Source organism: Vigna unguiculata, chromosome 4, assembly GCF_037176805.1.
Source record: "Vigna unguiculata cultivar grain cowpea cultivar isolate G323 ecotype 2 chromosome 4, ASM3717680v1, whole genome shotgun sequence".
NCBI lineage: Eukaryota > Viridiplantae > Streptophyta > Magnoliopsida > Fabales > Fabaceae > Vigna > Vigna unguiculata.
In genome coordinates, this window is record NC_140795.1 from 36,866,023 (window position 1) to 36,937,450 (window position 71,428).

General features: G+C 36.5%; 3 protein-coding genes and 1 long non-coding RNA gene across 4 annotated transcripts; 2 read left to right on the plus strand and 2 right to left on the minus strand.

Moving 5' to 3' along the window:
• Positions 1–46,775: 46,775 nt before the first annotated feature.
• On the plus strand, positions 46,776–48,922 carry LOC114181620 (sucrose transport protein SUC8-like). Its single transcript, XM_028068123.2, has 4 exons — positions 46,776–47,998; positions 48,145–48,208; positions 48,351–48,394; positions 48,531–48,922. The coding sequence occupies exons 1-4, from the start codon at positions 46,799–46,801 to the stop codon at positions 48,711–48,713; spliced, it is 1,491 nt and encodes a 496-aa protein (XP_027923924.2). The 5' UTR covers positions 46,776–46,798; the 3' UTR covers positions 48,714–48,922.
• A 1,075-nt stretch (positions 48,923–49,997) lies between these two features.
• LOC114180713 (sucrose transport protein SUC8-like) lies at positions 49,998–52,123 on the minus strand. The gene is made up of 4 exons (XM_028067014.2): positions 50,901–52,123; positions 50,691–50,754; positions 50,505–50,548; positions 49,998–50,368 (listed from the first exon to the last, which is right to left on the minus strand). Exons 1-4 carry the CDS (start codon positions 52,098–52,100, stop codon positions 50,186–50,188), a joined length of 1,491 nt encoding a protein of 496 aa, XP_027922815.1. The 5' UTR covers positions 52,101–52,123; the 3' UTR covers positions 49,998–50,185.
• A 3,335-nt stretch (positions 52,124–55,458) lies between these two features.
• LOC114181621 (uncharacterized) lies at positions 55,459–57,280 on the minus strand. The gene is made up of 4 exons (XR_003603870.2): positions 56,653–57,280; positions 56,314–56,573; positions 56,141–56,203; positions 55,459–55,886 (listed from the first exon to the last, which is right to left on the minus strand). It is a non-coding gene; the product is annotated as an uncharacterized LOC114181621 (long non-coding RNA).
• A 9,312-nt stretch (positions 57,281–66,592) lies between these two features.
• LOC114181619 (sucrose transport protein SUC8-like) lies at positions 66,593–68,789 on the plus strand. Its single transcript, XM_028068122.2, has 4 exons — positions 66,593–67,883; positions 68,054–68,117; positions 68,251–68,294; positions 68,438–68,789. Exons 1-4 carry the CDS (start codon positions 66,684–66,686, stop codon positions 68,618–68,620), a joined length of 1,491 nt encoding a protein of 496 aa, XP_027923923.1. The 5' UTR covers positions 66,593–66,683; the 3' UTR covers positions 68,621–68,789.
• Positions 68,790–71,428: the final 2,639 nt, after the last annotated feature.

Consider the following 71,428-nt stretch of genomic DNA (forward strand, 5'->3'; position numbering starts at 1 on the left):
TAGAATGATGTATGAGAACAAGAAGTGCAAGTCAAACAGTCAACACATATGTAAAAAGGAATTTCTACCTAGCAAACCCACATGGTAACAAGAAAGCGTGACTAATTTTAGTGATAAAGATGCAAAGCATGAAATGCAACTATGAGAAATGTCAATGCAATGCTATGAACCATCTTTAGAATGATGCAAGGATATAAAAGATATTAATGAATCATGCCAAAATTAATTTGAACTTGAAATCACACTTTCAATCCTAAACCCAAAATGCACTATCAAAATTTCTTTTAGTATGATTAGCATAGTTTTAAAGTTGCTGGGATGAAATGAGAATTGAACTACTAGACTATGACAATATGGTCTCTTTATCTACGTGAATGCAAGATGATAAAGGCATGTGTGTGACTATAACGTAGCTGCATGTCTAAATGCTTCTAATGAGACAAGATTGAGTTAACTAATTGGTAGCACCAACATCTAATAAGCAAAACAATAAAGAAATAACAATAAATAGCGAAGAATTATTGTTAGTTTGAAATGATGATTTAAGCCAAGAAGAGGGGTTGAATTGGCTGTTTAAAACTTTTTCAAAAGCTTAAAACCCCTTTTGGTTGAATCAAATAGAGTGTAAAATTTGAATGCAAAATTTGTAGAACAATACACTTTCAATCGGTCAAAAAATAAAACAATAGACTATTTTGTTCTTGGGCCTATGAAACAATCGATCAAAATTTCAAATCAATCAGCTAAAATTTAAGGAATTTATGCAGAATGCAGAATTTATAGATTTAACTCAAACAACAAACTTTTACACGCAAGACTTGTTCCAGTCTATATTTCTAACAAGTATGTAACACCAGATTACACATAAACGTATTAAATCACAACAAAAAACGAATTACTTGGTTTTCTTGAGTTTTTTAAAGGGATTTAAAGTGAAATAGATGAAAAGAAGAGAATGACACAATTGTTTTTATATTGGTTCACTTAATCATAGAGCTACTTCCAGTGTACCAGGACAACATGAGCCTAGTTTCTACTATATTCAAAAGTTTTACAAATCACACACCAAGATTTCACTTTTGAACAAAGAAACACACAAGATTTTTGACTCACACAAAAATCTAGCCTAACACCATGCAAGAATCACACTCACAGACCTGAAATCACATCAGGTAAATGATTAGAGGCACAAGAACTACAAAACCTTATGGTGGCTCTCCCTAGCCAACCATACACAAGTTCTTCGAGCTAATCCCAAGCCAAAATGCCTCTAAGATCAACCAAGATCTTCAATCATCACCTTGCAGTTGGGTAATGCAGAGAGAAAGAGTTTTCTAATGATGAATGACAAGATTTTGCGCTAAAAAACTCAGAATCGTGCCTCTGCTCTCAAAAACACAACTTATATAGTCTAGTTTAAGTGAAATCAATTGGTTGAATTTTTCGTACAATCAGTTGATTTCACTTGACTTAAGTGAAATTAGTCGATTGAAAAACAATTCAATTGATTGAATACATTCATACCAGAAACTATATACAACAAGCCTTTGAACCTGTTAAAACCCTTTTTTAACGGATTAAAAAAGACACACTAAGACTAAAAGGACATCTAACCTATGTCATATAACCTCCCAACATGATATAACATGTAATCATTACAATTGAAACATAATCATCAAGCAGATCTTCATCAATCTTTATCAACCACATGTAATCTTCATGCACTTGGCTTTATCAAATCTTTGCTTCAAGCTTGCTTGTGCCAACAATTATATCCACTACTGAAAATGTGATAGCTTAATCTCTTTACATATGAATGCAGAACGTGGTGACCTAATGGAATGCAAATATGAATTGAGCTATTTATGCATGTGCAGGTTTATCAAGACAAAAGCGAATGTTGTGAAATGGTTGAGAGTACTTGGTTTATTAAGTGCAGGTTTATCAAGTACTCTCAAATGGTTGAGAGTACTTGGTTATTATGAGGGAACTTGGGTTCGAGTCTTGTGAATGCCAATTGTGTGTTAATTTAATTGTTCATTATTTTTAATAATATACTTGTCATGATGAGTGATAATATAATCCTAGATTTATAGGAATTGAACATGAATTGGTTTTGCGCTTGCTTTGAAAGTGGATGATTGTGTGTTCAAACCTTGGCTAAGAAGAAATAACTTCTTTTTTTTGGCAAAATTTATTTTTGGCGTGAATGAGTAGGATCAGAAAAAGGTAATTGACGTGGGAAAAGTAGGAGTCAAGAAATGGGACTTTTGCTATCACCAAGGATAATAAGTTTGCAATTGGAAGCTAGGAATCCAAATTAGGGGAGTTGTGTTTATGTTTTATGTTTGAATTACATAACTGTGAATCATATGAAATCTTGTTCACGTTTTCTAGATTTTTGTTGTGTTTCTGGAAAATTTCCAGAAATCGCTTGGCGGGCTTTCAAAGCTGCCAAGCGACACATGTGAAATTATGTGTAATTCTGGGTTCTATGAGGAACTGCTTGGCGGCATGAACTGGTCGCCAGGCGACACAACCCTTCTCATCCAATTTCTAGGTTTTCATATGAATGGCTTGATAGTGATGAATACTCGCCAGGTGACACGAGCAAGATTGTCTTGGTTTTTGTTATTTTTGATGATTCTGATCGAGGGGAAAAGGACCTTAACTATGAGTTGAATTTTGGATGCATTTGTTTGTTGAGTCTTGCAACGATTTGAGGCAATTGAGAAAATATTGGTATGAACACATGTTAGAGTTGGGAATTAATTGGGATTGTGAGCATATGACTAATTGATGCATGAATTACCTTAAGCAAACTGGAAATTGCGCACTTAAATTGATATTAGGTACTATTGGAAACCTGATTGGCAGTGGAATTGTGGAGACATACTTAGAAACACATTTGGGGGACTTTTAGGGGCTTCAAGGAGCTAGAAATTCTGAGTTTCCCCAGAATGGTATGCATCGCCTGGCGGTACTAATCTGATTGCCAGGTGCCACCGCAGGTAAATGTGCATTGCGTGGCTATGAGGTGCAGTTGCAGAGTTGGGGTTTTGTTGGGCAAAAATGTTTGTGTAAGGGAATTGTGGAGTTATGGATAAGGGACTAAGGTGACAAAGGAATGAATAATAGCATGAATTAAATTATGGGTTAATTGTGAGATTGGAAGAATTATGATAGTCACAACAGTGTAGTAGGGGTATTATAAAAACTAGAGTCTTGTTTGATTAAGAGGCATAATATAATTAGGAGTTGGAGTTGCTAAGTGGAGTTGCTTGAGTTGGATAGGAGGTGTATTTAAAGGCTAAAGCTTAATTCTTATGTGGCTTGGAATTAGGTACACATGGAGGTAGTATTTCAGGACAATGATGGAATATGGTTAGGATGGGTTGACTGTAGCATCTTGTGGAGAAGCACGACTGACCTTAATCAAACCTATGTATTGGTATCCTTAAGTTGGGGAATCCATATGGGAGGAAAAACCTTGAAGAGGACTTAAGAAGTGAGGGGTTCAAGATTGTGGAATAGGACATGAGTAACTTTGTGAAGGTTGTTGTGTGGTTAGATACCTGGATTGGGAGTACAAGTAGCTCTATTATGCCTAAAACCAGTAAATTCGTTATATTGGTGTAGCGCCTAGCAGTGAAGTCTGAACTGCCAGGTGAAAGCTATAAAATTAGAGGGGTCCTGGAATGTGTGGTGCTTGACGGTGAGGTGTGTCCCGCCAGCCGATAATTGTAGAGGAAGGAACTTTTGAGGCGCATGGTGCTTGGCGACAAGAGGCTTCGGCCACACAGTCTGCAATTGGCTTTCGCCCGACGATTTTGGAGTAGCGCCCGCCGATAATGTAGAGGCAAAGGCTTGTGTGGTTTGGATATGCGTAGTCTATAAGACTTTGAGTGATACCTTAAGGATGAACTTGCTGGAGCATTCCTAGAGTTGTGACTCAGAATGGCATCCCTTGAGTTATGGCATAGGATGAAGGGTAAACACATTACATTCCTTGAGTTGTGGCTCGGAATCATATCCCTTGAGTTATGGCTCGAGATGGAGGATGAACATAAGCATTCCTTGAGTGGTGGTGGCTCGGAATGGTGAGTGTTATAGGTGTGAGTGTGCGAGTTGTGGCTCGTATGGAGGGTTTCCACTCAGTTAAGCAATTATAGGTTGTGACCAGTGATGTGCTAGTCTTGTGTTGAGAGTACGAATTGTGGTTCATATTGGGAACTCCACCTGGCGTTGCGGAGTGTGGTTAGTAGCATGATATTTCCTCACGTATTTCTACAAGTTTTGGCTTGTGGATGGTGGAACCACGAGTTGTGGCTTGTGGCAGCAAATGATATCTTAAGGTTATCATTTCAAAGATGTAGAACGTGGATAAACATGGTGGTGGCCATGCTTTGTGGAATCAGAGGATGAAGTTTCTTTGATGAATGTGTGTATAGTTGAATTGTGAGGTATGTGTTTATATTTATATGTTAGCTCACCCTATCTGTTTGTGATTGTCGATGATCATGTAATTCATTACACTGCAACAGATGATGCTGCAGGTGATGCTGGTGAGGCATAGAGCCGGAGATGGGCTAACTCGGGAAAGTCTTTATTAGGAGTTTTCTTTATGGATTTTATTTGATGTTTTGTAAACATGAGTTTTGATGAGGCCGCTCCGTCGCGGGATTCGCCAAAAAGCCTCTCCAATCGGTGTTCTACCGATTGAAACTCGTGGAATGCGAGGGAAACGCAACGAAAGACTTGTAAACAGAGATTCATGTGCGGATCTCTCTGGTTTCTCACTGGTTTGGTAAACCCGATGAGGTTAAAACCTAATCTAGGGTTTAGGGTTTGAGCTAAGACGAAAAAGGGGGAAAATTCACTCTTATATTCATCAAAGCTAACTATTAGAATGGTAACTTGCCACTTTCATAATGAAGAGAAGAAGCAAGGGACGAAAAACGTGATTACAAGCAAACCCTAACTGCAGGTTGGATGCGTGAAGGAACAAACTGGAACCCTAGCTAATGGGAGGAGAAGCACGCTATTTGGGGCTGGCAAATTGAAATGGGACGTGAGGTCACGCGTGAAGAAACCCTATCATGGGTTTGAACCCTAGCGGTGCTCCAAGAGAAAGAGGAAGCGAGTGTTGGTTCATACTGCAGAATCATTAAGTGATGAGAACCAAAAGACTTGCACCGCTACTCAATTGGGCTGATATATGATGCATGAACCGTGGCCCAATAGGAACGTATGGTGATGCTGACGCGAAATGGAAATGGGCTGCCACTTGCGAGCCCAAGATGAATGTTAAATTCAAAGTGCCTCTCTCGCGTGGTAGAAACATGTGTGCTGCAGGTGTTGTTAACTTGTGCTGGAGGACTTCAAAGGCCCACCACGTGGAGAGATTTAATAATCCAAATGTATGCGTATGGAAGAGGGTTGGAAATGGGCTGCATTAAAAATAACCCAATTTAGACAATCATTTATTTAATAAAAGAAATAAAGAAAATTAAAGAATTAAAAGAAATGAGCCTAGCTAATGGCCCAAGCTATGAGCCTTAATGAGGTCACATCATCTCGTCCCTCTTGAAGAGGATCTGTCCTCAGATCAAGAGGGTTGGTAAAGCTCACAACAACTAAATTTATGGTTCCGCCAGGAGCAAACACATATTTGCAATAATCATCAAACAAAATTATATTAAAATCCTTGAGACCATGCAACATACATTGATGTGCAATGTGTGAAAATGGGCTTATAAAGGTTGAAAAAGGTGATATCCAGCCCACTGCACACAAATAGTGTCTTGCACTTTGAATTAAATGATTTTTGAAAAGAATTTTAAAGTCAAAGTGTATTTTGGCACAATATTTTGAGGAGTATGAAATAAGTGAATGAGATGGAACACAAAGTGTTGGAGAAGGCAACAAAACAAAAGATTTAATGAAAAAAGTAAGAAGAGTTTAAAGATGGGATAACTCCCTTTGGAACTGGGGTGTTCATGGAAGGAATTGGTGAAGGATTGAACACCAAATCACTAATAATGAGTTCCCTTGGGTTTGAATTACTCTTTAACTCGATCACTTTGGACTTTCTTTCAAACTCACTCTCTTGTTTTAATTTCTCTCTTTCTTCAAATTCTTTTCTCTCATTCTTTTCTTTGGCTTTTCAAAGACTCTCCTCTTTTGCCTTCTCTTCTTCATCTCTTTTCTTCTTCTCATTTTTCTCACATTCCTCTTGCTCTCTTTTCTTTTTCTCAACACGAAGCTTCTCATGCTTTTTTATTACTCTTTGCTTGTCAAACTCTCGAAGCTTTTCAAGCTTTTCTCTTGCTCTCTTTTCTTTATTTCTCTCTCTTTGTTCATTAAAGAACAAGGCCAAATTGTTCTTAAAATCTTTTTCTAGTCTAGAAAACTTAGCAAGATTTTAGATGAATGCATCACCTATGTCAATGAAGTTTTCTATCCTAGATTGTTTCTCTCGAGTTATCCTAAATGAAGGGGGAATGAAATGTTTCCAGATGCATGTTTTTAATTCATAAAATGTGTTAATGCATGATTCTCTCCCCTTTTGCACTCTAGACTATCTCTTTTGCCACCACTCGAATGCACGTTCGATAAACCTAGAAGTAACATGCCTAAGAATGTCAAATTGACTATATTTACTAAACAATGGTTGCACCAATTTCTCTGTATCCCATATCTAATCTCTAAATGATATTGGTCCTATATCTTCCCCCAAAGAATGGAATGTTACTATGAATGGTATGATGCCACTCATTACTACTACGCCTACCTAAATGCACACTATTATGCCTACCTAAATGCACACTGTTGCAAGGAAAAGTCATTTTGAAATAATTTTTGAAACACTTTTAGCAAAACATTTTTTCACAAAGAGATTTGAAGAATTACTAAAGAGAATATAAAGGAAAATATTTCTAGAGATACTCCTAGGAAAGGGAGGTGAGTCTCATGGACAAGCTTCTAACCAAGCCTTTCCTAGCCAGAGATCTCTAAATTTCTTTCACAAAAATTCTCAATAAAATTCTAAGGAAAATAGATTGTGTGAAAAACAATTTTTCAAAGTATGTGGACAAATTAAAACCTAAAGACCAAAAGAAGGTCAACTACGTGTTAAAGGCATGACACCTAGATATCACGGAGACGTATAAAATAAATGCAACATGCATATCACAAGCTCAAGCAAAACTTGGACATGAAAAACATAAAGACAGAAAACTAAACAAACATGAAAGTGGCCTTTGGAACCCCTTGATGCTTCACACTAAGCACGATTAAAACTATTACAATTCAATGCTAATAATGGGATTGCTCTAAATCATTTTCCCACCTAAGCCAAATGAAAGGGAAAACTGAAATAAATAAAAAAATACAACATAAAAACGCGTGATACAAAACAACAACACAATAAAAGAATACTAGGCTGCTCAGCTCTTGATCCAGTGTGTAAATTTTCCCCAGCTCACTCCTATGAATTCTCTCGTGGTGCACTCCTTCCAACGTCACTATAGTGCTCTCAAGTCTCACTCACTCGTGTGTGCTCCTCACAGCAGAGTCATTCACTTTGTTTTTTCTCACAGTTCCTCCTTCACCTCAGTTTTACCTTCAAGATAAGGTAATCACCTACAAAGTTGCCAAATCAGTGAGTTTCAAACCAAATGAACCACGAGCACTCACATTCTTCCACATAGGAATAACAAAGCAAAAAAGCAAGAAAAACTCAAATGGAAGAATTGGACAACATCAAGTGAAAGATTGAATTACAAACTCATGGAATAAGCAAGCAAGACAAGTAAGAAAAAGGCAAAACAATAAAGGATGGCACACAGAAGGGAACCTAAAGAATGTGTCTAGAACAAGATGAACAAAACTAAACTCAAACAAAGACTCAAAATAAGTTGAACCAAGAGCATATGCACATTGTATTTGAAAGGAATGGTCAATACTAAGTTGTGAACTGTTTTTGATTCACTCATTCTTTTCACTCAAATGATTCAAACACTATCTGTCATTGCAAATTTTTGCATCATATATTCTTTTCCACATATTTTCTTTTGATTTCAAATAGATCATGTTGCTGTAGAGAACAAATAAGATAAGTTAGGCACGAGTATCACCTCACCATGTAGTCCGCTATCTCTTCAGTTGGCCTCTTCCCATTCGGTACATGTCGGCTTGAACCCAGGAGGGGTTACCTGCAGAAGAATCTCCGAAGCTCAAGTAAGTCAAAGCTCTCAGAGAGTCAAATCAGTGATTAATGAATGCGTACCTTAATTGTTGGGGTCCACATGTATTTATAGAGCATTAATGATGTCTGATCATTTCAAAGATGGGTACTTCAAGGTCGTCGTCAAGGAAGGAGGAAACGCTTATTTTTTGAACGCAGGCGGAAGTCCCAAGTTCCCTTTGAGTTGGACAAACAACCCTTCTCGGTATAAGGATATGAGGATGGATGAATTGTCAGTTGGTGATAAGGAGGTTGTGGAGACCTTGTTAAAGTTTGTCGATAAGTTGCCCACTAAGGGTCTAGTTAGGGTTTATAATTCAGTGCACCCGATAATAGATATCGAAGGTATCTGTTTATTACTTAAGCTGTGTTAAGAATGCTAAGTTGTTTTGATCCGAGTCATGATGTGTTATTGCAGGGCATATGGCGCAGTCTAGCAAGAAGAATCTAGCGCTCTTTCAAACATTGAGGAAGGAAATGGCCGCTAAGGCCAAGGCGGCTGGGAAAGCTGATGTTCCCAACCTACAAGAATCGATGGTGGAGGTGCACGTGCATGGCGGAACGAAAAGGAAGGCTGAGCTTCCGCCTCGACCCGGGGAGGGAAAAGATGTGAAGAAGATAAGGGCGACTCTTCTTGGAACGGCTAGCGGGGCGGGGTCAGCTAGTGGGGAAAAGGGGCCTGAAGCCGGGTTGATCGAGTTGCCGGAGATATTCGTGAGGAAGGATATTTCGATCACCCTCCCGGATACCGTTGTAAATTCTATTGACAACATGGACGCGGAGCATATTGTGAGAACAATGGTCGAGTTTGGGAGCAAGGCTTTAGTTCTGAGCCTGCGTGTGGGGTCTCTTTATACGAGGGCAGTAAAGGAGGCGGGGGAGTTGCAGGGTAAGGTGGATAAACTAGAGGAGGAGAAGGCGGCTTTGGAAAAGGAAAAAGAAGGTTGGGAAGCGGAGAGGAAAAGGTTGGCAACATGGAGGGTGCGTTGCTTGGACTTTGAGGAAAAGCTGAACAAACGTATAGGGGAGTTGGAGGAGGATTATGATGACTTGAAGGACAAGTATGACAGAGCTGTTGGTGAACTTGATGATATGAAGAACAACATTATTCAGGAGCACATTAATGGTTTTGAGAAGGGGTTGCGGCAGGCGGCCTTTTTCCATCAAGATGTGGACGTCACGGATTCAAAGTTCGACGTGAATAAGGACGTAGTTGACGGAAAGTTGGTGAAGGAGGATGAAGGTAGTGTAGATGAAGAGGTGGAAGAGAAGGCGGCGGAGGAGGAGAGGAAGGTGGATGATGCTGCAGAGGTGGTCCATGATTAAGCAGAATAGGACATCGGTTTTTTAATGATTTAAAAGTATTATTGGGTTTATGCTTAATGCGATTAGTTTATGTATGTTATTGTGTATACCGGGTTTTGATGATTTGTGGTGTATGTTATGTATGGCGTAATTGGTTGTATGTTAAGGGTGTTTGACCCAGGCTGCTTACTTGTGGTAAGGGTGGGGAACTTAAACGAATTAAGCACAAGTTAAGGGTGTTCGACCCAGGCCGCTTACTTGTGGTAAGGGTGGGGAACTTAAACGAATTAAGCACAAGTTAAGGGCACATAGAGAGTCATAAAGTAGGGAAACCTTCTTTTTATTTATCAAAAAGGGGGTGCCTCATTAAAACCTCCTTGGCCAAAACCCTCCTTAGGGAAAAAAGACCAAGTGAGGAAAAAGAGTACACCTGGGGTTACAAGTATTGGTTTGATTACAATATACATTTAGCTGAAGTAAAACTTGAGGTGGGATATATTCCATGTGTTGGGAATCTCTTCCCCAGACAATCATTCTAGGCGATAAGCTCCTCCTCCTGCATCTTCTCGTATGCGGTATGGGCCGTCCCAATTGGCGGAGAACTTGCCATCCTTCTTTCTAGCACTGCTGGCCATTTTCCATACTAGGTCCCCGACGACAAATGATCGTGGGTGTAGGTTTGCATTGTATTTCCTGGCAGCTCGTTGTTTGGCAGCTAGGTTGCGTATTTGGGCTTTTTCTCTGAGTTCGGGTAGGAGGTCGAGATGTAAGGCCATGTTTTGGTGGTTGTGGGTTGGGTCGTATAGTTCTCGGCGCAGGGATGGTTCGCCAATTTCTACTGGTATCATGGCGTCTGCGCCGTAGACTAAGCTGAATGGAGATTCGTTTGTTGATGATTGGGGGGTGCATCTATAAGCCCATAGTACTTCTATTAACTCTTCAGGCCATCGGCCTTTGGCGGTATCCAACCTTTTGCGCAGCTCTATGAGGATGACTTTATTTGCTGCCTCTGCCTGCCCATTGGTTTGTGGGTGTTCTACAGAGCTTGTGATGTGCTTGATGCCTAGGCCGGTGTAGAATTTGGATAACTCCTTGTCGATGAATTGTCGGCCATTGTCTGTTATAATGGTATGCGATACACCATATCTGCATATAATGTCCTTCCACACGAACTGCTGGACTTGCTGGGCCGTGATGGTGGTTAGCGGCTTGGCTTCGATCCATTTGGTAAAATAATCCACGGCTACGATTAGGAATTTTACTTGCTGGGTGAGAAAGGGCCGAGGATGTCCATTCCCCATTTAGCGAATGGCCATGAGGATAGTATGTGATGTAGTTATTCCTGTTTCTGATGAATAAGGTTGCCATGTTTCTGACATGGCTTGCACTTCCTGACATGATCCTGGCAGTCTGCTTCTATAGTGGGCCAGAAGTATCTGGCTCTGAGGACTCTTGTAGCCATGGTGCGTGCACCGGAATGATTACCACAAATTCCTTCGTGTAGCTCTTTGATGATATATTGGGCTTGCTCTGTCGTGACACACTTAAGTAAGGGTTGGCCGTGTCCGCGTTTGTAGAGGTCATCGCCTATAATAGTGTACCTAGCGGCCTTAGTCAGCTAAGTTTTATCCGCGTCGAGGGGGGGGTTGCTGGTTTTGAGGTATTGAATGTAGGGGGTAGTCCAGTTTTGGGTTTGAGAGGGGGTGACGTTGTTAGCTGGAGTGTGGGTTAATATTTGGCAAGTGTGTGTGATAGAAGGTGTGGATAGTGCTTGCTGTAGTAGGGATCGATTACGGTTTTTGAGTTTGGTGCTGGCCAATTTGGAGAGGATGTCGGCCCTGACGTTGTCGGTTCTTGGAATGTGTTCGACACGGACTTGTTCGAAAGCGGATTGAATAACTGCACGGACCAGATGGTAATACTGTAGGAGGATGGGGTCTATGATCTGAAATTCATCATTTAGATGACCTACAGTGAGTTTGGAGTCGGTTTTGCATGTTAACTTCTTGACGCCGACTTCACGGGCTAGGGAAAGGCCGGTGAGGATGGCTTCGTATTCGGCTTGGTTATTTGACATTTTGAAAGCAAAGTGAAGGGATTTTTCGATGAGGATGTCGTTGGGGCCTTCCAAGACGATGCCGGCGTCGGCACCTCTTGGATTTGAGGAGCCATCTACATGAAGCGTCCATTGGTCCTCCATGGGTGTTTGTTGTAGGTCGTTGACGAAGTCTAAAAGACACTGGGCTTTGATGGGGTCGTGGGGTTCATAGCGTATGTTGAATTCTGACAATTCCACGGCCCATGATGACATGCGTCCGGCTAGATCTGGCTTTTGTAATATCTTTTGGATTGGGTAGTCGGTCTTAACAGTTATGGTATGGTTTTGGAAATACGGGCGAAGGCGGTGTGCTGCGTGGACTAAGGATAGGGCTAGTTTTTCTACCATCTGATACCTGGTTTCAGGGTCCTGCAGTGTTCTGCTCACAAAATACATAGGATGTTGTATGCCCTCTATTTCTTGAACGAGCGCCGCGCTGACGGTATAGTCGGTGGCCGTGATGTATACCAGCAAAGGTTGGTTGGTGTCCGGTTTGTGGAGGATAGGTGGTGAGGTTAAGGTTGTTTTGAGTTTTTGGAAGATCTGTTCACAATCATCAGTCCACGTGAACCGGGTGGATTTCTTTCGGAGTTGGATTATAGGTTGGGTTTATTCAGCTAGTTTGGGTAGGAAGCGAGAGATGGCTGTGAGACGGCGGATGAGGCGTTGGACTTCTTTGACGGTAGTGGGGCTGCGCATTTCGATGATGGCCTTGCATTTTTCAGGGTTAGCCTCTATGCCGCGTTGGGTTAACATGAAACCAAGGAATTTGCCCCGGTCAACGCCGAATACGCATTTATCGGGATTTAGGCGGAGGTTATATTTGCGCAGCGCGGAGAACACTGCCGCCAGGTCTTCAACGTGTTGATGATGGCTTGGGGACTTGACAACCATGTCATCGACGTATACTTCGACACAGTGTCCTGTTAGGTGGCTGAAAACTTTATCCATTAGTCGTTGGTAAGTTGCCCCGGCGTTTTTGAGGCCAAAGGGCATGACCCTATAGAAGTAGTTGGCATCATCCGTGATGAAGGCGGTTTTGTGCATATCTACTGTGGCCATTGGGATTTGGTTATACCCTGAATATGCATCCAAAAAGCTAAGCACCTTGTTTCCTGCCGCGCCGTCTACGATTCAATCTATGTTGGGTAAGGGGTAGGCGTTGCGAGGGCAAGCCTTGTTCAAGTCCGTGTAGTCGACGCACATTCGCCATTTGCCATTGGCTTTCTTCACCAAGACAACGTTAGAAAACCAAGTGGTGTATTGAGCTTCCTCTATAAATCCTGCGCTCAGTAACTTGTCGGCTTCCACCTTGGCTGCTTGTCGGCGTTCTTCCCAAGCTTGTGTTTTTTCTGGGATACGTAGCGGGCTTCTTTATATATGGACAACTTGTGGGATGCCACCTGGGGGTCTACTCTAGGGAGGTCGGCGGCCGACCTGGCGTAGAGATCTGTGTTGTTGATGAGGATAGGTGTGATCGTGCATGCTCGTCAGAGTTTAAACCGATGCCTAAGTTAACAGAGTGACCATTGGGAAGCGCCAGAGGAGTGGTGTCCTCGACTGGTTCGAGGCAGACATCCCGGCCTATTCTAGGGTCAAGGTCTTCGCCGAATAGGGTTATGCTGGAACCAGGGGGTCGTTCGATATGGTTGGTTTGTTGGATTGGAAGTTGTGGTCGCAAGCTTGCCATGTAGCATTCGCGTGCTAAGCGCTGGTCACAGTGTATGGTCAGGATGTCACCGGATGGGGCAGGGAACTTCATGGCCAAGTGAGGGGTGGAGACGACTGCGCCAAGTGTATTGAGGGAAGGACGGCCCAGGAGGATGTTGTAAGATGTTGGCGCATCGACAATAAGGAAGCGGATTGGGATGGTTTTGGTTTGGGTTCCGTCCCGAAAGACGGTGTGGAGGTCTATATAGCCCCGGGTGGATACTTGTTCGCCGGAAAAGCCATATATGGGCTCATCATATGGGATCATGGCGGTGTCAGGAAGTTGTAATTTTTGGTAGGTGGCCTAGTAGAGGATGTCAACTGAGCTGCCTTGATCCACAAGGACTTTCTTAACAACATAATTTTCGATTTTGACGGTGATGACCATGGGGTCATCTTGTTGGTGGTCGAGGCCGTGGAAGTCATCGTCTGTGAATACAATGGGGGCATGCGGCGTCTGTGGTGGGAATGGGTGATATGGTTGATGGATTGTATATGGCGGAGGAGGTGTCTCTATCTGGCAAAAGAGGTGGAGCCTCCGCTTGCGAAGCCACCAGAGATGGTGTTAATGGTGCCTCGTAAGGGGGGGTCGGCAGGGGTGATGTCGGTGCGGGCGGGCTCTGGTTGTTGATTGTTAGGTTGGGTGGGGTGGGTATTGTGATGGGAGTCATTTGGTTGACGTCTGTGGTCAGGTCGCGGGGGGTGGCGGAATCCAGAGGAGGAGGAATAGTCATCCCTACGGATGAAGCGGCGAAAGTGGCCTGCACGGACCAGTTCTTCTATTTTATCCTGGAGTGCTTTGCATTCTTTCGTAGTGTGACCATGGTTGCGGTGGTAGCGGCAATATTTAGTCATGTCGGCGTTGGGAGGGGTGGTTGTCTTGCGTGGTGGAGGGATTAGATCAGCTTGGAGGGCTTCGTCTAGAATGCGGGAGCGGGCTACTGTGAGGGGGGCGTATATGGTGAAGCGAGGTTGGCGGGGTTCGCGTGGGTGGGTATCAGGGCGTGGGTTAGGCTGTGGGGTGGGGTTGGAGGTGGTGGCGGCGTAGTCGTTGCAGAATTTGGTGTGAAGTGTTTGCATTTCCTCCATGCGGACGTAGTCGGCTGCATGCAGCTTGAGTTCGTGCATGGAGGCAGGTGGGTGGAGGTAGACGTTGTTGGCGAAGGGGCCGGGTTGTAGGGTAAGAGTCATGCACTGGAGAATCATTTCCTGGTTGAGGTGCGGTGTACGAAGGGCGGGTTTACTAAAGCGATCAATGAACGCTCTGAGTGGTTCGTTAGGTTCCTGTCTGATACCCAGTAGGGATATGGTGGTGGTTTAATTGGGACGGCTCCCGGCGAAGTGGGTGGAAAACATGTGGGAGAGGATGTCGAAACTATCGATTGAGTAGGGCGGAAGAGTTGTGAACCATTCTAGAGCAGGGCCTTTGAGGGTGGTGGGGAAAGCTTTGCAAAAGACTGCGTCTTGGGATGTGTACGAGGCGACATGGGTGATGTAGACTTTAAGGTGCTCGTTAGGGTCGATTTCGCCAGTATAGCGGTCCAGGGTAAAGGGTTCCCACTAGGCTGGGAGAGGGGTGTTGGCGATAAAGTTCGTGAATGGGTAGCGGCGTCTGGGCTGGTGAGGAGGGAGCATGTGAGGTGGGGGTGGTTGATCATAGCAGGAAAGGTGTAGGTGATGTTGTGAGGGGGAATGTGGGTTGTGGGAAGATATTGTGGGTTATAGGGTGGAAGATGTGTGGTGTGGAGGACGGTGGGTATGTTGTAGGGGATGTGGGTGGTAGGAAGGGTGGCGGCGGGGGTTAGGGGTGCGGTAAACCCCGGTTGACCAGATGGAAAGTGATGGGGATGGGTAGAGGTAACGGGTGTCTGTTGGGTGGTGGTGAAGGTGTGGGGGGTGGGATTGTATTCACTTGCTTCCTCTGTAGGCTGGAAAGCCGAAGACTTCACAACTTCGGAGGCTTCTTTGGCTTTTCCCTTCAGGTTAGGATCAGCCTCGATCCTTCGCCTGAGGCGGGAGTTCTCTTGCCTCAACACCTCCATTTCTTCAGCACTGCGCTTCTTCAGGTCTGCTAGTTCCTGTTGCATCTTTGCTTGGCCGTCTAGGATGGCGGCCAAATTAGGGGTGATGCTAGGAGGTCCAGAGGGACCAGCATCCGCTTGCTTGTTCGCTCCAGCTCTGCTGCGGGTGGAAACCATCTTTAGAGAAAAACGGGTACTAAAGGTGTTTGTCTCGTGCCCCACGGTGGGCGCCAATTGTTCTGTAGAGAACAAATAAGATAAGTTAGGCACGAGTATCACCTCACCATGTAGTCCGCTATCTCTTCAATTGGCCTCTTCCCATTCGGTACATGTCGGCTTGAACCCATGAGGGGTTACCTGCAGAAGAATCTCTGAAGCTCAAGTAAGTCAAAGCTCTCAGAGAGTCAAATTAGTGATTAATGAATGCGTACCTTAATTGTTGGGGTCCACATGTATTTATAGAGCATTAATGATGTCTGATCATCCTATGGGCTGGGCCTTGACTTGGGCTCTAACTTGGGCTGTGAGTGGGCCTGGGCCCTAACCCTGGCCCTTAAGGCTTATTGAATGTGAGGGCTTCTATCATACTGAGTTTATTGAAGTGGTCGGCTTAGGCTGTAATCTTACCGGATATGCTGGAGTAGTCAGTCTAGGCCGGCTACTTGCCTTGATGCCTTATGTTGGTGATATGAGGTGCAGGTTGTCCCTTTAGATGTTTAGTTTAGGTTAAAACCGATACAAGTTAGGCTAACTCGACCTAGGCTGGATACTTGGCTGCCTCGATATGCACATTGTTTACTTATTTGGTCGAGTTTGGCTAGGTGCGGTACAGATCACATATGCATATTTTCTTTTAAATCACAGTTCACGTCAATTGCAGTTTTGCAATTCCATTCAACTATCAATTGCATATGAATGAATTCAAGTGATCCAACTAAAAAAAATTAGAAGGCAAACAAAGAAACAAAGGAAGCTCAATCACAATATGCTTGGCCAGTGCAGAGCATAACAACAACGTGCAACAGATTTGTAATGAAACAGTTACAGTGGTATATGGCATAACTGAAATTGATACATAACCAATCATCAATGATGAGATATCAATCTAGACAATAAGAGTTCCAGCAAATGCAAGTACACATGGCCAAGTAAACATATGCAGATAGTTAGAAATAAGGAGAAACTAAACCAACACAGGAGAAACAAAGTGTAAATTAGTTTAGCTAATAAACACAGCCAAAAAAATCAACAGCAGAACTGGAAGTAATAAGACCAAGATTACTGCATCAAACACAAGTTGACTAGCTATACACTTTAGAATTTAGAATCTGTCAACATAGAATCCAATCAAACAACAGTCAACAAAAATACTATATGAAAGAACACTAGAAGAAACAGATGCACCAAAGCTGATTCAAGACAATTGGTATGGTCAAAATCAGCACAACACCAGGAATCAATATTCAACATAGATACTGCATATAATGTGATAGTGTAAAAGAGCATCAATAGAACCAAGACTCAAAAGGAATTGGTAATCAAATGTTGGCAGCGCAAGCAAATAGACATGATCCAAGCTTATCCAAATGGCAGAATGTGAATTAAAAACAAGAATCAGATGGAAAATTCAGGTTCATTGCACAACTAAAGCATTAAACATTACTGGAAAAAAGAAGCATTGGATTGATGCAAAGACAACAACAAAGATTCGGCCTATGTGTGGACCAAAACCAACTAAACTTCCACATAAGCAATCTGAATAGAATCAGATGGATCATGAATGCAATGGAATAAGTATAGTTCGATCATTACAATCATTGGCCAACAACGGATTTTCAGACAACACAACTTGAAAATAGAAGCAGTTTAAACAGAATTGAACAAGAACAACATCAATTGGCACAAATAAACACGAATCAGTGGCAATATGCACTATAGAAAAATTTCTATTGATCTATTAGCAATGAAAGAACTCAACAAAACACAAATTCAAACACTAGACTCAACATATTACAAATGAAATTTGGAACAACACATAAAAATTAAGGACAACTCTATAGAATCAACGACATATAAAACGAATAACACAAAACTACGACAAAACATAAGATTATAAAATTGAAAGCTAGGTAATCAAATTGAAGATAAAACCTAACTGTGACATGCATTGAAGGGTAGAATCATAGGCTTAAAACATGATATCAGAAAAATTAGAACAAGCAAGCTTGAATCAATTTCAGATAAGAATTTAACACAATGGCACAAATTCAATCACAGAAAATCAAACTCGAACACAAGCAAGCACGAACAAGACAAGAATCAAACATCTAAGAAGAAACAACAGAGATGAAACGAAGAATACTCATCTTTGAAAACCTCCGAGAACTGATTGGCTCTAAATACCACTTGATGAGGTCGTTCCTTCGCGAGATTCGCCGGAAAGCCTCTCCAATTGATGTTCTACAGATTGAAACTCGCAGAATGCGAGGGAAACACAGCGGAAGACTTGTAAACGGAGATTCATGTGCAGATCTCTTTGGTTTCTCATTGGTTTTCTAAACCCGACAACATTAAAATGTAATCTAGGGTTTAAGGTTTGAGCTAAGACGAAAAAGGGGGAAAATCCACTCTCATATTCATCAAAGCTAACTATTACAATGGTAACTTGCCTATTTTATAATGAAGAGAAGAAGCAAGGGACGAAAAATGTGATTACAAGAAAACCCTAACTACAGGTTGGATACATGAAGAGCACACAAACTATGCGCATGAAGGAACAAACTGGAACACTAGCTAATAGGAGGAGAAGCATGTTGTTGGTTCATAATGCAGAGTCACCAAGTGAAGAGAACCAAAAGATATGCACCGCTACTCAATTGGGTTGTTATATGATGCATGAACCTCGGCCCAATAGAAACGTGTGGTGATTTTGATGCGGAATGGAATTGGGCTGCCACTTGCGAGCCCAAGATGAATGTTTAATTCAAAGTGTCTCTCTCGCGTGGTAGAAACATGCGTGCTGCATGTAAGACCCATGAAAATTAATTAATTAACTAATAAATGTGGGTAGTAGGAGCCTTTATGGCATTAACTATTGATTGGTGTGATGTGGAAAAGTACTAGCTCAAGTGCTTGAGAGTACTTTGATTGTGTGAGAGCACTTAGGTTCGAGTCCTATGTATGCCATTTTTGTGTTGTTTGATTATTATTAATTTTAATAATAAGCATGATCGTGTTGAGTGATAACATGATTATAGAATTAGGTGAATTATCACAAAACATGTATTGCTTGAGTGGTTGTGCCTTGATTTGATGATGAGCATGGTATAGGTTCAAACCTTGGTGAACCCAAATTTGACTCTTTTTTGCTAATAATTGGTGTGACTTGAATATGAAAGGGTGGAGAAAACCTAGCAGAAGGGGCAGCCAAGGGGCTGAAAAACCATCAAGTAATGGTCTTTGAATAGAAATAAAACCCACAATAAAACTAGTATTCGTTTCTTTTTTTTTGCATTAAACCACATTAAGGCACCTTTAAAAGGTAATTACTGAGAAAGAATAAGGGTTTTGGAGGCTGTTCTCTGAGAGGCTTTAGAAGGAGTGCAAAAATTAAGAGTGAATAGTGAGCTTTGGGGCATTTGAGAGCTGTTTGGGAGAGAAGCAAGGAGAGGGCATTGGTGTTCCACGGAAGACTCCCAAATTCAAGTTTTAAGCAAGCAAATTTCAGGTTAGGGGAGCTGAACTCGAAATCCTGGGTTAATGGTATTGTTTTGCATAAGTGTGTTGCGTGTGTATCCAAATTTTCGTGCCTAAACTGATGGTAGTTGCACTGGAATGTTCTGATGGCATTTGATCAAACTTTTATGCAATTGTACGGAAATAATGAGGGTTTGGGTAATGTATTTGCGACTTATGCTTTAAACTTGGATTTTGGGGATTATTTTGGGTCTGAATTATGTGTACATGTTTGGTGCATTATTCTGGATTGCTTGGCATGAATTGGATTGTGGTTTGGTATGTGGTGCTAGTGTTTGTGTGCGTGAAACAATGCCAGAGTCTGCAATTCTCGCCCAAGCGAGCCAGACTCACCTAGGCGAGATTAGTAGGGACTCGAATACTGTTGTTGCTCGAAAATTTTGCTCAGGCGAAGAAATCTGGTTCTGGGCGACAAACCATTTCGCTTAGGCGATTGGATCTCGCTCAGACGAGAATTTGTGAGTGTCATATGTTGTGCTAGGGGCCTCTCTCTCGCCCAGGCGCGAAGTTCAATTGTTGGGTGATGGAGTATCTCGCTCAAGCGAGAGTCCCTCGCCTAGGCGAGAAATTGAGGGAGGTCTTGCTGTTAAGTTTAACTCGTCGCCTAGACGAGAGATTTTGGTCTCTAGATGGTGTGTTTAAAGGCAATCAATTTTGCAGTATTGGATTGATTGGTGTTTGAATGGTGATGCGTGGTCTATAAGACTTCTAAAGATATCTCAATGGTGGGATTGCTGGTGTTCCTTGGGTTGTGGCCCGGAACGTATCCTTGAGTTGTGGAACAGGATAGGGGTTAAGCACGTGGCATTCTATGGGTTGTGGCCCAGAATGACTTCCCTTAAATTGTGGCTCAGAATAGCGGATGAACACGAGGAACACTTGAGTTGTGGCTCGGGTTGGCGAGTGTTGCCGGTGCGAGTGTGCTGGTTGTGCTAGTACGGACGGGTCCAGATAGATTGCCCTCCTTAGTAATTAGATGACGAGTGTGGTAGTCTTGGGATGTTACAAACTATGTTCGTATTTAGGAACTCCACTTGGCGTTACCTCTATCAGTTGTGGCCGATAGGTGTGGCAGCAAAACGCCTTGATATACTCACTAGAAGATTTAGAAGACTGCTAGTATGGTTGTGGCCATTTGGAAATAAGGGAACGAGTTTCCTTGATGTGCATTGATATTATATGGTTGTGGCCATGTGGAAGAAAGGGAACCAGTTTCCTTGATGTGCATTGATATTACATGGTTGTGGCCTTATGGAAGGAAGGGAACGAGTTTCCTTGATGTGCATTGATATTACATGGTTGTGGCCATGTCGAAGGAAGGGAACGAGTTTTCTTGATGTGCATTGATATTACATGGTTATGGCCATGTGAAAGAGAAGTGGAGGTTCCTTGGTGGTGAAGTGATATCATACATGGTTGTGGCCATGTGGGATAATAGAAGGGATTTTTCTTTTGATGTGTTTGGTTATATTGTAAATGATTGATAGATGTATGTGTTGATAATATTAGCTCACCCTCTCTGCTTGTGTTTGGCGATGATCGTGTACGCGGTACACGTGAGTAGATGATGTGGATGCAGGTGGTGCTGGTGAGGCTTAGACTCGGAGCGTGGGCTAGCTTGGGAGTTTTGTGTTTATATATTTTATGTTTCTGGAAATAAATTGTAATCCTTTCTTATTCAAACTTTGGAGGTTTTACCATGGATTATAATTATGATTTTGAATTACATTGGTTATATCAAAAGATTTAAATTTCCCGTGTTTTTGGGAATTGAGGAATAAATAAATGAAGCTGACGTCATATTTATTTTTTTATATATTTAATATCCGTAATATCCTGATGGGATGTTACATTTGGTATCAGAGTAAAGGCTTTCAAAATGATTTTCGGGGTCTATAGGGAGTGAGCTTACCGTGTGCCGCTTGTGAGACCATTTTGATTGGTGATTGTTTTCTATTTTTGGTATAAGTCTTAATCGAAACTGTTTGATGTGAAAAGTGAATATGTGGCGTGCTCAGGCTATGGGAAATAGGCGGAGGAGGAATAATGCTGGGGCTGATGAGATCGCACATGCGATACATCGGATGGTGGATGCAATGCAACCCATTGCAACGCAACCTAGAGTCGTGGTAGCACCCACTCGCCCTGTGACGATGGAGGACTTTTGTAGGCATAAGCCCTCAAAATTCATGGGCAAATCGACTCCAGACGAAGCTGACGCATGGCTCAAGAAGTGTGAGAAAATTTGCAGAGTCATAGAGTGCACTGATGCACAAAAGCTGACTTTGTCACATTGTTACTGGTGGCGGACGCTGAATACTGGTGGGCGGGCATGCAGCAGCTCATGCAGACTCGGGACGAGGAGGTTACCTGGACTTCTTTCAGGACGAGATTCCTGAAGAAGTATTTTCCAAACAATGCCAGGCACGAGAGAGAGGCAGAATTCCTCACGTTCCAGTAGGGGAACCTGACTGTGTAGGCATACATAGAAAGATTTGAGTACCTGGCGAGGTTCTATTCGCCCACCGTCACCGAGGAGTGGAGATGTAGAAAATATGAGGGCGAGCTAAAACATGAGCTGCGCCGATTCATTGTACCCCTCCGGAGCAGGGAATTTCTAGCCATGGTGGAACAGGCCAAGGCAGTTGAACAGTTGGAGATGTGGCCCAACAGAGTGGCTCGACCTCAAAAGAACACCACCGATTCACGGCAGCAGAAGAAGTCGTATGACAGACCACAGAGTTCGGTCAAGAAACTACAGTGCTATAACTATAGTGGAGAGCATCTTAGGAGGGATTGTCCAAAACCCTCAAGCGGCTCGGTTGGTGGTAGTAGGACTGGCAAGTGCTACATTTGTGAGCATACGGGGCATTTTGCACGTCACTGCCCAAATAAGAAACCAGTTGGAGGTGCGCCAGCGAAGAAACTAGTCGAAGATCGACCTAGAGCACCAGGGCGGGTGTTTGCACTGACGACTACCGAGGTGAGTCAGTCAGGTAACCTGGTGTAGTTAAATTGTTTGTTGTTTGGTCATGACGTGGTTGTGTTGTTTGACTCAGGAGCCACCCATTCATTCGTGTCTAATGAATGTGTGAGGAGGCTCGAAGTATCCGCAACTTTTGTGTGTGGGGTGCCTTATGGAGGTGGCAGGCCGTAGGTTCAAGGTGAATTTCATATGCTTGCCAATGGAGGGTCTTGACGTAATTTTGGCGATGGATTGGTTGTCGGTCAATCATATTGTCATTGATTGCGGATGACGCAGTGTGGTATTTCCCGAGACAGTTGGTTTGGAGTTGATCTCAGCTTAGAGGGTGATAAATGAAGTGGAAGCTGGAGCCACCTGTTTTATAATAGTGGCTCAGACAGAGAAGAAAAGCACCATAGAGAAAATCAGTATGATTCCAATAGTGGAGGAGTATGCAGATGTGTTTTCAGATGAGATACCAGAATTGCCACCGAGCAGGGATGTAGATTTCACCATTGATCTCATCCCTGGAGCTGGCCCAGTATCCATGGCACCATATTGGATGGCACCAGCAGAGTTGGTTGAGTTGAAGAAGCAAATAGAAGATTTTCTTGAGAAGAAGTTCATCTGACTGAGTGATCACCTTGGGGAGCACCTGTACTCTTAGTAAAGAAAAAGGATGGCAGTTCGAGGTTGTGTGTCGATTACCATCAGTTGAATAAGCTGACTATAAAGATAAAGTACCCGTTACCCAGAATCGACAACCTGTTGGATCAATTGAGGGGAGCAGCTGTGTTCTCTAAAATTGACTTGAGGTCTGGATATCATCAGATCTTAGTCAAGCCGAAAGATGTGCGGAAGACGACTTTCAGGTCACGCTACGAGCATTGTGAGTATGTGGTGATGTCGTTCGAGGTGACGAATGCTCCTGCTATATTCATGGATTATATGAACAGGATATTCCAACCATACCTAGATCAGTTTGTTGTCATATTTATTGATGACATACTGATATATTCTGAGAGTCGGGAAGAGCATGCAAAGCATATGAGAATGGTGCTGGGAATTCTCAGAGAACATCAACTATATGGGAAGTTATCAAAATGCGAGTTCTGGCTGGAGGAGGTGAATTTCTTAGGGCATGTGATATTAACCCAAAGAATAGCTATAGATTCGGCTAAGATTGAGACAGTGGTGAAGTAGGAGAGGCCACAAACAGTTACAGAGGTGCGGAGTTTCCTGGGCCTAGCAGGATACTACAGGCGATTCGTGGAGGGTTTCTCCAAGATGATAAGTCCACTAACACAGCTCACCAGAAAGGGCCAACCTTTCTCTTTGACAGATGAGTGTGAGACCTGCTTTGAGGATATGAAAAGAAGATTGACTACCGCACCAGTATTGGCGATCCCCGACACGACTAAGATTTTTAAGGTATACTATGATGCCTCATATCAGGGGTTGGGTTGTGTGCTAATGCAAGATAAACGACCTGTGGCCTATGCATCAAGATAGTTGAAGGTGCATGAGAAAAATTACCTTACGCATGATTGGAGTTAGCTGTAGTGGTGTTTGCTCTCAAGACTTGGAGGCACTACTTGTATGGGGCACAGTTCCAGGTATTCAGTGATCATAAGAGTTTGAAATACATGTTTGACCAAAAAGAGCTGAATATGAGACAAAGGCGCTGGATGGAATATTTGAAAGACTACAATTTTGAGCTTCTGTACCATCCAAGTAAAGCCAATGTCGTTGCTGACGCCTTGAGTAGGAAGAGAGTTCACATATCTGCTATGATGGTGAAAGAGTTGGAACTTATCGTGAAACTACAGGATATGAACTTGAGTCTACATACAGGCACTAATCATATACGGTGCAGCATGTTGCAGATCACTAATGAGTTCTTAGACGAGGTTCAGGTGGAACAGGGTAAGGATCAAAAACTACAACAAATAATTGGTGACTTGGACACCGAGAAGAGAAAAGATTTCAGGATGGGTAAGGACGACATCCTGCGCTTTAGAGAGAGGGTGTGTGTACCCAGGAGTCGGGTATTGAGGAAGATGCTCTTGGATGAAGGGCATAAGTGTAAGACCCAAGAAATTTAAATAATTAATTAAATAATTATTTAATTAATGTGGGTAGTAGAAGCCTTTGAGGGATTTAATGCGGATTGCTATGACGTGGAAAAGTACTAGTTCAAGGGGTTGAGAGTACTTAAATGTATGAGAGGACTTGGGTTTAAGTCCTATATATGCCATTTGTGTGTTATTTAATTATTATTGTTTTTAATAATATGCTAGAGCATGTTGAGTGATAATATAATCATAAAATTATAGTAATCATCATGAAACATGAATTGGTTAAAAGGTTGAACATTGATTTGGCTTTGGCATGGTGAGGGGTTCAAATCTTGGTGAACCTAAATTAAACTTTATTTTTTTGCCAAAATGTTCTTTGGCATGAAGGTGAAAGGGCAAGGAAACTCTAGCAGCCAAGGGAGGGCTGGAAAACCATCATAAGACAACAAATTGAATGGCATTAACCTTAGTTTAATTGTAATTTTCGTTTTTCATCATTAATCCCACATTAAGACACCAATTATTGGCCAATTAAGGGAAAAAGAGAGGTTTTGTGGCTGGTTTTGTTGGATGGGTAGAGGAATACGAAAATCAGAGTAAGGTGAGTGTTTGAGTGAGGCATTGAAGCTAAGTTGAGGAGCACTAAGGAAGGCTATTGGAAGTAAGAGAAAATCAATGGCTGCTCAAGTTTTAAGCAAAGGAAACCAGGTTAGGGGAGCTGATTAACGTCGTTTTAATTGGTTAATAATTAAATGTATGTTGTATCGTATGTTATTGCATGATCAATGTTTATTTTTGTTGAATTTCGCGTTTCTGGGAATTTTTCCAGAAACCGCCTGGCGGGTGATGAACTGTCGCCAGGCGACACATGCATTTTGCCTATTTTTTTTAGGTTCCTAATAGGAACAGCCTGGCGGTGAGCTTAGTGCCGCCAAGCGACGCAAGCCCCGCCACCCAGTTTTCTGGGTTGATCATGAACTGCCTGGCGGTGAAGAACACCCGCCAGGCGATGCTTTTCATTTTGATTCGATTTTCGGGTTCTGCATGTTCTGGGTTGCTTTGGTTCGGTGGAAAAGGAATTTTAACAACATTTGGACCAAAAGGAAGGGATTAATTGTGAAAAGTCATGGTAGTGCGAAGGAATCAAATGAGATTGGCTATGAATGAATGTTAGGGTGGAAGAATTGGGGTTTTCGGAAATTGTATAACAAATTGCATAATAAACTACAAACTTATTGGATGAATTGTGATCCTAAACCTTTGAGTGGTGAGTATTGAGTCGAAACTAAAGGAAATCGGATGGTTGGGTTGGTTGAGGTTCGTAGGCGCAAGGGAAGGGTTGCTGGGTTCCTATAACTGCAGGAACCGCCTAGCGGCACCGAATTGGCCGCCAGGCGCCACACCAGAGGTGTGTGGTGTGTTGATTCACGAAAAACGCTGTTTTTCATACTTTTCGCGCAAGAGTAACCGCCAGGCGGTAGTTTAGTCCCGCCGGGTGGTAGTTTAGTCCCGCCGGGCGCCAGTCGTCTGATTTTGGGTGCTAGGCGCCACCAATTTTTCTAGTTCGCGCAGTTTTCGTAAAACTGCATTTCTTGGTTCGTTAACCGTCCGATTTAGGTGAAATTTTGATAGGTGGTTCATAACATGTTCTTCACTTTGAACGGTGGAGATTGGATTTGGAGATCCGTAGCTAGAGATATACATTACTTAATATTGCTAATTTTGGAGTTTGTAAAATACATGAATAAGCCCTTGATTAGTTCAAGTAACTTCTAATGAAGCATAATTGGGTTATGTGGTAAGTCTCTATCAATTTGAATGTTCCTTTAGGTTAGTCACATGTGGAAAATTGGTTTGGTGAAGGCATGGGTGTCAATATTAAATTGCATCGGTGCATAAGATCATGTGCTTAAAATTATTAGAGTGTCGCTGCTTATATTTTGTTTGAGCATGCTTGGGATGGTCTATACAACTGGGGGATGAATGCACATGTGAGCTGCTATAAGGCCTAGAACATTATAGATGGCAATACTTTTCATTAGGGGTACTCTAGAATGAAAGCAAAGGAGAGAAACCTGTGTGAAGTGTGCTTGAACCTGAACTAAAACCAGTAATGTGCAAGTACTGGTGTAGCGACTGACGGTACGTGTCCCCCGCTAGGCAATTTGGAAGCGGCAGCGCCTAGCGGTACGTGTCCCCCGCCAGACGATTCTGCTGTAGCAGATTGGTGTTATGCTTGCTATGATGTGCGTGATCTACAAGGCTTCTAGGATATCTTAAAGGTCGGCTTGCTGGTGTTCCTTGAGTTGTGGCTCGGAACGTATCACTTGAGTTGTAGCTCGGGTTAGGGGTTAAGCACGTGGTATTCCTTGAGTTGTGGCTCGGAATAACATCTCTTGAGTTATGGCTCGGGATGGCGGATGAACACGAGGAACCCTTGAGTTGTGGCTCAGGTTGGCGAGTGTTGCCGGTGTGAGTGTGCTGGTTGTGGCCAGTATGGATGGGTCCAGATAGATTGCCCTCCTCAGTAGTTGACTGACGAGTTTGGTAGTCTTGGGACGTTACAAATTATGTTCGTATATGGGAACTCCACCTGGCGTTACGGTGTATGATCCGTAGCATGGTTTCCTGCACGTGCTCTATCGGTTGTGGCCAATAGGTATGGCAGCAAGACACCTTGAGGTACTCACTAGAAGATGTAGAACACGAATAACATGGTGGTGGCCATGTGATGTGATATCAAAGGATGGAATTCCTTTGGTGTGATTGTGTGATTGGTATATTAGTGCCATATATATATGTTTATTTTGTTAGCTCACCCTATCTGCTTGTGTTTGGCGATGATCGTGTACGCGGTAAATGGGAGCAAATGATGTTACAGGTGGATCTGGTGAGGCTTAGCAGCGGAGCGAGGAAAACTCATGGGAACAGTTTTATAGAGTTTTATCATTTATGGTTTTTGAATAAAGATGTAATCTATTATGAGAATGTTTTGGTATTTTATTGAATTTTGAGAAGATTTGAACTTAGAGTTATATTTATTATGAAATAAATTCTTTGAAATTCTCACATTTTTGGGAAATGGATTTATAATAAATGTGATTTTATTTTCTTATTTTATATTATATTTTAAACCCGTAATATCCGATCGGGATGTTACACAATCTGGGTTATTGTAGACAGATTGACGAAGTATGCTCACTTCTTGCCAATTAATCAGAAGATGTCCTTGGATAAGCTAACAGAGTTATATGTCAGGGAGATTGTCAGACTTCATGGTGTGCCAGTGAGTATTGTGTCAGATAAGGATCCGAGGTTCACTTCAAGATTTTGGCAGTCACTGCAGAATGCCTTGGGCACTCAGCTGAGAATGAGCTCGGTATATCATCCTTAGACTGATGGTCAGTCTAAGAGATCTGAGAGAACCATATAGTCTCTGGAGGACTTACTGAGAACATGTGTCCTGGATCACCTCGGGACGTGGAGTGATATGCTGCCGCTAGTGGACTTCACTTATAATAACAGCTACCGTTCCAGTATTGGGATGGAACCGTACGAGGCATTGTATGGCAGGAGATGTCAGACATCCTTGTGTTGGCAGCAGGATGGAGATTCTGTGGTGTTCAGGCCAGAGTTCTTACAACAAACTACTGAGAAAGTAAGGGTGATACATGATTGAATGCGTGCAACTCAAAGTTGGCAGAAATCCTATGCAGATAAGAGAAGGAGGACACTTGAGTTTGAGGCGGGTGATCATGTATTCCTCAGGGTTACACCGACAACAAGTAGTGGGAGAGCTCTCAAGTTGAGGAAGCTGACTCCTAGATTCATCGGGACATACCAGATTACGAGGAGGATCAGACCAGCAGCGTATGAGATTGCCTTGCCACCTCACTTGGCAAATCTGCACAACGTCTTCCATGCATCACAATTGAGGAAGTACGTGGCAGACCCTACTCATGTGTTGGAGCAGGATGATGTCCAGGTGCGGAAGGATTTGACTATGGGAGTTAGACCGGTGAGAATTCTAGATTCTCAAGTCAAACAACTCAGAGGGAAGGAGATTCGGACTGTAAAGGTTCTCTAGGACGAGGCAACCTAGGAGATGACTTAGGAGATGGAGGATCTTATGAGGAAGTCTTATCATCACCTATTTGTTAGTAAGTCCTATTTTCGAGGACGAAAACTTTTCAAGGTGGGGGGAATGTAAGACCCGTGAAAATTAATTAATTAATTAATAAATAAATACGGGTAGTAGAAGCCTTTATGGCATTAAATATTGATTGGTGTGATGTGGAAAAGTACTAGCTCAAGTGGTTGAGAGTACTTTGATTGTGTGAGAGGACTTCGGTTCGAGTCCTATGTATGCAATTTTTGTGTTGTTTGATTATTATTAATTTTAATAATAAGCATGATCGTGTTGAGTGATAACATGATTATAGAATTAGGTGAATTATCATAAAACATGTATTGCTTGAGTGGTTGTGCCTTCATTTGATGATGAGAATGGTATTGGTTCAAACCTTGGTGAACCTGCTTGAATATGAAAGGGTGGAGAAAACCCTAGTAGAAGGGGCAGCCAAAGGGCTGAAAAACCATCAAGTAATGGCCCTTGAATAGAAATAAAACCAGTATTCGTTTCTTTTTTTTTGCATTAAACCACATTAAGGCACCTTTAAAAGGTAATTTCTGAGAAAGAATAGGGGTTTTGGAGGCTATTTTCTGAGAGGCTTTAGAAGGAGTGCTAAAATTGAGAGTGAATAGTGAGCTTTGGGGCATTTGAGAGCTGTTTGGGAGAGAAGCAAGGAGAGGGCATTGGTGTTCCAGGGAAGACTCCCAAATTCAAGTTTTAAGTAAGCAAATTTCAGGTTAGGGGAGCTGAACTCGAAATCCTGGGTTAATGGTATTGTTTTGCATAAGTGTGTTGCGTGTGTATCCAAATTTTCGTGCCTAAACTGATGGTAGTTGTACTAGAATGTTCTGATGGCATTTGATCAAACTTTTATGCAATTGTACGGAAATAATGAGGGTTTGGGTACTGTATTTGTGACTTATGCTTTAAACTTGGATTTTGGGGATTATTTTGGGTCTAAATTATGTGTACATGTTTCGTGCATTATTCTTGATTGCTTGGCATGAATTGGATTGTGGTTTGGTATGTGGTGCTAGTGTTTGTGTGCATGAAACAGTGCCAGAGTTTGCAATTCTCGCCCAAGCGAGCCAGACTCACCTAGGCGAGATTAGTAGGGACTCGAATAATGTTGTTGCTCGAGCATTTCGCTCAGGCGAAGAAATCTGGTTTTGGGCGATAGACCATCTTGCTTAGGCGAGTGGATCTCGCTCAGGCAAGAATTCGTGAGTGTCAGATGTTGTGCTAGGGGCCTCTCTCTCTCATCCAGGCGCGATGTTCAGTTGTTGGGCGATGGAGTATCTTGCTCAAGCGAGAGTATCTCGCTCAAGCGAGAGTCCCTCGCTTAAGCGAGAAATCGAGGGAGGTCTTGGTATTAAGTTTATCTCGTCGCCTAGACGAGAGATTTTGGTCTCTAGGCGAAAGGTGGTCTCGCCCAGGCGAGCAAGGCTCGCCCAAGCGAGAGTGCGAGGTTTGTTTTTGCGTGGTGCTCGCTTAGGCGAGGTAACCTAGCCTAAGCGAGATGAACTAGAGTACTTAGGCGAGAGCTGAAAGTTTAAGCAAAGGATGGATGGATGGTTTGTTTAAAGGCAATCAATTTTGCTGTATTGGATTGATTGGTGTTTGAATGGTGATGCGTGGTCTATAAGACTTCTAAAGATGGTGGGCTTGTTGGTGTTCCTTGGGTTGTGGCCCGAAACGTATCCTTGACTTGTGGCTTAAGATAAGGATTAAGCACGTGGCATTCTATGGGTTGTGGCCTGGAATGACTTCCCTGAGTTCTGGCTCGGGATAGCGAATGAACACGAGGAACTCTTGAGTTGTGGCTCGGGTTGGCGAATGTTGTCGGTGTGAGTGTGCTGGTTATGGCCAGTACGGATGGTTCTAGATAGATTGCCCTCCTCAGTAATTAGCTGACGAGTTTGGTAGTCTTAGGACGTTATGGACTATGTTTGTATTTGGGAACTCCACCTGGCGTTACGGTGTGTGATCCATAGCATGGTTTCCCGCACGTGCTCTATTGTTTGTGGCCGATAGGTGTGGCAGTAAGACGCCTTGAGATACTCATTAGAAGATGTAGAACACTACTAGCATGGTTGTGGCCATGTGGAAAGAAGGGAACGAGTTTCCTTGATGTGTATTGATATTACATGGTTGTGACCATGTGGAAGAAAGGGAACGAGTTTCCTTTATGTGCATTGATATTACATGGTTGTGGCCATGTGGAAGGAAGGGAACGAGTTTCCTTATGTGCATTGAAATTACATGGTTATGGCCATGTGAAAGAGAATGAGGAGGTTCCTTGGTGGTGAAGTGATATCATACATGGTTGTGGCCATGTGGGATAGTAGAAGGGATTTTTCTTTTGATGTGTTTTGTTATATTGTAAATGATTGATAGATGTATGTGTTGATTATATTAGCTCACCCTATCTGTTTGTGTTTGGTGATGATCGTGTACGCGGTACACGTGAGCAGATGATATGGATGCAGGTGGTGCTAGTGAGGCTTAGACTCAGAGCATGGGCTAGCTTGGGAGTTTTGTGTTTATATATTTTATGTTTCTTGAAATAAATTGAAATCCTTTATTATTCAAACTTTGGAGGTTTTACCATGGATTATAATTATGATTTTGAATTACACTGGTTATATCAAAAGATTTAAATTTCCCGTGTTTTTGGGAATTGATGAATAAATAAATGAAGCTGACATAATATTTAGTTTCTTATATTTTTAATATCCATAATATCTTAATGGGATGTTACACTGCAGGTGTTGTTAACTTAGGCTGGAGGACTTCAAAGGCCCACACGTGGAGAGATTTAATGATCTAGATGTATGCTCATGGAAGAGGGTTGGAAATGGGTTGCATCAAAAATAACCCAATTTAGACACATTTATTTAATAAAAGAAATAAAGAAAATAAAAGAATTAAAAGAAATGGGTCTAACCAATGGCCCAAGCTATGAGCCTTAATGGGTCACATCAAGTTTACTGAATTTTGAACTTGTATTAATTATTGGAACTTTATGGTTTTATTTAGACGTGTTTGGTTTTAATTTTCCCACGTTTTGGGAAAGACAATATAGTAAATGCAATGTCCTTTTTCTTTGATATTATTTTATTTTAAATTAGTAATATCCAGCTAGGATGTTACACAATTCACAACAACAACTCACTCCATTCAATTCAATTTCATATGTAATGCACAAGCCAAGGATAGAATTTGAATCACACCAAAAATCATGATTCAGTGCAGATGTTTAAGCTTAATGCAAGGGAATATGAATGCAGAAGTGACATCACAAAAATAGTATGACGAGGAACAAATGGAACTCTGAATTGCTACTAAAACTAGATAAAAACACATAAAAAATCATTTTGCAGCAACACTCTAGTCTAATGATAACATGGTCATTCACAACTTGTAAATATTAATGCAAAACGTAGAAGGCATGAGACTATGATAATGATTATGGGCCTAATTAGGGATGGCAATGGGTCGGGCACAGATAGTGCCTACCCGCAACCTGACCTGCCAAAAAAAATCCACTCGCTACCCGCCCGTTTACCCGTCGGGTATCCGCTTAAAAAATACCCGTGGATATTATTAAAGCCCGCGGGTACTCGTGGATACCCGATACGCGCAAATATTTAAAAATATATATTTTATAAATTTTTTAATACAAAATTATAAAAATAAAATATAAATTAAATTAAATTTGACATAATAAAATATATTGTTAATGTTAATTTTAATTAAATTTAACTTAATATAATATAAATTAAATTTTAATTTTAATTTTTTGTAGGTACCGGGTACCTGCGGGTACGGATAGTATGATACCCACACCTGACCTGTTTATAAGCGGGTATTAAAATACCCGCTACCCGTGGGCAATAAACACCCACAAGTACTAACTATCCGTCACGGATTTTATCCGCGGAGATCCGCGAGCACATGTATTTTTGCCATACCTAGGCCTATTGCATTTCACACGTGAAATGAGCACGTAAACATAACCAAAACCTGTTTCAACATAATACTACTGCACTAGGTAAAGATATGCATGAGAATTACACTGCCTACTACATGACAATTTCCAATAGTTATGCAATGCAATTTTTGCCCAGAACTACAAATCACATGAATTGAGGCCAAGCTGAACAAAAATTGAGATTCACATTGCCTCTACAAACCAAAACTCAATTATTTCATATGCAATGCAAATTTTCCTAATCACAACAGGAGAATATGGATGTTTAGATGCTCTGTCATGATCTAAAAGAAATGAAACTAAAATAAGTAATTGTACCAAGTGCAAGAATGTAAAAGTTCAATAAAATTATTGCTGGAAATTAAAAATTTAAACAAAAAGCTTAACTTAGGACAAACTCACAATATAGAAGCAAACAATATGCTTGACGTAATTTAACATAGTAGAATAAAGATAAAACTAAAATCAATTGTATTGAGTGTATAAGAATCCTTCTAGACGCAAGAAGACATCTCGATAATGTGTTCCCTCTTTAGGGTCACTTGGTTTCTAGGAGGAAACATTGAACTGTGCAGAATTATGAATTCATGATCACTAAACTGACTTAAGAACATGGAACTAAGTTGAAAACTGGAATGCAATAAATGAATTTAAATAGATTCAGAATTTAAAGCTGAAAAGCATAAATCGAGTGAGCCATAAACAAGCAAATTTCACAAGTTGGAAATCAGAACTGGAATGGAACCATTGTATTTCATTGCAAAATCAATAGTGTTACACGAGATCAAGAAAAATGTTGAGATTAAAATGGTGCAAGAAGATCACTTAGCAATCCCGACCACTTTGTACTCGTGAAAGACCAAGTAGAGTTACTCACACACTAGGGGAAACCCAATCTCTCTCGTAGGAACACTCAAGCAGGAACCCTAGCCTCCGACTATTTCTCTCTATCGCTAAATCCAAGGCTCCCTTTAAAGTAACTTAATTTTCTCTTAAAAAACCCCCTAAAAAAACTCAAAAATTGCGAAAAAAAAAAACCAAACCCGATTCCTCTTGCCCTGAATCCATAATTGCCATTTTTGAACCCTTTTTTATGCCCTTTATCAACTTGACTTTTTCCTTGTTCGTTCATCATGAATCAGCCATGCTCTAGCTACGCATCAGTCTTCTCATGCATTAGGTTTTGGTTCGTGATGTAGCATCATAGGCATTCTTCGCTACATCAAGTTCTACCCTGTGATGAAGTGATTTCGTGCCTCCCTTTGATCTGCAAGAATCTACCCTCCTTTAATGAAACACACGTTTTGATGAGGGGAAGGTTGGTCCAAGCAGTTATATTGTGATAGATCATTCGAATATGTCTCAATTGTATCCCCTCTTTTCTCATTCTATTGTGTTGTGCATTTTTACAACAAAAATGACTTTAGGAAACAATGAAAAATTGTGGCCTAAAGCTAAAAAATCGTTGCTTAAACTTTAAGCAACGAATTGACAACGAATTTACAATCATTGCATAGGTGGTCGTGGTCTATACTATAGGCTAAAACAATTTTCGTTTAGGCCACAAAATTGTATAACCATTATCTATTTTGCAACAGTGAAAAAAACATTGCCTAAGATTTGATAATAGGCAACACTTTTATGGTCTCCCTAACACAACAATTATTTTTGTGTTGCTTATTCTTGTAAACAAGGATTATAAATAGGCCACACTTTTTCAAATGTGAAAATATTGAAATGCAATCTTTAAAATTAATTTTACAATGTTATTTTTAATTTTGTTTATATATTTAGGCGATCATATTTTAAATGACAATTTTGTTTTAAAGATATTAATTAGAAAATATTCTATTAAAATAGTATAAATAAAATTAAAACTATTAATCAATATGTCAACTAAAAGGTACACTTTTTTTTTCTTTCTAATCCTAATACAGATGCATCTTTCAATTCCACATCACGCAAGTGGACAATGCAGCTCTACGTGCATGGCCTCACTATCTTCAACAATCCTCTTAACATCAATTGAAGCACCAAGCAAGCCACGTCTTGTGATTGACATTTAATTGTTGTATTCAAAGATTTTCACTTTAGTTGAGCAAGATATAAAGAAGACAGTGGTTGGCTAGTTCTAATTCCACTTTAGTTATTTCTTGGTGAGGAGAGGAATATATGTTTTTTGAAAGGATAAACTATCACATCTAGAGGGAGTAGTCACAAATAAAGAAATTAGCAATAGCAAGAAATTGATCAACATGTAAATTTTAAATTTTCAAACATTAATTATAAATATAAATCAATGGATATGTAGAATAAAAAATATACATGACTCATAAATATGTTATAATTAATAAACTTATTAGCATTCATGGTACGTGTACAATAATTTATCAGTGGAAGAAGTATAAACAAAAAACTTGATATTTGTTAAATCAACATAGAATTTAAGCAGATGTTAATAGACAAGAAACCCACCACACAATTATAAAAGGTTCTTTACCAATGAGTAATCATCACAAAAAAGGGATAACATGATACTCACCTACTAAGTGCTTCTTATTCCCTTGTAGAAAATCATTGTTAGCAACATTCACTAATGAAATGTTTAGGTCCTTCCTAATCTGTATAACTTGGTTGCAATTCTCAACTTTTAAGAACGACATCTTAATAGGAGGCTCTATGTCTAGTTTCCAATGGACAAATCGTGGTGAAACCTTGTCAAGAAATTCTAATAGAACCCATCTGCATAAAAGGAAATATGGACAATTGCAATCAATAAAGGTTAAAGAAAATATTAAAAGATAACATAAGTTGGAAACATAAGTGATAAGAGAATAGAAGAGTGGCTAAACTTTAGAGAGTGGTTACCACCTCATGTTTATATGAAAAGTAAAAGAGAGTAATTAGGTAAGGTTTATCCATGTAAAATGTTATTATTCAAATCCTGACCATAATAAAATATGTATCATTGTAGAGGCACAAATTCAAGTCTGGTGTCATGCAAATTCAATTGTTGGCTCAAGTTTAAAGCATGCTAAAACAAATTAAAATATGCCATTGACATTATATTGGAAGTCAAACTTTGCAGAAAGTAACAAAAATCACTACTAGAATTTTCAAAATTTCATTCAAATTTTCTACTTTCATGTCAATATTGGGCTTAACTCTTTCTTCACCAATATTAAAATAAAAATTTATATCTGAATGGTATTGAAACCAAATATGCTTCCCTAGATTACTGAACCATAACAATTATCAAGGCTATATTCTAACAATTAGAGATTCAATAGTTTTTTAGCTTCATATGGTGTTCTACTCTTATTCTCAGGGTTACCTCATTCTTAATCAATTCATTTCTTACCAAAACAGGAAATTATAGTGTTATAGGAGTACAAACTTGTATAAATGATCCTAGACTATGTCCTTGTGAAAAGCATAAATAAAAATTACTAAAAGAAAAATCACTCTCACATGATAAAGGCCATGCAACTAGAGGGGGAAAACTCTATATCTAATCAATTGGGGAAAAGGAGGAGTGTATCCACATTACACCTAGTGATTAGCCTAAGCAATAAATATATATATACATATATATATATATGTATACATATATATGTATATATGTATATATGTATATATATATACATATATACATATATACATATATACATATATACATATATACATATATATATATATATATATGTGTGTGTGTCAATGGAACTCTTACCATAAAATGCGTCTAGAAGTTTATCAATGAGACATGGTTTCCAACCCCTTGAGGGTTTTTTGGGAACCATTATATACAATCATCAACATTTTTCTCTATTAAATTTCCAAACTCATGGTCAATTATTATAACCTTATTTTCATTGGCAACAACTTCCAAAGTTGGGTTAGTTCCACAATAATATAGCGTCCCTATAATCAATCAATTAGTCTAGAATATTAATAAAGACAAATTTAACTCAACAATTTTATATCATAAAACTACAAAAGCACACTTACAACACTTGAAGCATGATAGCTAGGCTTTGTAGACTAAAAAAAGAAAGCTTGAAGCCTCTCAATCATAGAAATAATTTGTGAATCCTTAATATTTCATAGCAAAATCAGTTATTCAATATATTTACTTCTGTAAAAGTAAAAATAGAGCTCAGTAAGAATCAAATTAACCAATTAATCGCACATCGAAAGTGGCACACAACATTCTATAAATTTTAATTATTTAAAAATTTACTATCCTAGGAATTCCTTTCTCTGTATCCAATACGTAATGAATACCAAAATCATTAGATGAGATTAGAGTGCTTCAAACATCAAATCCCCTTCTTATAGAGCCAAAGCACTTCGAACATTGATATACATAACTAAATTTTCTGAAAAGGGATTCTAAATTATCAAATAAAGGATAATGTGTATACTAGTAAACTAAAAAAAATTGAATATAAGTTTAAAGTAAAATAATATAAATAACGAACTTACATAGATAAAGCAAAGCAATTTACCTCTTCCTTTGCTTGGCAGTACCACAACTCTAATTCATCTAATCTAACTTTCATATATTCCCCATTGCTAACTAGGCATTGCTTAGAAACAACAATAAAGGATATTGTGTATCCTAGTAAACTAGAACAAAAAATTGAACTACTTTGTTACAACATATTAAATGAGAAAGAAAACAAGAGCATTGAGTAAAATTTTAAGCCCCTCTTTTATTTCCTTGTTTTGTTAATTTCAATCATATTTCTTTGATGTCTCTCCAAGTAACCAAACAAACAAATGAAAAGAACTAAGAGTTGCGATTCACATGGAATAGATTACCATCTAGTAGAAAACCCTATTGAAATCAAAGAAAATTAAACCAAAGGTACAAACCGATCTAAAACCAAATAAAATCAAAGAAAAAGTGAAAACCTAAACTGAATGAAAGCAAAATAAGAACAACAAAATAAGAGTGAACATGAACGAGAGAGAGCGAGAGCGATTGAGATCCAAATGCTAGTTGAGAACCCTACCGATAATGATATGGCAAGAGTGAGGGAAAACGAGAGAACCATATATCGAAAGAGTGAAAGCAAGAGAAACAGTTCATCACATTACAAGATGTTGCACTATGTCATTTCTTCTTGTTCAACGTGAAACATTAAAACACTACATATCAAAGCTTTTATAGAAGCAACAGAAGATGGACGAAGAAACAAAGAATAAACTAAAGAAAGAAAGTAATAATATGCTAAATAAAATTCACATAGTCTCATAGGGAAGTAAATAATTTAAACAAACAATAACATTGAAGAAAACAAGGTGTAGATGAGTGCAAGTAAAAACAATCAAAATTACGTTTGTACGAAGGTTCAAGTTGTACTTCTAAAGTAGTGAATTGAAGTAGGAAAAGGCCACGCCAACCCCGATGAAGCCTCTAGCGGTGAGTAATGATGTTAGCAACGACCTTTCACGGTGACAAGGCGCCTAATCGTGGGTCCTGGTGTTAGCGTCGCTTGTTCTCACGCGAAGAACGACAATGAGGTGGGAGACGTGATGACTTCAGTGACGGCCTTTGTGATGAATCACTCTGACGACAGTAACTCCAATCAAGTCAGACCCAAGGTTTGTTGTTCACCATCGACATTAAAACCCTGGATTGCCACAACCGTCCATCAAAGGGGTTATGACCATTTAGTCATGATGGAGGATTGAATTTGTGAAGAAAGGATGATACAAGTCATAGTTGGGCTTTCTGTGCTCTATTTGGGTGAATGCAAAGAAGGGCGAACTTGATTGTGGAGGAGAAAAAGAACAACGTGTCTCCTCTATCTTGATTTGGCGGAAGAGAAAGAGTAAAAGAAGAGAAAGAGTAAAATAGAATTTCTATAAAAATAGAGGATGTGTATGTTATTTTCATGTTGATCTTATAGATCATTTTAGATAGAGAAACTCTAGAGAGAGCTTAGGTTTCTATTAGAACATCTTTAGTAAGATATTGAAGGAGGAAAGGTACTCCATGTACTTGCTACGAACATCATTATGAGCATCTAACTTCTTCCTAGTTTAGATTGGATGTAACTTCTAAGTTCTCTGGTTTTATATATGTTATATTCTGTTTTTATGAATTGGTTATTTGATTTGTTCTTATTGCTTTTGTGACTTGGTCAATCATCATACCTCATCAGCACTAGATGTAGTGGAAACTAGTTTAGTGTTTTGATCTAATCAAATATCCTATATCTTGGCAAGTACCAGGGATGGGCTTGTGACTTTAGTTGGTTTAAAGAGTTTTGTTCTTAATGTAAGAGTTCCTCCACATGGGTGGGAATCACCCTGCGTCTCACACCCTTAGGTTCTAATGCTATAGGAATGGGGTTACAATTACAATTAAGAGTACTTCCAGAAAAACTAAAATAAAGAACATAACCCATAGAGAATCAACGATAGTGGAAATAAGTGAAAGAAGCCAAGTTCAATCCCAACACCTTAAATCAACATCACTTATGTTAACTTTTATTCAAATATATTTTCAAACTATCAAAACTAATCTTTGCCACTGTTTTATTGCAAAACTTAAAGTAGATTATAAATTATTGTTTCATCAAACCAAATCCTTATGGATATGACCTTGTTGTGCTATAATCGAACCAGTACACTTGCTAGATAAGTTGCACCCTTAACCAGGGGACTCAATAGAAGGCAACATGGAATTTCCTAGATAAAAAACCTAACATGACCTTTGTAGTACCTATAAAGGGTTTTGAAGATTTCATTTTTATTTTTGTTGAAAATTTTGTGGTTGTGATGTTCATTAGAAAGAATAACGAAAACTTGTAGTAGCAAAGAAACATTAAAGGGTTTGTTGTTATTGTTGATGATATTTTAAGAGGGTTGAATGAGGAAGAGGAGATTGTTAGTGGTGGGATTGATGTTGCTAGTGGTGGGATCTCAATTCTTAATTCTTTAAGTGCGACTTATATATATGTATTATTCACTTTCATTCATTTGATTTTAATTCATTTCAAACTATATTAATTAATTGGGTTAAAAATGTTTTTGGTTCCTAAACTTTTAATGAAAATTGGAATTAGTCATTCTTTGAAACTTTGGAACAATTTAGTGTCCCATCTTTAGAAATGCATGAATTTAGTCCTTTTAACCAAATTTTGTTAAGTTTATTTAATGTTTCAAACACATTTCTCAACTAACGTTGAAATGAAAATATTTCAAACGGTGTAAACAACTCAAATGCTATTATGAAACGCGTTTTAAAAGTAAAATAAACTTAACAAAATTTGGTTAAAAGGACTAAATTCACGCATTTCTAAAGTTAGGGGACTAAATTAGACCAAAGTTTTGAAGATGGAGACTAATTCTAATTTTCTCTGAAAGTTAAGAGACCAAAAATATATTTAACCCTAATTAATTTAACCTACAATAAAATTAGAGTCTATTAACTTGATAATCATGTACTAGTAGACTAGTCATTAGACAACCATTTATGGAGGTAGGAGAAAGTCCTTTATACTTACCATGACATGTAAAATATAATGATAATAAATACCTTTAATATCAGTTAAATTATTGTTTAAGTAATGAATCTTTTATATTTACAAAATCATCACTAAAATAGTTTTTTAAATTGAATTTGACATAATAATTTTGTAACTAATGACGTCTCTTCGTAGTGACCTTTGAGGGAGGAATTAAAGCATGTGCTCTTGTTTAAATATGACACATTGAGAAGTTTATAGAGAATAACTAAGGGGATAACCTAGTTACAAATTTCTCTAGGTCTAACATGAATGTTGGAGCAATTGTGGTGACTAGTATTGAATGACAACTTAAATTATCCATTTGTATGCTATGATTGGTGTTTTTAGAAAATGATGAAGGATTGACCCCAACCAAGGATGGAGGCACATGCTTAAGAAGACTAAGCATGTTTAGAAAGGAAGTTCACTAATCCTTCATCCATTTCATTTGTGTTTGTTATTTTTGATTCCCTAAGTTGACTTAGTTGAATCAACTTTAGTTGACTTGTTGACCTTTGACTAGGTTTGACTTGTTGACTATAGTTAACTTGACTTAAGCCAACATGCTAATCTATGTTTATTTGCTTTGTAGGTTAATTAGGAGTACGAAAGCAATGCTAGGTGGCGCATGGTGATTGGGGAGCATAAATGATGTGGATGAGAGAGTAAAGGAAAGGCATAAAGCATAAAGTAAAAGGCATAAAACAAGTGTACCTATGTACCTTTGGTCTCCTTTGTTTTTAGCATACTTTGGCCACTTTTTGGAGACATAGGAGACTCATTCTTTGTCTCCTTTTGTGCTAGAACGAAATTAGCCTTGCACACACCATAGTTGACTCTTTTGTCTCTCATTTTTGTAACCTTATTTGACATAGTTTCTAGAAGCTAGGGTTAGGGTTTTGTAGAGACATCCTTAGGTATCTTTTATTTGCTTAGAGGCCCCTAAACTCTTCTATATAAGGGGTGCTCCTATACATGTAAAAGGGTTGAAGATTTTGAAGTAAAAACACTCTTGTGTCTCAACCATTTGTGAGAGTTTCCTCCTTAGGGAGTGAATACTTTTAAGCCTTATCTTGCATAGCAAGTGGCGGCACACATCCACTCATCTTCAAGGTTGCCATGGCTTCTAGCCTAGCGTTGTAGTGGCGTGCTCCTCACATTTTTACCATTTCTTTCCTTTCCATTTTATGTTTTCTTCTTCCTTTAATTGTTCTTGGTTTTCTATGGTTTATGTGCCTTCCATTTCCTTTTTGTTTTGAATCAACCCATCATCTTCTTCTCTTGAGCTTTGTGAAAGGAACCTTCACATCTAGATAGCATGCTATCTTAATGTCCAGTGGGGATTTCACTTAGCTTTCTTAATCAACGCACACCATATTCAATAATCTTAAAAGGAAACAAGATAATCCTTCATCGTACTTGGAAAATTAGTTTTAATTTGTATCAAATTAGGACTATTTGTTATCTTTCTGTAAACTAATACTTTTTTGTGTATCCAGGTTACTTATAGTGTTCCATTTGCTCTAGCCTCTATCTACTCTAGTAGCTCATGAGCAAGACAAGGTAAATATTACAAAGTTACCATTATTTTAAGTTAAGCTTTAATTTTATTTATTTATTTTAAAGTGAATCAAAAGAAGGGGTGAGTAAATGTTTAAGGCTAAATAAAAATGTGTAACCTTTTTGTTTGCTTCAAAACTTTCAGGATTGTCTTTGGGTCTTCTAAATATTGCAATTGTGATTCCTCAGGTTACAATACATTACTTCATACATTGTCATCTAATTACATTTTGTCATAATTATTTCAAGAATTATAGAATAGAACATATAAAACTTCCTTGGACCAATGAATTCTAATAAAGAGTTGTATATTTAATTTACACAGATGATTGTTGCAGCAATCAGTGGACCATGGGATGCATTGTTTGGTGGTGGCAACTTGCCGGCATTCGTGGTTTTGAACAAGTTTTTAAAAGTGTTTGTTTCACTCCTTTGGTGGATTTTGAGTGCTAGCCTTGCCTTGTTACTTTGGGAGTGTGATCTAAACACTTGGGTTGCATTTTGGGTTGGTTTTGGTCTCGATTTTTTTGTCTAACCCCTAATCCTTTTATTTTGTCTCGGATTTGAGTGTTTTTGTTGTAGGAATCATGATAAGTTCATCAAATGCACCTACACCAAACAAAAATAATACATTGATGAGATTGCTTCGGGATTTGGAGTTGTCTAGGAAGGAGGCCTTTGAACAATTGAGAAAAGACAAGAAGCAAATTGACCTAAGAATCCAAGAGCACATTCAAAGGCTTGAAGATAAGGAGCAAGAAAGAGAGGCTAGGAAGAAAGGGCATTCTAGGTGTAACCCATCACAAGAGAAGCATACTCCAAAGATTCCTAAGTTCAAAGGAGAAAATGACCCAAACATCTACATTGAGTGGGAACAAAAATTTGACCAAATTTTTACCATTCATGTAGTTAGTGATCAAAAGCAAGTAGAATTGGTAGTCTTAGAGTTTGAGGGTTATGCCATGACTTGGTGGCATCAATTATGTATGGACAATATTAACCAAGAGTCATTCGCGACTTCTTGGAGGGACCTTAAAAATTAGATGCGCGCTAGATTTGTTCCTTCCTACTATAGGAGGGAGACTCTTTTGAAGCTCCAAAGGCTTCAACAAGGGTCCATGTGTTTGGATGAATATTACAAGTTGATGGAGTCCATGCTTCTAAAAGTAGGACTCCAATTTGAAAATGAAGAGGAAAAGGTAGCTAGATTTGTGAGTGGGTTAAGGAGGGACATACAAGATTTAGTAGAGTTATATGAGTATTCCTCTTTTGACAAAGTTTTACATTTGGCCACCAAAGTTGAAACTCAATTGCAAAAGAAAAAAGAGGCCAAGAGGAGTGGTTCATACAATGACTACTATTCTAGTACTTGGAAAGATAAAGAAAGAAAACATGATAAATCACCACTCAAGAGTTCCCAAGACCCACCTCCTAGGACTAATTCCTCTAGGCCTTTTAATGAAACTCCTAATTCTTCTCAAGGTACAAGGACAAGTTCTATAAAATGTTTTAAGTGTTTGGGATATGGGCACATAGCTTCAAATTGTTCTACCAAAAGAACCATGGCCTTAAACCTTAAAAGAGAAGTAGAGAATGAACATTCTTCTCCCCCTTCCCTAAAAAGTACTTCTTCCCACACTTCTTCTTCAAGTGAAAGGATTAAACCCCTTGAAGGTGGATTGTTAATGATAAGGCACCAACTAAGACAAGTTTCCAAGGAACTTGACCCTTCTCAAAGACAAAACCTTTTTCATTCAAGGTGCCATATCAATGACAAACTATGTCCACTCATCATAGATAATGGAAGTTGTGTAAATGTGGCTAGCACAAGGGTTGTGGACAAGCTTGGCTTGAAAACTATCCCTCATGCCAAGCCCTACAAGCTATCATGGCTTAAGAAAGAAGACATTAAAGTAACTCAACAAGTCCTCATTAACTTTTCAATTGGAAATTTTAAAGATGAGGTGTTATGTGATGTTGTGCCTATGGAAGCAACTCATATTTTGCTAGGTATACCATGGCAATTTGATAGAAAAGTCTTTTATGATGGTCATGCTAACACCTATGCTTTCTCCTTCCAAGGCAAGAAGTTCACACTCCTACCTCTCTCACCCAATCAAGCAAATGAGGACCAAAATAAAGTGAAAGATAAGAGAAAAGATGAAAAAGAAAAAGAGCAAGTTACCTCCAAAGTGTTACTTGCCTCTAAAAAAAGATTTCCAAAGCAAGATGGACATCACCATTCTTCCTTCTCTTGCAAGGCTCAAAAGGAAGACCCAATGCGCAAGCATGAGAGGAAGAGTGGTCTAGAAAAGAGGGATGCCTTAACCAAAGCTAGGGGTAGTACCCTTAGAAAGGATGGAACAAGAGCTCATAAAAGGGAGGCGCAAAACCTCCCCCAAATCAAGTCAAGCTCCATCTACAAAGGCTTAAAGAATTTGTGGTCAAATTTTCTCCAAGAAGGGGAGGATGATGAAGGATTGACCCCAACCAAGGATGGAGGCACATGCTTAAGAAGACTAAGCATGTTTAGAAAGGAAGTTCACTAATCCTTCATCCATTTCATTTGTGTTTGTTATTTTTGATTCCCTAAGTTGACTTAGTTGAATCAACTTTAGTTGACTTGTTGACCTTTGACTAGGTTTGACTTGTTGACTATAGTTGACTTGACTTAAGCCAACATGCTAATCTATGTTTATTTGCTTTGTAGGTTAATTAGGAGTAAGAAAGCAATGTTAGGTGGCGCATGGTGATTGGGGAGCATAAATGATGTGGATGAGAGAGTAAAGGAAAGGCATAAAGCATAAAGTAAAAGGCATAAAACAAGTGTACCTATGTACCTTTGGTCTCCTTTATTTTTAGCATACTTTGGCCACTTTTTGGAGACATATGAGAACATTCTTTGTCTCCTTTTGTGCTAGAACGAAATTAGCCTTGCACACACCATAGTTGACTCTTTTGTCTCTCATTTTTGTAACCTTATTTGACCTAGTTTCTAGAAGCTAGGGTTAGGGTTTTGTAGAGACATCCTTAGGTATCTTTTATTTGCTTAGAGGCCCCTAAACTCTTCTATATAAGGGGTGCTCCTATACATGTAAAAGGGTTGAAGATTTTGAAGTAAAAACACTCTTGTGTCTCAACCATTTGTGAGAGTTTCCTCCTTAGGGAGTGAATACTTTTAAGCCTTATCTTGCATAGCAAGTGGCGGCACACATCCACTCATCTTCAAGGTTGCCATGGCTTCTAGCCTAGCGTTGTAGTGGCGTGCTCCTCACATTTTTACCATTTCTTTCCTTTCCATTTTATGTTTTCTTCTTCCTTTAATTGTTCTTGGTTTTCTATGGTTTATGTGCCTTCCATTTCCTTTTTGTTTTGAATCAACCCATCATCTTCTTCTCTTGAGCTTTGTGAAAGGAACCTTCACATCTAGATAGCATGCTATCTTAATGTCCAGTGGGGATTTCACTTAGCTTTCTTAATCAGCTCACACCATATTCAATAATCTTAAAAGGAAACAAGATAATCCTTCATCGTACTTGGTATTGGGTGGCAATGCTTATACCATTGAATAATGATACATGTACGCTTCATATTTTGTATTCTACACTAACTCAACACCAATAAAACTATTTTTTATTATAAATAATAAAATAATTTAAGATAAACTGAATAAAAAGGTAAAAGTTTTAAGTTTTTATTATATGTTGAATAGGTGTAGATATGTTGAAATGTGTACATATATACAATTTTTTTATGTGATTTGTGATGTCATATTCTTTAGTTTGGTACTATTTTTAATTTTTAGAGAGATATTGATGCACTAAGGAATGGTCCCTTTGAATAAATAACAGTAATATAAAAAAAATAAAAAGAGAAACTTGTGGTGATTAGTAATGGATGACAACTTACATTATCCATTTGCATACTACATTTTTTGTTGTTAGTGCTTTAAGAAAAACTTTGTAGTAATGAGTGGAAGTTCAATAATGATATATGTACACCTAATATTTTTTTCCACACTTATTGAACACAAGTGAAACTATAGTTTTATTTGAAAAATAGTATAGTTTAAGAAAAAATAGTAAGTGTTCCTGCAGAAGAACAAACAAGAGGTTAGGCACAAGCGTCACCTTACCATGTAGTTCGCTATCTCTTCAGTTGGCCTCTTCCCGGTCGATACATGTCAACTTGAACCCAGGAGGGGTTACCTGCAGAAGAATCTCCGAAGCTCAAGTAAGTCAAAGCTCTTAGAGAGTCAAATCAGTGATTAATGAATGCGTACCTTTAAATGATGGGGTCCACATGTATTTATAGAACATTAATGACGTTTGACTATTTCATGGGCTGGGTCTTGACCTGGGCTCTAATTTGGGCCATGAGTGGGCCTGGGCCCCAACCCAGGCCCTTGAGACCTATTAAATGCGGGGGGCTTCGATTTTCGCTTAAGTTTATTGGAGTAGTCGGCCTGGGCTTTAACCTTACCAGATGTGCTTGAGTAGTCGGTCTCGACCGACTACTTGCCTAGATGGCTTATGTTGGTGATGTGAAGTGCTAACTCGGCGGTCTCGATATGCACACTGTTTACTTGGTCGAGTTTGGCTAGGTACAGTACAGTAAGCTTTTATTATGTGTTGAATAAGTGCGCACATGTTGAAATGTGTACGTATACAATTTTCCTATGTGATTTGTGATCTCAAATTCTTTATTTTTTGTAGTATTTTTAATTCTTAAAGAGATATCGATGCACCAAGAAATGGTTTCTTTGACTAGATAATAATAATAAATTAAATGATAATCTTAATGTATATTGTTATATTATTAAAATAAAACTTTTCAGGTGAATTTTTATTTGATAAATAAGGTGAATTATTTTTTATTTTGTTTTATAATAATATATAAAATGAGATAAACTCAATTGTAGCAATATAATAAATATTGTAAGATGTGTTATTGGTATTATAAGACTAGAGTCTATAAGTTTCTTTTCTTTTCAAAGTGTTATGAATTATGCATTTATATTATATCTTGGTTGTCATTGAAGATTACTATAAGAATCATGGACAACAATATGTTTCAACTACAAATTAATATAAAATAAATAGAATATTTACATACAATCATCAATATATTGTGATCCTGAACATAAATGTTGTCCTTTCTACCCTTCCAAAAAGAAAAATAGGAAAAGAGACTTGTTCAAGATTAGAAAGACCTAAACCTAAGCTTTAGGTAATTTTTATTGGTTGCAAGCGTAAGAAGAAAAGTAAAACTTTAATCTTGGTTGTTCTAATTGTTTTCGTACTTCTAAAATTAAAAGTGGCAAGAACTATTTAAGTGATACTAATGTTCGTTGAACAAAAGTTACACTGTATTATAAAGTAATAAAATACTTTAATAAAGTTGTAATAATGGAGGAGCAACTAAAACAACAACCGAGTCCCCTTCGAAAAATGGTGGCAGTGTCATCCATCGCCGCCGGTATCCAATTTGGATGGGCTCTACAACTATCCCTTCTCACACCATATGTTCAAACCCTAGGAGTTCCACACGTTTGGGCCTCCTTCATTTGGCTTTGTGGCCCTATCTCTGGCCTCGTAGTTCAACCCATTGTAGGTTACAGCAGTGACCGCTGCCAATCTCCCTTCGGTCGTCGTCGTCCATTTATCCTTGCCGGCGCAATAGCTGTTGCAGTCTCCATTTTCCTTATTGGTTATGCTTCTGATATAGGACACATGGCTGGCGATGACATCACAAAGAGAACTCGTCCACGAGCCGTTGCCATCTTTGTCACCGGCTTTTGGATCTTAGATGTTGCCAACAACATGCTCCAGGGACCATGTCGTGCCTTCCTAGGTGACTTAGCTGCCGGTGATTCGAGAAAAACGAGAACAGCTAATGCATTCTTCTCATTTTTCATGGCTGTCGGCAATGTCCTGGGCTATGCCGCAGGATCCTATAACGATCTCCACAAGATCTTCCCTTTCACTGAAACCGTGGCATGCAACATCTTTTGTGCAAACCTAAAAAGTTGCTTCTTTTTCTCTATCATTCTTCTTCTTGGTTTGTGTATTATCGTTCTCAGTTGCGTGGACGACCCTCAGTTCACACCGACACGTAAGGAGTTGAAAGAAGATGAGGCAAGGAAGACACAATCTTCGTGCTTCTCTGGGGAGTGTTGTGCTGCATTCAAGGGACTAGAGAAGCCAATGTGGATGTTGATGTTGGTGACTGCTATTAACTGGATTGCGTGGTTCCCTTATGTGTTGTTCGACACTGACTGGATGGGTCGTGAGGTGTATGGTGGTGACGTTGGGCAGAAGGCGTATGATGCTGGTGTGCAAGCTGGTTCTTTGGGCCTCATGTTGAATTCAGTGGTGTTGGCTGTGGTGTCCTTGGGTGTAGAACCCTTGGGTCGCTTGGTTGGTGGAACGAAATGGTTGTGGGCAATCGTAAATGTTATTCTCGCAGTTTGCATGGCAATGACCGTGCTCATCACAAAAATCGCTGAGCGACAACGTGCCAATAACCCTGCTCTCATTGGAAACCCCTCCATGGATGTGAAAATTGGATCCTTAGCATTCTTCTGCGTCCTTGGTATTCCTCTTGCGGTAAGCTTTCTATCTTTTCTCACCATTCACTTGTTCGGAAACAAGTTTAAAGGATTTTTGGAACACTTGGAAAATTAGTTTTAATTTGTATCAAATTAGGACTATTTTTTATCTTTCTGTAAACTAATACTTTTTTGTGTATCCAGGTTACTTATAGTGTTCCATTTGCTCTAGCCTCTATCTACTCTAGTAGCTCAGGAGCAGGACAAGGTAAATATTACAAAGTTACCATTATTTTAAGTTAAGCTTTAATTTTATTTATTTATTTTAAGGTGAATCAAAAGAAGGGGTGAGTAAATGTTTAAGGCTAAATAAAAATGTGTAACCTTTTTGTTTGCTTCAAAACTTTCAGGATTGTCTTTGGGTCTTCTAAATATTGCAATTGTGATTCCTCAGGTTACAATACATTACTTCATACATTGTCATCTAATTACATTTTGTCATAATTATTTCAAGAATTATAGAATAGAACATATAAAACTTCCTTGGACCAATGAATTCTAATAAAGAGTTGTATATTTAATTTACACAGATGATTGTTGCAGCAATCAGTGGACCATGGGATGCATTGTTTGGTGGTGGCAACTTGCCAGCATTCGTGTTGGGTGCCGTAGCAGCCGCCATAAGTGCCATATTGGCAGTTGTTCTACTTCCAAACACCAAGAAAGAAGATGAAGCCAACATTTCCAACCTCAAAATGGCTAGTTTTCATTAACAGCTAGATCTTAGTATGCTATGCATACATAGACATTAGAAGAAAGAGGAAGAGTTTTTGGATTAAGGAATGGTGTGCGTGCTCAAGAAATTAGTTATTAGATCCTTGAAAAGTTTTCATTGCTATCGTAGCTTATACAAGATATCCATGTTCTTTATGTACTTGGGTATGAGATTTACACAATTTTTTGTCGGGAAAACATCTTCAAATTCAACCAATAAAATAGAATTTTATTATTGTTCTCAACGAGGATTTTAGTTTTTGTGTGTTCAAATTAATTTTTGTTTAATCAAATCAACTGGGTGAGCGTTCTTTGTAATAGGACAAGCAAACAAAATATAAACAACTTTAAACTTTCTAAAAACAATTTAAAAATAAAGAAGAACTAAATACTCAAATCCGAAATTTATCCAAAATTTAAACTTTGAATTAAAAGTAAAATTAATGTACACTACAACTATACTATATCACTTACAAAGACTAAAACTCACTAATCTAAAACTTAAACTATAAATTGGTATAAAAACACTTTATTAACACAAATTATGAAAAACTAACACTTTAACTCTCAAATCCAAAACTAATCTAAAAATACAAAATTAGACATAAAACACTACTAAACAAGTGGATACCACCACTTTGAATGGTGAAACAAGTATTGAACAATACATTGAACACTACTCACCATTCAAAGTATTGAACAATACATTAAACATGGTGAAAATTGTTTGTTTTCAATGTATTAAACGATACATTAAACACTAAGAAACAATGTATTGAAGAATACATTGAACATGGGTGAAAAATTTTACGCCCAATTGCATAATTGTAAGCACAAAATTATTAGAGAAAATTAAATTATTCTATAAAAATTTAACAAAAATATGATTGTAAAAAATTTTATAAGTAGTCAACATACCTTATTTACAAATATCATGTATAATTATATAATAAATGTTCAAACTCATTATAAGTATTGAAATGTATAGTTTAGCCAAGAAGGGGGGTAGGGTGTTGAATTGACTTTATAAAACTTTGTTTACTTTTTAAAAACTTATAACCCTTTTTTGTTGAATAAAACTGACCATGAAATCAGAATACAAAGAACGCTTGTTTGTTTACTGTTTACTTTATACTTTGTTTGCTTGTCCTATTACAAAGAACGCTCACCCAGTTGATTTGATTAAACAAAAATTAATTTGAACACAAAGAAACTAAAATCCTCGTTGAGAACAATAATAAAATTCTATTTTATTGGTTGAATTTGAAGATGTTTTCCCGACAAAAAATTGTATAAATCTCATACCTAAGTACATAAAGAACATGGATATCTTGCATAAGCTACGATAGCAATGAAAACTTTTCAAGGATCTAATAACTAATTTCTTGAGCAAGCGCACCATTCCTTAATCCAAAAACTCTTCCTCTTTCTTCTAATGTCTATGTATGCATAACATACTAAGATCTAGCTGTTAATGAAAACTAGCCATTTTGAGGTTGGAAATGTTGGCTTCATCTTCTTTCTTGGTGTTTGGAAGTAGAACAACTGCCAATATGGCACTTATGGCGGCTGCTACGGCACCCAACACGAATGCTGGCAAGTTGCCACCACCAAACAATGCATCCCATGGTCCACTGATTGCTGCAACAATCATCTGTGTAAATTAAATATACAACTCTTTATTAGAATTCATTGGTCCAAGGAAGTTTTATATGTTCTATTCTATAATTCTTGAAATAATTATGACAAAATGTAATTAGATGACAATGTATGAAGTAATGTATTGTAACCTGAGGAATCACAATTGCAATATTTAGAAGACCCAAAGACAATCCTGAAAGTTTTGAAGCAAACAAAAAGGTTACACATTTTTATTTAGCCTTAAACATTTACTCACCCCTTCTTTTGATTCACCTTAAAATAAATAAATAAAATTAAAGCTTAACTTAAAATAATGGTAACTTTGTAATATTTACCTTGTCCTGCTCCTGAGCTACTAGAGTAGATAGAGGCTAGAGCAAATGGAACACTATAAGTAACCTGGATACACAAAAAAGTATTAGTTTACAGAAAGATAAAAAATAGTCCTAATTTGATACAAATTAAAACTAATTTTCCAAGTGTTCCAAAAATCCTTTAAACTTGTTTCCGAACAAGTGAATGGTGAGAAAAGATAGAAAGCTTACCGCAAGAGGAATACCAAGGACGCAGAAGAATGCTAAGGATCCAATTTTCACATCCATGGAGGGGTTTCCAATGAGAGCAGGGTTATTGGCACGTTGTCGCTCAGCGATTTTTGTGATGAGCACGGTCATTGCCATGCAAACTGCGAGAATAACATTCACGATTGCCCACAACCATTTCGTTCCACCAACCAAGCGACCCAAGGGTTCTACACCCAAGGACACCACAGCCAACACCACTGAATTCAACATGAGGCCCAAAGAACCAGCTTGCACACCAGCATCATACGCCTTCTGCCCAACGTCACCACCATACACCTCACGACCCATCCAGTCAGTGTCGAACAACACATAAGGGAACCACGCAATCCAGTTAATAGCAGTCACCAACATCAACATCCACATTGGCTTCTCTAGTCCCTTGAATGCAGCACAACACTCCCCAGAGAAGCACGAAGGTTGTGTCTTCCTTGCCTCATCTTCTTTCAACTCCTTACGTGTCGGTGTGAACTGAGGGTCGTCCACGCAACTGAGAACGATAATACACAAACCAAGAAGAAGAATGATAGAGAAAAAGAAGCAACTTTTTAGGTTTGCACAAAAGATGTTGCATGCCACGGTTTCAGTGAAAGGGAAGATCTTGTGGAGATCGTTATAGGATCCTGCGGCATAGCCCAGGACATTGCCGACAGCCATGAAAAATGAGAAGAATGCATTAGCTGTTCTCGTTTTTCTCGAATCACCGGCAGCTAAGTCACCTAGGAAGGCACGACATGGTCCCTGGAGCATGTTGTTGGCAACATCTAAGATCCAAAAGCCGGTGACAAAGATGGCAACGGCTCGTGGACGAGTTCTCTTTGTGATGTCATCGCCAGCCATGTGTCCTATATCAGAAGCATAACCAATAAGGAAAATGGAGACTGCAACAGCTATTGCGCCGGCAAGGATAAATGGACGACGACGACCGAAGGGAGATTGGCAGCGGTCACTGCTGTAACCTACAATGGGTTGAACTACGAGGCCAGAGATAGGGCCACAAAGCCAAATGAAGGAGGCCCAAACGTGTGGAACTCCTAGGGTTTGAACATATGGTGTGAGAAGGGATAGTTGTAGAGCCCATCCAAATTGGATACCGGCGGCGATGGATGACACTGCCACCATTTTTCGAAGGGGACTCGGTTGTTGTTTTAGTTGCTCCTCCATTATTACAACTTTATTAAAGTATTTTATTACTTTATAATACAGTGTAACTTTTGTTCAACGAACATTAGTATCACTTAAATAGTTCTTGCCACTTTTAATTTTAGAAGTACGAAAACAATTAGAACAACCAAGATTAAAGTTTTACTTTTCTTCTTACGCTTGCAACCAATAAAATTACCTAAAGCTTAGGTTTAGGTCTTTCTAATCTTGAACAAGTCTCTTTTCCTATTTTTCTTTTTGGAAGGGTAGAAAGGACAACATTTATGTTCAGGACCACAATATATTGATGATTGTATGTAGATATTCTATTTATTTTATATTAATGTTGATGATTGTAGATAAATATTCTATTTATTTTACATTAATTTGCAGCTGAAACTTATTGTTGTTCATGATTGTTATAGTAATATTCAATTACAACCAAGATATAACATAAATTCACATTTCATAACACTTTGAAACGCAAGTCACACACCTTACAATATTTATTACATTGCTACAATTGAATTTATCTCACTTTACATCTTATTATTAAACATATTAAAAAAAACAACTTCACCGTATCTATCAAATAAACATTCACCTCAAAAGTTTTATTTTAATAATATAACGACATACATGAATAATTATCATTTAATCCATTATTATTATTTAGTCAAAAGAACCATTCCTAAGAATTAAAAATTGTACAAAAAATAAATAATTTTAGCATCACAAATCGCATAGGAAAAAATTATATGTACACATTTCAACATGACTACACCTATTTAATGCATAATAAAACTTCGTATCTTTTTCTTTAATTTTTCTCAAACCCTTTCTTTAAGATAAAAGTATAGTTTTACTAGTGTTAAGTAAGTGTAGAATAAAAACATGAAGTGTACATGTATCATCATACAATGGCATAAGCATTGTCATCCATTACCAACTAGTTTTTCTTAAAACACCAATAATGACAAGCATAGCACATAAATGGATAATGTAAGTTGTCATGGATTACAAGTCACCACAAGTTGCTCTTACATTCATGTTAGACCAAGAGTCATTCATTACTAGGTTACCCCTTAATTATTCTTTGGTTTAATTAGTCGGATGGTATCCACTTTCGTTCATACGTGTGAGTTTGGTACCTGCTTTTAGAAAGGTATCAATCGAGGCATCTTTTCAAAATTTAGAACTCAATTGACACTTTTTTAAAAGTTGGTACAAAACTGACACATCCAAACAAAAGTGGGCATTACCCAATTAATTAAACCTTATTCTTTATAAACTTCTCAATGTTTCATTTCAGCAAGCACATCCACCAATGCCTCCCTCAATGGTCACCACAAAGAGACATCATTAATTACAAAATTATTATATGTCAATTTTACGTAACAAATTTTTTTTAATGATAGTTTATTAAATATAAAAGAGTTATTACATCACATATTTATTATCATGAGATTTTGTTTGTAGGTACAAAGGACTTTCTCTTACTTCTCCTCCATAAATGTTTCTCTAATGACTAACGTACTAGTAGATGATTACCAAGTTAATAGACTATAATATTATTTTAGATTAAATTAATTAATAGTTTGAAATCAATTAACTTTAATTGAATTAAAGTGCTTAATAAATACATGAGCTCGAGTCCAAGAATTAAGAATTGAGATAGATTAAGAGACTTTCCGGTCTCTAATGTCCATCATAATCACAAAAATCGTCAATAGCAATAATAAAATCTTTGGAACCTTATTTAGCTATTGTAAGGGTCATGTTAGCCTCTTTATCTAGGAAACCCTTTTATTGCATTACATCCTAACTCCATGTAGAAGGACATGGTTACCAATGTGTTTAGGGTGACAATTATGAGAAGTATTCACTAATACAAAAATAGGAAACAACAAAGTCATATTCATTTTGAACCATATTTGATAATGGCATTGTTCTGGTATACCTAATAAGTCCAACATTGCTTAGGAGTCGAGGTCAAGCACGGTTTAAATACTTCTTCTTCCCTCCACCCTCTAGGCACCTTTTAAGATCAAAACCATACGAAACTTCACGCTCCAAAGCAAACAATACCTCAAAAACACAGTGATTGTTCCTAATGAGGTTGTCGGACTGACTTGGGTCGGGTTGAAACATTAGCATTATCTGTGGAGATGACAACTCCCCTTGACCTCAATTGGGGGGCTTGTTCTGATACTTCTGCATGGTTAGTATGTAGAGGATGAATCTCCACCATTCATTCTCTAAAGTAGAAGATTCTATAATTTTGAGAAATGATATTTTACTCAGATTCTATACTTTTGTGAAATGCCTTTGAAACATCAAATAAACCTAATAAAATTTGATTAAAAGGATTAAATCCACACATTTCTAAAGTTAAAAAACTAAATTGGATCAAAGGTTCGAAGAAGAACCAACACTACAAAAAAAATTAATTTTTAACGTCAGTTATGTCAATTGTTTAGCAACGATTTTAACCGCTTCTATTCTGATTGTTGTCAGTTAACTTGGCACCACAAAGGTCTCAAAGGATCAGTTTTAACTACCTCTAAATTAATTTAAAAAAAATTATCTAACATTTAACGCGATTACAAAACCACATTTTTGAAAATATATATTTAATATTTAGTGACAATTTAGGATTTAGAGTTTAAAAAAATAAATTAATATTTCGTGACAGTTTCAACTACCTCTAAATTAATTTGAAAATTTTCCATGTATTGTACTATCAGAAAAATCATTATTTTTTCACAAAAAAAAAAATTATTCAATATTTAGTGTGGATTGGAATTTCAAAAAAATCATAATTTTTCTAAAATAGAAATAAATATAGAGAACTTAATCAAAATACAATTAGAAAGGAAATATTGGTGTTTTCTGAAAAAGTAAATAAAGGGAAATATTGATAATATTAGGTAAGGAAGTTGATAACACTGGACCGAAAATAATGAAAGTCAACACAATAAATAGTGTAAAGGTTTGATTAATTATTTTATTAAAACTAAAAGAATAGGGCAAACAATGTAATATTTAAAATAATAGTATAATAGCAAAGGATAGATTTTATTAAAAAAATGTGTGACATTAAAATTGAATTTTCTATACTTGGCAACACTTTTCATACCAAAGAATCTAGTTTAGCTGTTTAGGTATAATAAGTTACTATAAACTTCTTTTGTTATCAAATTTCAGTTTCTATGAATAGTTAAAGAAAAGACTTTTCACAAGTTGTGTTTGGCCGCCGAATAAAAAATGGAGACATGTTTGGAAGCAATGCTATGCTAGAAACACAAAACACAAAGACAAAGAACATATAATGGTAATTCATATAACATATTTTTTTAACTGCAAGCAACAAGGGTGTTAAATGTAAATAGATAAAGGACTGCGCCTCAAGCTCGAAATATTTTCCTAAATCATTAGAAATCCAATTTAGATAATCCTTTCTATTTTATCTTTTGTAAGGGGGTTTCATAACTACACTAATCAGTATTTGGTAACTCAAAAGGTACGTACCTGAAGCAACATAAAAACCATAAGTGTCTGTAACAGAACCAACTAAAAATCCCTGCATGTGTAAATGACCAATGGTTCATCAATCTCATAGACATGAATTTCCAGTGTCAAAATATGTAATGATACCCAAAGCCAAGAAAAGATTCCGTCAAGAATTCATGACATTCTTTCCCATCTTCTTTGTAACTTATAACACTTATGCGATCTCGTATATTTGCAGAGTCAATGATTCGCTCTTCATGTATCCCTATATTCGAACCTTACCATCAATGGAGCCTGTAATGAAGTAGTTTTCATCAATGAGGTTGAATTGAATTCATGCCATTGAGTTCATTAAAAGTAAAGACATAATTATAACTACTACATTCAAGGGATGAAAAGATAACAATGTTTCAAATTATGATTATGAAGATAAACAAAGTATGTGCTTTAAATATTATATTGACCAATTAAAGTATGGTTGTAAAAAACAAACCAAAAGGTATTGTGCTCTTATACATACCATACTCATTGTAATTGAAAACACTTACACATTGACTACAATCAATTTTCCACAAGCGAGCAGTTTTATCCATAGAAGATGAACGGAAAATCTGCCACGAGAAATTTTTATCAGCTTTAAGGAAAACTAAAATTGAAAGCAGAACATATGGAGCATATTACATGATTAGAAGGGGATAACAAGCTTATGCTATAAACTCACATCTGAATTAGATCAAGCCAAATCCAAGACATCACTGGAATGACATATAAGCAGGGAAGGCCATTGTCAAAGGGAAATTAGCAATTGATCTATATATTTATTATTGCAAAGTAGTAATAAATATCCAATCCCATTAATGAAAGAAAATAAAATCTTGGTATAACATGCCATAATTCAAGCTCTGCATCTAGAAGAAGTCCTATTTCAACAGTCCACCATCGAGCAACATTTTCTTTTGTGTATCCCCCACCTCCAGTGACCTGTAACAGAAGTCCATTCTTGTAAAATCATCCATAACACATGTGAATGTAAGGCAAACATAAACTGATATAAACTCACCAACAACGTCAAATTGAATCTTTTTACAAAACTAACACATTCAGAGTGACCTATTAAAGAAACATCAAAAAATAAATTTTCTAATCAAGCTACACCATCTACTAAGCAATAGAGACCAATATTTAAAAAGACAAACTGAGAACATAAACAAGAACAACCCGGCTTCATCCCTAACATTGAATGGTGATATTTTCATCAGAGTAGGAAATTTACAAGGAGATAAGCACCATCAATAGAGAGATTGAAGCAACCCAAGCGATCTCCAACAACCGAATCTGCTTCACACCGAAGAACAATTGCACCAGGTTGATATGTTTCAACTACTTTGGAAATAATCTATGGCATAAGTATTTAAAAAATGTTCAGAAAAATTACCACCAAGTAGAAATAATGTATTGAATATTAAATGAGAAGCTTTATAAATTAGGTTGATGTTTGGCAGTAAAAGAAAACGAAAAAATTTTCCATTCGTTCTTCCTGTGTAAGAAGAAGAGATTCAATATCATCCGCTGCGTACAAATCAATGTTAGAAATTATCAAAATGATAAATCCGTCAAATCACCAGAACATAAGAATTGAAGTTTGAAGTTAGGGTTAAAAAAACTGAAATTAGGATTAGGAAAGTGAAAACTCAAAATAACCAATGGGAGAAAAAAAAAAACCACTAGCACAGAAAAAAACACATACAAAAAGAATTTCCAAAAAAAAATCTCAGGAGAGAAGGAAGAAGGAAATACAGCTTCAATATGGAGAAGAGAAAGCATCCACAAAAATAAGCTCTTATGAGAAAATAACACTCAGAGAGCTCTAGTGTAGATGAAACGAGTTGGAGAAAAGCTTGCGGTGGAAGTGGAGAAACTTTCAGTGCCTTAGGTGAGAAAACGATGGAGCGCGGCAAGGAATAAAAAGGTAAAAAGAAAGAAAAAAATAATCAATTAAATGTCCCAAACAAGTATAACTGTCACTAAATATATGCCACTATAAGATATTATTTCTGTCGTTTAACTCTAATATATATATATATATATATATATATATATATATATATATATATATATATATATATATATATATATATAAAAGTAGTATAAATCACATAATAATATTTAAAGTAAAAAAGAATTTTAAAAATATTATTTAAAATTAATTGTGAAAGTGACCATACTTTTTTTAATCAATTATTTAATATATGAAGATATCGTGAACACAAATTTTTTTTCATCTAACACATAAACCCCAAATAAATACTAAAGCGTATTTTATTACTAATGTAGTTCTATTATATTAATTATAAATTTATATTTGAGAATAAAATGTAATTAAATTATTATTAGTGTAGGTTAATTTTTATTGTTATTAAAAATAATAATTATTGAGTTAAAATATTTATATAATAAATTATAATTTTGTTTAAAAAAAAAGAATAATTAGTTTTTTTTTTATCTTTTTATAAATTCTATTTTCTTCTTTTATCTTTTTATCTCTTTGTTACTTTTCTTGTTTTTCCTTATTTTCTTTTCTTCTAAGAGTTATTTTTTAGGGTCTTGGCTAGGGATGTCAAAAAAATCTGTACCTGCGGGTATTCGTGGATAAAACCCGCAATGGATAGAAAACGGATATTAAAAATGGATATCCACTACCCGCAAGTACGAATAATTTTGATACCCGCATGTTAACAGGGCGGGTATAGGTATCATAGTATCTGTACCCATGGATACTCGTATCCGCTAAATTTTAATTCAAAAAAATATCCTCATATATATATATATATATATATATATATTAGTAAAAAACATTCTAAGTCTGTATTCAATAATGGTGGTCAGATTCTTACCCTAAATCAGAGTAGATTACTTTAAGATACTGTGGAGGCATTGATGTGTCTCCAAGACTGGTTATAGACCAACATGGAAGGTAAATGAAATTAACACTTTTACTTAGATATTTTAATTAAGTGATTGTTAGAAATTTTTAATGAACTTCTTATGTTTTTAGACTCTTCTAGATTAAAATTGGACAACATAAAACATTATACTTTATTCAATGTTGCAAGATATGGATATTAATGAAGTTAGTAATTTCTTTAATGTTTCTTTCAAAAATAAACTACAATATAAATTGTTAGTGATTTTTTTTATTTGTTTATTTTTAAAGAATCAATAGGAGAAAGTGAGCTCGTTGAACCAAGCATTAATTATGGTTAAATATTTATTTTTTAAAATATTTTTTTACATACCCGTGGATACCCGCGAATATGAAAAAAATAGGTGGGTACCCGCATAACAGATACCCGACGGATATGGGTACGGGTACGAGGCGAATATTTATCCAGCGGATAGGGTACGGGGGAGCTACTACCCGTATCCTACCCGCCCCATTGACATCCCTAGTCTTGGCAGATTACATTCATTCAATCTCATATTGTCGGTGTGTACCAATTTTTCACCCTCATTTTTGGTTTGTATGTTTTATTCTTTCTATTTGTGTTGTTGTAGTTTTTATTCTATTTTGGATTTGTACTAAAATTAGAAATGTGCTTCTTTTGTGCAGTTTAGTTTTTTTTATATTTTTCGATTTACGAGTTTCAAGAGTTTTTTTGCATATATTTTGACGAGGGACTGACATTTTTCTACAAAATCATTACTTAGATTATGGGTTAGTCTTTTGGTAGATAATAGATTAATTAAAGTGTAATTCAAAGTTGAGTTTTATGTAAAAAGATAATTCAAGTTTAGGAAAAAAGAAAAATGCTTACTATCAAGTTGAGAATAACCTAAGTTTATTGCAAAACGTATTACATGCAAAAAGAAACAATTTGATAAAAACATTAAGAATGAAATTGTAAAATCTCTCCAAGAATCGTTTAGAATTGATTCTATTTTTATATATTGTAGATAAAGAAATTACCACACTTTAGAGTAGATTTGAACAATTTAAAATATATGAAGATATTTTTATTTTTTATTTTTTATGTAGTGTTAAAAATTAAAGTCACTAGATTGTACATTTTTGCAAGAAAATTGCTTAAACTTTGAATAATCTTTAAAATATGATAATTTGTTGGATAATGATTGAATAGATTTATTTTCATAATTAAATATCTTGAGAGAAATTATAGGTTTGGCAAATGATAAACCAATTGATATTCTTAGTTATATACAAAAATTAAATTCTTTTCCAAATGCATATGTAACTCATAGAATAATGTTGACAATTTCAATGTCAACAATGTCTCAAGAAAGATTAAATGGATTGACATTATTGTCTATTGAGGAAGAAATGTTAAATGAATTAATTATGACAATTTAATAAATATTTTTGCATAAGAAAAAGCTCAAAAATAAATTTTAAATAAAAGACCTCTATTTTTAAGTTTGTTTTAGGCCTTTCAAACTCTTGAGCCGCCCATGTTCCCAATATATACCAATCTAGCACGATTTTGGTTTCAAGGTCAAAATTCGATCCTGCATAATGTTTTTTTTGCGTTATCCTAGTCCAAATTCAGTTCTCGAGGAACCGAATTTTGAACTGGGTTTTTAATTTTTTTTTGTGGTTTTTTGTTTTTTATAAATAGAGGAATAAAATGAGAAAATTATTGTGGGAATACATTATGGAAACCGTTCTATAGTAACTCATATTAAGTACCTTCGTCCCATGAGGGTAGTCAACAACAAACTTATCCATGACATGGTTGAAATCAAAACAGACAATGATGTTGCACAAATGATCAAGCGGTGGAAAGAAGTTCAATTTTTGGACCTGTACGTGGAACATCCCGACACTTGGCAATACATTGAATTGTTCATCCAAACAAGATATACATGTCCACCTCATGTCTATGAAAGAAGGAAACATCTAAATCCTTGGTTAAATACAGATCCATGGGGTGTGAAATTTAAATATCCATTTCATCAGTTCTAGTCAAGTTAATTTTATTTTTAATTATGTCAATTAGGTTACATGTAATAACTTTCATTCAATAAATTTATTTCCTTTTCAACTTTATAAATCGCAATTCTACATATTTAGTAATGCATAAATACAATGCAAAAAAAAAATTATAAAACACATATATTAACTATATATTTCAAGTTAAAAGAAAATAATTTATTTCAACCAATTTTTCAATAAATTATTTATTACTATATTTTAGAAACATAGCTTTTAAGTGTGTATATATATATATATATATAAACAAGAGAATTTTCTGTTTTGTGTTCACATTTCATAATACCAGTTTTATCCTTAATTATTTTAAAAATTTATTATTTTATAAATAATTTATTTTTAACCATTATTTTAAAAATATCTTTTGTCCTAAATCATTATTTTAAAAACTTTTTTTGTACATATCTTATTTTTTTAATTTTTAATTTAACAACTATTTTAAAAACTCTTTTTTACTTTTATTTCTTAAAAATTAAAAAATATTATTGATGTTAACTTAACTTAAATTTTGAAATTAAAAAAAAAATTGTTATTGATCTTAACTTAACTTCAATTTTAAAAACTTTTGTTATTAATCTTAACTTAAATTTTTGAAAAATTAAAAAATACGAACACAAACACATTCACTAGTAGTTAATAACTATTATTGTATTTCACAATATAACTATAAATTTTTCATTATTTATTTGTGTCCAAACCAAAATACTTTATCAATTAAATTGTTATAAAGAATTCAAAGTAAGAAAATAATAATACAAACTAATTTTTAAATTTCACTTACCCTTTTAGAAAATATTCAATTAACAAAAGAAAATGTATAACACCACCTCAAAATCACTAATTTTATACAATAATTTTTTGACCTTTATTACTTATATTATAATTCATATAATTCCTTTTCAAAGTTCTATTATAAAAAAATAATACTAAACAAATTAAAAAATAAACTTTTAAAATTTACTTTTACATTTTCAAATAATATCTAAAATAATTTAATATATTTTTAATATATAATATTTTTTACATTTTATTCTTTAATTTCACTTAAAAAAAGAGAAAAAAATTAAAAATTCAGTTTAGAATTTGATTTTTCTGAAAATTAAATTTTAAACTGAATTTTTATTTTTATTTTCAAAAATTGAATTCTGATGGGAGAAAGGCATAAAAAATTATGCAACATAGGTCAGACTTCAATTTTCAGAAACCAAATTCTGACCGTTAACAAGTTGTACTAGACTGGTATATATTAGAAGGACAATGATATTTTAACTCATTGTTTTTAATTCATTTTTAATCCATCATTTCACTCACTATTAGATAATTACATCACATCACTAAAAAAACGAAAAAATAATTTAATAATGATTAAAACAATAAATTAAAAGTAAATAAAAAAATGAATTAAGATATTATTTTCCATATTTAGAAACAGTATGTTTTTCCTGTTATTTTTTTCGAAAATGTTTTTCCTGTTATTTTTTTCGAAAACCGTGCTAAAGTGAAACAAAATTCTCGTGAACACTACACATGAATATCAACAAGTTGACGTGTAAAATTTAACTTTGGTATGCTATATGTATGAAAATTTTATAACAAGATTAGTGATTTAGAAAAAAAAAAAAGTTCTACATTTTAGTTATTTCAATATAAAACCACAGATTTTGTAGTAAAACTAAGCATATAACAAGTATTTAAGATACTGTTAAATTGGATAAAACTTAATCCTTAAAATTTTGTGGAAAATTTTTTATCATTGAAACTTTACTAAAAGAATTTAAGCAATGTTCTTTCGTGTGGATAGTACTATTGAAGCTGACTTGAAGAGACAGATTAAGATGTAAAATGATGTTCGTTTCAGAAGATGAGCACAGAAAAATGCGGACGGATTTAAAAAAACATATCACAATTTAATCTTACCACAAATCCGAAAATTTGATATATTAAATTTTACCCATTTCTCCTCACATTTTATCATCATATTATACATTGTTGATAATAACTATTATTATAATTTATTATTTATATATATATAATAAATATCAATGTTATATATAATAATCATTAATAATTAAAATATTTCTAACTCTAACTATGTAGAATAATTAAAATATTACTAAAAAGATAATGATTAATATATTAATATATAATAACTAATAATATATATAAAATCCTTATTATTATTAATTAATAAAAGAATAAAAGTATATAATAAATAATAATAATTATAGCGCCAGGGTTAACATCAAGCTTGAACTCCACCACGGAGGGGACTCGATAAGGAAAACCTCAGATTATGAATGATGTGAGACGTCAAATACATGGAGATAGATATATTTGGCAAATTATCTAGCACACACATAGTAAATATCCATGGCCTAGATTACTAGTAGGGATATTTTGACGCCTACCAAGGGGTCTGGTAGAACGATTCCCTATGCTATTAAGAAGAGCTTACACTTAGACCAGGAAGAGCAAGTTGAGGCACAATAGGGAAAATGGGCAACTGACTTAGGTGATTCAAGAGATGGAGGAACTACAGTAACGTGCGACAACCATATAGCAAAGGGTGGAGGCCTCCATTAGAGCCCAGGGGAATTAAGAAGGCAAACTAGGATTTCAATCTGTTTTCAGATGAGGTGATTGATGCCATTATTCCGATGCATGACATTATTCCCCAGATAGAATGTTCATAGGGATGCAAGACCTAGTGACCTATGTAAGACATTTCGCGCCCAAATGATGATAAACAGAGGCACCACTACAAAAAATATTGGAATTACCGATGGATTTTGATATTGTAATTACCGACGGAAAAATCCATCAATAATACAGATTTCAGTTATCAATGAAAAAAATTGTCGATAAAATTTATCGTTGACATATCGATAAAAATGTCTATTAGTAAAATTCGTTGGTACTTACATAACTTAAAATTCGTTAATAAAATTCGTCGATAATTTAAAATTGTTTTTGCCGACAAATCAATCCACCGGTAAAAGGTGCGAAAAATTTATAGTCCAAAACTCAACTTAAGAGGTTATGTCTGAAATAGAAGTGAAGAAAAATAAGAAGAGCAGAAGAAGAAAAAGAAGAGGAAAAAGAATTGGAAAAGAAGGAGGACAAGGTGGAGATGTCGAAGGCGTAACGGTGATGAGGCAATGGCACGGTGACAATGCGGTGGTTGTGTGACGGTGGTGCAATAGTGACACGTTGGTGGCCTACTGGGGGTTCTTAAGGAGAAAGAGAAAAGAAGGAAGAAAGAAGAAAGAGTGCGAAAAATGAAATGGGGAAGGAAAAGGAAGAGGAGGAACGAGAAACAACAACAGTGACGGATTTATCAAGGTGGAGTGGAGGAGGTTTTGGAAGAAATAAAAATTGAAAGATGAACTCTAAAAGGAAAAAGAATAAAGAGGGAGGAGGAAGAAGATGAACCAATGTGCGCTATTTGTCGACGAATTTTCGGTCGGTAATTACAGATGGAATATTTGGTCGGTAATTACCGATGGATTATATGGATTGATATTTTGTCGGTAATTAACGATGGAACCCAATTTCTATTGGTAAAATTTACCGACAAGAGTTATACCGACGAATGTTTAACCACCGATAATTCATTGGTAATTTTGGTTTAATGATGGATTTTAAACATTACTGACGAATTTTGACCGTCGATAATATTCGTTTTTCTTGTAGTGCACTAACATAGTTTGATGCAAGGTATTTGCGTGAATTGTGAACAATTTTGATCCAATTGTACTTTGACAAACTTTTTATATTGTCTAAAACACTACAAGAAATATTATAAAAACTTTTTGAATTTCTAGAAAAATATTATATGACAAAACAAAAATATATATACAACCGAGATACATTCTCTACATCATCCACATCACTCTCTATGATACATCTCATCATTTGAATAACATCTTCAATGGTATTTAATTTGGTGGTTAAAAGTGAACCAACCACACCACACGAAAAGGACGAAGATAGTACACGAACAAACTTCAAATGGATGAAGCTTCAATGGTTGCAGGAGGTGGATAAACGCAACATCACACTCAAAAACACGCGAATGATGGAAAAGATGAAGACGAGATGCTCTGCTTTTCTTCCCCTTTCAAAATGTTTTCTTTGCCAAAGATGAAAACTTTCCGCCTAATACCACACATGTAAGCAACACAAAGAAGAAAAAAAAAAAATTAAAAGTTGAAAGCACTGTGATACATAAGCAATGTAAAAAAATAGTCAAGAAAAGTTAAAATATTATTTTCGTTTGTTTATTTCTTTTTATCCAATAAAAATTTCAAATCACTTTTTTTAATCGTTTTCAAATGAGTTTTAGTTTAATCCTTAAAAATATTATTCTCTAGTTTTTATTCATCCCAAATTATAAATCATAGCTTTTATTCGGAATATTTATTTTGAGATAAATCAATCATGTTCATTTTACATATCTTTGAAAATTTTAAAATAATAATATGTATTATAAGAAAACTCTTAAATATCGACCAATTTTAGTAATGATTACAAATATGTTTAGAGACCAATTTAGAAACTAATTTCCTAATTAGACCAATTTAGACATTAATTATTTTGGTAGCCAAAATCTTGATATCTAATGTTAATGACCAATTTAAAAACTAATTTATAATGGAAACTATATTTTAATTATCAATTTAGAAACCAATTTGAAATTACTTTAGTTAATAACAATTTTCAATTTATAAATTGATACCTAAATTTGTTACTATAATGACTAATTATTTTGTCAATTGATTATCATTCAAAGATTTTCTTGTAGTGATATCACTACAGTGATAAACAATTACTTTGAAAATATCATTTAATGTTTTTTTTTTCAACACACATTTAATTAATCAGTACAGTATAATATTAGGTCTCAAAACTCTTAATTGTTAGAACGATAAAAAACAAAATGAATATTTACAATTACTAAATTAAAATTCACTCACTATATATCTTTATAGAATTATACGGGAGTAGTAGTTACTTATGATTATCATTTAACTTTTGTTCAAGGCATATCGATATGTATCATTAAATACTTATTATAAAATTAGTCATTTTATTGAGTTATATATGTTTTTAATTTTTAAAATTTTTTTTGAAATTGAAATTTGTACATGTTGTAAATTTTGGTAGAGTTTTATATGTGAACTTTAAAAATGAATAGACATGATCTTCGTAACTTAATATAATTAAAGTTTTTTGACATATCAAGATGACATTTTATAATATTGAGTTGTTTATACTTTTTTACATGTTAGTAACTTAAAGGTCGATTTAGAACACAATTTAACACTTTGTTGGATAAAAAATACTATAATCATTTATTTTCGATATTTGAAAACTAAAATGTATAAAAATTTAAAATAGAATTAGAATTTCAATTATGCGCCAAATTCAAGGATTCCATACATATTTTATATGTAAAAATAAACATAACAAACAAAATTAAAATTTCCTTAGTTTTTCTCTTTATGATTACTGCCAATAAAATTCAAATATAGAAAATAAAACACTAGTTCAATAATACAAGTCCCACACCTTACATCATTTACTATATTGCTACAATTGAGTTTATCTTTACATATAAAACATAAAATTTAAAAGTTAAATATTTTCATCTCATATATCAAATTAACTTTCACCAAAAACTTTTATTTAAATAATATAACAACATATATTAATATTATATTGTTTAACTTATCATTGTTATTTAGTCAAAAGAATCATTCGGATCATATCTCAATTATAACTAAAAATAATACTAGAAATAAAAAACCAGACACAAGAAATGACATAAACATTGCCACTCATTACCAACTAGCTTTCTGAAATGGATAATGTATGGTCTCAATCACTACTAATCACCGTGAGTTTCTCCTACATTCGTGGTAGACCTAAAACCATTACTCCCTTAATTCTTCTATATAAACCTCTCGATGTCTCAGTTTCAAATTGAGCACATGCACCATTCTTTCTCCCGAGGACACCAGGGAGAGACACCGAAAGCACATTTCGCGTCTCTCATTGGTTTCTAGGCCTCCCAATTAATAATGGAGGAGCAACCAAAAAGGAAACCTAGTCCCCTCCGAAAAATTGTGGCGGTGTCATCCATCGCCGCCGGTATCCAATTCGGATGGGCCCTACAACTCTCCCTTCTAACACCGTATGTACAAACCCTAGGTGTTCCTCACGCTTGGGCTTCCTTCATCTGGCTCTGTGGTCCTATCTCTGGCCTCCTAGTTCAACCCATTGTAGGATATAGTAGTGATCATTGTAAGTCTCCTTTCGGTCGTCGTCGTCCCTTTATCCTCGCCGGTGCACTTGCCGTTGCCGTCGCCATTATCCTTATTGGCTACGCCGCCGACATAGGACACTTAGCCGGCGATGACATCACCCAGAAAACCCGTCCACGCGCCGTCGCCATTTTCGTCATTGGCTTCTGGATCTTAGATGTTGCAAACAACATGCTCCAAGGTCCATGTCGCGCCTTCCTCGGAGACCTGGCTGCCGGTGATCAACAGAAGACGAGAATTGCAAACGCGCTCTTCTCTTTTTTCATGGCTGTCGGAAACGTCCTGGGCTATGCCGCAGGATCCTATGACAATCTCCACAAGATCTTCCCTTTCACAGAAACTGAGGCATGCAACGTCTTCTGCGCAAACTTAAAGAGTTGCTTTTTCTTCTCCATTATTCTTCTCCTTGCATTATGCATCATCGTTCTCGCTTGCGTGAATGATCCGCAGTTCACACCGCCATATGAGGAGACGAATGCTGAGGAGGCAGAGAACTCACACTTTTCATGCTTCTGCGGAGAGTTGTGCATTGCATTCAAGGGATTGAAAAAGCCAATGTGGATGCTGATGCTAGTGACAGCTGTTACCTGGATTGCGTGGTTCCTGTATGTGTTGTTCGACACTGACTGGATGGGTCGTGAGGTGTACGGCGGTGAAGTGGGAGAAAAGGCGTATAATGCTGGTGTGCATGCTGGTTCTTTGGGACTCATGTTGAATTCAGTGGTGTTGGCTGTGGCGTCCTTGGGTGTAGAACCTTTGGGTCGCTTGGTTGGGGGAGTGAAGTGGTTGTGGGCAATTGTTAATGTTATTCTCGCAGTGTGCATGGCAATGACTGTGCCCATTGCAAAAATCGCTCAGCATCAACGCGCCCTTAACCCTGCCCTCATTGGAAACCCTTCAATGGATGTGAAAGTTGGTGCCTTAGCCTTCTTCTGCGTCCTTGGTATTCCTTTGGCGGTAATCTTTCTATCTTTTCTCACCATTTATGAAACAATTTATTAGGGATTTCATCTATCATCACTTGTTTAGATACAAGATAGAAGAATTTTCAAAAAAATCTGAATAACATCTTTAATTATCGCTTCAAATTACAATCGTCGATGTAAACTAATACATTTCTGTATCAGGTTACGTATAGTGTTCCCTTTGCTCTAGCCTCTATCTATTCTAGCAACTCAGGAGCAGGACAAGGTATATATACATATACATAGTTACCATTTTCTTAATTAATTTTTTCATTAAGCTTTAAAGTTTTTTTAAGGTGAGTAAATGTTTAAGCCTAAATAAAAATGTATAACCCTTTTGTTTGCTTCAAAATTTTTAGGATTATCTCTGGGTCTTCTCAATGTTGCAATTGTGGTTCCTCAGGTTAGAATACATTTACTTAATATGTTGACATCTAATTATGTTTTGTCATAACTATATCAAGAATTCTTGAATATAACATATACAACTTCCTTTGTGGACCAACGAATTTCAATGAAGACTACTTATATATTTGGTTTGAACAGATGATTGTATCTGCAATTAGTGGACCATGGGATGCTTGGTTTGGTGGTGGCAACTTGCCGGCGTTCGTGTTGGGTGCGGTGGCGGCCGCCATAAGTGCTATACTGGCAGTAGTTGTACTTCCAAACCCCAAGAAAAAAGATGAAGCCAGGATTCCTAGCCTCTCCATGGGAAGCTTCCATTAATGGCTAGAGCATGGTATGCTCCTCCATACATATATACATGGGAAGGAAAACGATGAAGTCTATGGATTCAAAGATGGTGCATGTGCTCCAGAAATTAATTATTAAATCCTTAAAATGTTTACACAACTATCATAGCTTGTGCAAAAATATCCATGTTATGTAGCTATCATCGCTTGTGCAAAACATCCTTCTTTATATAGTTGGATGCTAAATATAAAGGGATTTTATTCTAGAAAACATCTTCAAGTTAAATATATATATATACACATATATATATATATATACATATATATATATATATATATATATATATATATGTATATATACATATATACGTATATATGTATATATACATATATACGTATATATATATATATGTATATATACATATATATATATATAAGTATATGTATATATACATATATATATATATATATATATATATATATATATATATATATATATATATATATATATATAAAAGTAAAGCTATCATATCCTTTTTCCTTAAGTGGTATTTCAGACCTTAGTCTCTTAATTTATAAGAAAAAAACTCGAACATCTCAAACTACCGTTTTCGATTTTTATTTCTAAATTAAATTTAATAATATTTTAAAAAAAAATTGCAAATAATTTATATAAATATTTTGGAGAAATTACTTTCTTACACACAACTGTAAATATTTTTTATAGATTTGAATTCAATTGTCTTCACGTATTGAAATCTACCACGATGTCATTTCTGACAAAAAAATTGCGTGGTTCCAAAAGTTACAAAAAAATATATTTTTGATAATCATCATCATTAGTTGACAACTCATTTTTTTATTAAGAACAATATCAAATTGTAAATGATAATTTTGTAATTATATTATTTAGTGTCAATCACAGTGGAAGAGAGTGCATGAACTTCTTATCTTAAGGAAGTTTGGAGAGTGTTAAAATTTAATTTTTTTAATATTCTTAGATGTTAAAAATACTGATGAACTTGGAAGAGAACGGAATAAAATATAGATCGGAACCACTAAAAGCAATATCAACATACTTAAGTATAATATAAGAAGGATGGGGAATCTGTTGTAGGTGAATTCATCTCAACTACTAGACTCCACTACTAATCAATTTTTCAAACGAGTACTTAATTAATAATGTTATGGGTAAGAAGTGAGAAATTTTTGTTAACCTATCGTCATAACTCGTATAGAATCAAACTTTAGAATTATTTATGCAAAGTCGACTACAAAATTCTTTGCTATATTGTCTCATTCATACTTGTATGTATATCTAATAGTTATAGGTTTCGATAACTTTCTTGCAACAAAGTATGTTGCTTCATACTACTTGCTTAGGCTACTAAAAATTTTTATATTGCACAATAATTTTCTTGCAAATTTGTTAAAAAAATTTGTAAAAAAAGACTTTTTCTTACTATTTTTTCTAAAAATTTTAATTTGCAGGTAATTCCTTCACGGGTAATTATTTCCTACAAAATTATAAAATTCGCAAGTACTTCCTACAAAATTTGTTGCCAAAAATGTTTTATACATAATATTTTGCAAAAAAATTGACAGCAATTTCCTACAATTTTTTTCATAACAAAATTTATAAGTATTTCTTACAAAAAAAATTTCAAAACAAAACTGACAGGAAATATAAGTTTTTTAGTAGTGTTATTCTTATGCCACCAAAGCATTTTTTTTCAAGACCTTGGTACATTTTTGTTGTACCTGCATATATACTCAATTTGCTATTATTTATTTCTTCAAATATCATCTTCAATTCAAACTTTTCCCATTATTTTGTCCTAACAAACTCCTTTTCTCTTGAATGAATTAATAAATTCTTTGAATGTCACAAATTTTCTTCTATAAGTCGTTGGTAATGTTTAGTTTCATTTTATCATGGCTTATTGTAACTGATAAATTCATATATATATATATATATATATATATATATATATATATATATATATATATATATATTTCTAATCAAATTTATCTTGTTCATTTATAGTGAAGAGATATGTAGGGATTTTCCGCTTAACGCATATGCTAGTACATTTAGTTTTCTAGAGTGATAATGTAATTTAAAATCATAATCTTTCAATAGTTTCATTCATCTCCTCTATCACACAATTCATTTTTATCAAATAAGTAATTTAAACTCTTACGATCGCTAAAATCCTCAAACTTACTACCATACAATAGTGTCTCTATATTTTAAATGTCAAAACAATCTCGTTTCTGTTTTGTTGTTGTTCTAGTAATTTGACCTACATGCACACTCTCTGTTTTTTATTTATCACGAACAATTGGGTAGTGCAATTCCAGTTATGATTTTTGTCTTTTTTTTAAATAAGACCTTCGTGAAAAAGAGAAAAAAAGAATCATTGAAAAAAGTTAAGAAATGAAAAATAGTTGAAGTGGAGGTTAGTTTTAATTGGCCATAACAAAGGTGGATTAATTCACTTGTTTTGGGCTCAATCTTGAGATTAAGACAAAAATCTTTATTATTCTAATAGAGGACTACCTCAAGATTCCATACAAGAAGAACTTGAAGATGAACCTTTACAATTTAAAGGACCTATGACAAGCGCAAGGAGCAAAAGATTGAAAAATCAAAACTATTCAAGGCTCCTGATGCTACAAGCAATATGAAATTCAAAGAATATGAAGATCATGGCTTGAAGCACATTTGAAGGATAGTTTTAGGAAAATTAGTTTATGTTTTTAGACTTTGAGTTTCCTCTTAAAAATTAGTTATGTTCAATGTTTTTGGGCTTTGAGCTTTCTTTTATAAATTAGTTTA

Excerpts from the sequence above, each read along its gene's own strand:
- LOC114181620 (XM_028068123.2), top strand. The coding sequence starts at position 46,799 with ATGGAGGAGCAACTAAAACAACAACCGAGTCCCCTTCGAAAAATGGTG. Across the intron at positions 47,999-48,144 it reads TCCTTGGTATTCCTCTTGCG|GTTACTTATAGTGTTCCATT; the intron begins GTAAGCTTTCTA and ends TTGTGTATCCAG. Across the intron at positions 48,395-48,530 it reads TTGCAATTGTGATTCCTCAG|ATGATTGTTGCAGCAATCAG; the intron begins GTTACAATACAT and ends TAATTTACACAG.
- LOC114180713 (XM_028067014.2), bottom strand. The coding sequence starts at position 52,100 with ATGGAGGAGCAACTAAAACAACAACCGAGTCCCCTTCGAAAAATGGTG. Across the intron at positions 50,755-50,900 it reads TCCTTGGTATTCCTCTTGCG|GTTACTTATAGTGTTCCATT; the intron begins GTAAGCTTTCTA and ends TTGTGTATCCAG. Across the intron at positions 50,369-50,504 it reads TTGCAATTGTGATTCCTCAG|ATGATTGTTGCAGCAATCAG; the intron begins GTTACAATACAT and ends TAATTTACACAG.
- LOC114181619 (XM_028068122.2), top strand. The coding sequence starts at position 66,684 with ATGGAGGAGCAACCAAAAAGGAAACCTAGTCCCCTCCGAAAAATTGTG. Across the intron at positions 67,884-68,053 it reads TCCTTGGTATTCCTTTGGCG|GTTACGTATAGTGTTCCCTT; the intron begins GTAATCTTTCTA and ends TTTCTGTATCAG. Across the intron at positions 68,295-68,437 it reads TTGCAATTGTGGTTCCTCAG|ATGATTGTATCTGCAATTAG; the intron begins GTTAGAATACAT and ends TGGTTTGAACAG.